Source organism: Neltuma alba, unplaced genomic scaffold (assembly GCF_004799145.2).
Source record: "Neltuma alba isolate B1F8T4 unplaced genomic scaffold, ASM479914v2 tig00010174_pilon, whole genome shotgun sequence".
Classification (NCBI taxonomy): Eukaryota; Viridiplantae; Streptophyta; class Magnoliopsida; order Fabales; family Fabaceae; genus Neltuma; species Neltuma alba.
In genome coordinates, this window is record NW_021635117.1 from 1,225,624 (window position 1) to 1,297,712 (window position 72,089).

General features: G+C 30.6%; 2 protein-coding genes and 1 long non-coding RNA gene across 3 annotated transcripts; all 3 read left to right on the plus strand.

The window, feature by feature from the left end:
- Nucleotides 1-11,092: 11,092 nt before the first annotated feature.
- Nucleotides 11,093-11,528, plus strand: LOC114754618 (uncharacterized). The gene is made up of 2 exons (XR_003741218.1): nucleotides 11,093-11,150; nucleotides 11,401-11,528. It is a non-coding gene; the product is annotated as an uncharacterized LOC114754618 (long non-coding RNA).
- A 1,875-nt stretch (nucleotides 11,529-13,403) lies between these two features.
- On the plus strand, nucleotides 13,404-18,235 carry LOC114754649 (putative leucine-rich repeat receptor-like serine/threonine-protein kinase At2g24130). Its single transcript, XM_028943442.1, has 4 exons — nucleotides 13,404-13,412; nucleotides 13,934-14,300; nucleotides 16,424-16,495; nucleotides 18,058-18,235. Exons 1-4 carry the CDS (start codon nucleotides 13,404-13,406, stop codon nucleotides 18,186-18,188), a joined length of 579 nt encoding a protein of 192 aa, XP_028799275.1. The 3' UTR covers nucleotides 18,189-18,235.
- A 7,395-nt stretch (nucleotides 18,236-25,630) lies between these two features.
- Nucleotides 25,631-38,481, plus strand: LOC114754650 (probable LRR receptor-like serine/threonine-protein kinase At3g47570). The gene is made up of 4 exons (XM_028943443.1): nucleotides 25,631-26,192; nucleotides 26,416-26,466; nucleotides 38,087-38,205; nucleotides 38,329-38,481. Exons 1-4 carry the CDS (start codon nucleotides 25,631-25,633, stop codon nucleotides 38,479-38,481), a joined length of 885 nt encoding a protein of 294 aa, XP_028799276.1.
- Nucleotides 38,482-72,089: the final 33,608 nt, after the last annotated feature.

A 72,089-nucleotide genomic window follows, 5' to 3' on the forward strand; every position in this document is an offset into this window, starting at 1 on the left:
TAAATTTATAATCATAAAACATAGTTCAAAACAATGTTCGTAAAAAACAGTTCAAAACAATGTACTCTTGGAAAAATCCACATTGGTTTAAAATGACCCTTTCTCTTGTTGACCAAACTGGATCCTTGAAGAGTCCTATCACCAATTGGGACAAAAAGATATTACCACATGCTATTTTAAATTTTATACCTAATAAATTTATAAACAAAAACTCACATTTCGACAAGATCCTCAGTTTCGTCTTAGGGCTATCCAAGCAAGCAATCAAACCAATAAATGGTGTTCTCATGAGGGGCGAAAACAAGAAGAGTCTAATGAAAACTACAAGATATCAATCATGTTAATTATAATTCTATATATATATATATGTATGTATATAGTTGTGTGTGTGCCAAATATAAGAGTACACTTACTTTTCAATCTAAGGTGCAAAACATATTGGCTTCTTCATTTGGGTCATTCTTGTCATCATGTACAGTGACCTCACTTTCGCAGTGTTCGATGTCTTCTGCACCTTTGGTGAACACATGAAGCCATATGTGCTATCCTTTCCTTGTTTCATACATGTGCGATTGAAGTCCATGTTGTTCAAATAAGAAAAAAAAATTGGTGTGCGCATGAGTAAAACTTTAAATATGAAAATGAAATTGAAACTTATAATATGACCAGCTGTGTGAAGATTGCATTCATCTCCTGAAAATTTAGGAACTCAACAATGTCCTTTTTGTCGACGGTGAAGTCACAAGTGAGATCTATACCCACAACCCCTAACGGCATCTTAACTTGCACCATAGAATGAAACAATGCCAAACTTCCAAACCCTGCGTGAGCATTGGTAGATCAATTCATGAAGCTCCAGAAGAATGACACGGAATATAAATACCTGGTACGCACTTCCTTTTTGCATTTATATTCCGTCAAATTATAAGAATTCATATATATTCAATATGCTGGCTGCTCAAATATTAAGATTTATGCACAATTAATATTGTTATATGATGATCCATTCCCATTAAATGATGTTAAAATATGCTCTGTTTTCTAGAAGGGAAAAGCAGAGGTAAACCAAGTCATGCTGTGAGATCATGTTTTTTCCCCCCATATTAATGTTGAAATAATTATGTTATGGTATAAAGTGAAGAAATGCATTCACTTCACAGGTTGGCTCATTTTTCGTTTAAAAAGATGAAGAAATAATTTGAGCTGGAAGAGGCCGTTGGAAGCTCAAACCAGAGGAACCATCTTCCTTAAGCCCATTTAAAAATTGAAACACTTAATAAAATGGGTTTTGGGTTCCATTGGTAATAGACAAGACACAGTAATGTTAGAATTAATAAGTTTATTGTTACTAAGACTTAATAGAAATTTTTATTTTTTTAAATAAATTTTATAAGTTTCTTAAACTCTTCGAAGAAGGTAGATATTTTGTGGCATTTTCTAATATTTATATTAGATTATATATTATCTTTTATCTTTTTTCTCAAATAAAATAATGTAATGTTTGAACTCATACTCATCTACTGAATTTATCTACTTTATATCTTGGAATCTTTGGCCTTTTTTGACAAATTTATTACTGGTTCGGTTTATTTTAACAGATTTCACTTCTTACAATTGAAGTGCCGGTAAAACATTTGTTCTTCACATTCAAAAAGCCTTACCAGCAGTTTAATTTAACATTGATTACTCTTTCGTTGAACCCGCATGAGTCCATTTTCTTAACTTTGCTGACGTTTTAAATTAAGTTCGATCTTTACGTTTTATCTACAAGTGACCATGCGAATTTTGTTACTGTGGGAAAATCATCAAGAAGTGTGTCTTCAAATAATGCTAATAGTCCCGATTCTGATTTTTGAATTTCTAATATTAAGATAAAAATGATGGTAGCGCACTTTTAATTTCTTGGGATATATTGAATGGGAGGAGGACAAGATAGTGAATCTGGGAAATGATCAGTGAATTTGAGTGTGTGTGGAGGAGAGAAACTATAAGAGAAGTGGAAGGGCCATAATTTTTTTTTAAACAAACACTATGTTAAAATATTGATATCTAAAGAGCTGATATTAAAGTGGTGTGGTAGTATTTGGGAGATAAATTATGAACCATTATATCAATTTTATAATGGTTGGTACATGTATGTAAGAATAATAAAGAATTTCTATTAAATTCGTATGAGCTGGCGTATCATGATTCATCAAGGGATATGAGAGTTGCACTTCAGAAGTATTTAAACTCTCATTTATCTATCATGGTTTTGTGACCGTCCATTAGTCTTTCTATTCTCTTTATCCTTAATTAATTAGTACTACTTCCACTTCTTAATATAAAAGCTAGTTAACTAATTGGAGTAAATTAAGGAAACTAGTTTGGTTAGTTATTTTTAATAAATAGGTGTTGTCTTTTCTAAAATATCATTGCTAATCAAATGTATTGGCTAGAACTACTATTATTACAAGGACTACTTTGGAAAAAATGGATAAATGTGAGAACAAAGTGGATTGGGATATTATATTTAAAACCAAAATAAAAATTAAATGAGCTACCGAAGGTAGTATCTGGGAAGCATGAATGGCATAGGCTAAATAGCTTACACAGTTTTTATTTTCTTATATATAATGTTTACTATCATTTTATTCTTATTGTCATCTTTTATGTTTAGCATGTAGTCTTATTAATCATCAATCACTATTATATTTCCTGTACAGTTTTTAACAGGAAATAATTCTAAAAAAGAAATCTAACATAACTTTTGCCATTTATTCTTTTTACCTTTTCCTTTAATTTAAATGCTAAATTCATCAAAATACTATTTAATTATTTATAGGAACTGCAAGATGTGAGGCCAGAGAAAGATGACTATCTTCCTATTTCACAACTCCTTACTCAATAACACTTGGAAAAATAGGATTATCTGAAGATAGAACATTGAATCAATACTGGATAAATAAATAAATAATAATAATAAATATAAATATTCCCTCCGTTCTAAACACAGTGCCTGGTAGAACTTCAAATTGTGAGTGATCTTAAATTTAGTGTTGATAAGGTGGACTATAGATTCAACAGAAAAACGATGAAAAACATATGTGCAACCCGCTCTTAGAATGCCAAAAGCACAAAGTAACACTTATCGACACAAACAAATAAAATAGAATCTCACGTTATAATGTGAGTTCTTAAATATACAATCTTCCTATGTGCAAGTATAAAATTAAACGTAGGGACTATCAAACTATAACTCTTTTTCCTTCTCTAGTTTATATGGCAAATCAACCCATATTACATATAAAAACAATCCTTTAATTTTAATACAATTGGGTAAAAAAAAATTAAATTTTTCATGCATCCAAATAATTAACTCACACTGCCAACTAATGATGCTCAGATACCTTTTAAATAATGCTGGAAGTGGTAACGAATTTTGTATGATAGGAAATAGAACGTCAGGTCAAGGAAATAGCAAGCAAAAGGCGTTTGTATATTTTTTTCCCCAACAAAAGGCGTTTGTATGTTTTTTTTTTAAGCCATCTCTGCCGTTAGATTAAATTTAATGTTTCTAAAATTACTTATAAAATTTCTCATTATTAAAAATAAATAAATTCAAAACTGCGACATTTTGATCATAACAGTTTAAAACTGCAATAAAAAAATATTTAAAACATAATCTTAAAAAATATTATAACTCAGACCACTCAAATTTCAACCTAATAGTAGAGATGGATAGCGGAAAAAGGGATTGGATGGACTGGGTAAAGGGTGGAAACAAGCCCACTTGAATTTATTTTGAATAACACATTGGACAGCCAACAACACCACACATTCTCAATCAATAGTTTGATTTAGATTGTGACTCTGATCTGAAGCGTTACAAATAATAATTCTGTAATAACCTCAATTTATTAGCCAGCATTCAATAACGTTAAATAGAAAAAAATATTTCTTTCTGACCAGCATTTTTAAATATGATACCCAGAATGATCTTGAAAATAATATTTGAGAAAATACTTAATTTTTGGCAATACAATAATTTAATTATTTCATATTTAATACTATATGTTAACACAATGTTCATTATTTAATTATCAATTGTTTCATATTTAATAGAGAATATATGTACGACAACACATGTCACCAGTCATTTTGCAATAGAGCGTGTTTTATCATTCAAAATACCTGGCAAATAGATAAAGTATACAATATGCACCGCTCCGCATATCGCATGGTGGATAAGACCTTAGTTTCTCTTTATTAGAGAGATTAAACGAGTGTTGCTTTAAATCTTAAATTAAGGGTATTATATAATTTTCTGCTTTTAAACTCACCAAGAAGTATGCACACCTTTATGTATAATTTTTTAAAAGTTATTTATGGCATGCTTCCTTAATTTGATCGTTATTTTTTTTTTTTTGCGACTCAATTATCACAAAATAACTAATATTGATTTAAGAAAATGAATAAAATCTTATAACAATGATTTCATACTTTACTAGATAATGTTTGTATTTGATTATTTCATATTTCACGTTTACAAAAAAGTAGATTTCTCTGAAATTTCTTTTCAGGTTTTGCTTTAACTAAATAAACAATGATCCTTGCTCATGTAATTTAAGGATTTCAAAAAGTCATCGATTAGTACCAGTATAAAACTTTAGAAGTTGTACCTTGTATCCTTATCAATCGATTGTGATTACAAAGGATCATATATAAAATGCTCCTCCAGTTCTTAATATAGGATCTAATTGTTGAATTGATATTGATTCTGAATATAAGACATATTTTCTATATTTATTAATTTTTTTAAATTACCCCTATTGATACTTTCTCAACTACAATCAAATAGGAAAGGGAGAGTGGGTAAACCGTTTAGAGTTAGATCTTATAAGTAAAATGCATAGGTTCACAAGCGCCATGGCCGATTTGTCCATCCACCACAGCAAATTTTACAGAATCACATGTTCTTCATTTGGTGCTATGTTGTTCTTTGGTCTTTGATCTTGACTCCATTTTTCTTGTGTCTTGCAATCAAAATTCGTCTAAATGAAGTGCCAATTATCCTAGAAATTAATTAATAATAATTAATCACCAATTATGACAAAAGACATTAACTCTATGCAAAGGCATCTAAACTATATTAGACACAAATATGCACAATTATACTCTTAATAACCCATGAAATGATATAAAATAATATATAATAAATGGGTTAGATCAGTTATTTATTTGTTTCATTATTAATATTTCATGTTTTTATTTTATTAACATCATGAGTTAAAAGGTATGTGTTTTTTCTTTTTTTTTTTGGGGGGGGGAATAAATTAAAGTTGATTTTACCTCTATTTTTATTGATAATCTAGTGTGTAGGGTAAAAAATTATCTAATTATCACTTTTATTTTATAACGATTTTCTCATTGATGAACTTCACTTGATGAAATTTTATATTGCTTTTCTCAAATTCCCCAGTATATAGCACCAATTAGTGGAGCACTTCTAACTATTCAAATCCATCAAATAATAATGGGGCATTTTGAAGTTGTTTGTTGCCAAATTGATTGTGACTTTCAGTTCAATATGCCCTGCAAGTCAATCTGCTAATTATATATAGCAAATAGTAATTTAGAATTGCTTTGCAATGCACATAAACCAACATGATAACAACTTGCAATTACTTTGAAAATGTAATAGCAATGATGATAACTTAAGAAAAGTAATAATAATAGTAATGGACTTAGTCCTTGCGGTAATTGTAGCAAATAACCCAATTTTTATACAATATAAACAAATTTCAATGTAGTAATAATCCAAGTTTACATTAGAGGCAACAGGGATGCTTACAACAAACTTTAAAAAAAAAACCGTGTCTAAAATTTATTCAAGTATAATACTATGCTATAAATATATAATTTAAAATGTGAAATCATTTTTTATCGGATGATTGATTTTGTCACTAATCAATTAGTGATGATCATTTTTGTGATAGAAAAAGTTTCTTCACAAATTCTGTCACTAATTGATTAGCAATGAAATTTCATCACTAAATTTCATTATTAAACTTCCTTGAAAATAATATTTGAGAAAATATTTAATTTTTGTAATACAATAATTTAATTGTTTCATATTTAATAATTTTAACACAATATTCATTATTTAATTATCAGTTATTTCATATTCAATAGAGAATATATGTATGACAACACATGCCACCATTCATTTTGCAATAGAGAGTGTTTTTTCATTCAAAATATCGGCAAACATTTAAAAAAAAAAAAAGATAACTATATATCACATAGGTAAAGTATATATAAAATATGCACCACTCCGCAAATCGCATGGTGGAGAAGACCTTAGTTTCTCTTTATTAGAGAGATTAAATGAGTGTTGCTTTGAATTTTAAATTCAGGGTACTATGCAATTTTCTGCTTTTAAACTCACCAAGCTAGTATGCACACTTTTCTGTTTAATATTTTAGAAGTTATTTATGGCATGCTTCCTTAATTTGATCTTTATTCTTTTTTTGTGAGTCAAGATCATTTTATCTTTGCTTGTGCACATCTTTCTTCTTATTCTAGACTCAATTATCACAAAATAACTAATGCTTATTTAAGAAAATGAATAAAATCTTATAACAATGATTTCATACTTCACTAGATAATGTTTGTAATTGATTATTTCATATTTTATATTTAGGAAAAAGTAGATATCCATAAAATTTCTTTTCAGGTTTTGCTTTAACTAAATAAACAATGATCCATGATTATGTAATTTAAGGATTTCAAAAAGTCATTGATTAGTAACAATGTAAAATTTTAGAAGTTGTACCTTGTATTCTCATCAATGGACTGTGATTACAAAGGGTCATATATAAAATACTCATTGGGTCCTTAATGTAGGACTTAATTGTTGAATTAACCTTAGTTCTAAATATAAAATATATTTCTTATATTTATTATTATTTTTTAAATTGTCTGATACTCTTCCATCACAATCAAGTAGGAAAGGAGGAGAGGATATTAGAAAAGATGATTATGATGTTTTAGAAAAAAAAACATATCATATTACTTATAATTAACTAACTCTTCTCACTTTTTTAATTTAATCAAATTAGTTAAATAGGTCTTATATTAAAGATCGGAGGAATACAAACTTGGCTTAAGTGCACACAAAAGACCGATTGTGACTTACAAGTCAAGCACGTCAATATTTTCCATGTTTCCATAGACTTCTGGTATATTTGTTTGTTTCTTTGACATCTTCTCGCTAACGTTTTTTATGGGTAATCTCTAGTCATAGCCTGCCAAACTAGACCACAAAATAGAAGTTGTTTCGTGCGAAATGGTACATGACTTTGAGGTCTACTCACAAGTCAATTATTCCATGTAGCTATGAATATTGGGTGGTTGGAATTTTGATATATACTTTTGTGAAAGGTAGGGACAAGATATGGCTTGCAAGATTGACCGTAAGCGAAATAATGCAGTGAAAATGAAAATGTGGTTTAAGAAATTAAAGAGAAAAAGGTTCTTCTCATCATCAACATTATTTATGGGTTATTCTGTAACCTATACAATCCGATGAAAATAAAAATAATTTCCTTGATGTGATAACAAGCCATTTGTAGTTCTTCATCATGATTTTCTTTTTCCTTCATTGCATCAATTTCTTCTAATGACCACTTAATGTTTGAAAAATCTACCATGCTTATGCCTAGTGAGTGCTCTTTAAATAAACATTATTTGACTATTAATGAGTGTATTAATAAAGGGAAAATAATAGAGAAATCATTTAATATATCTTATTGAAATATAAAATGAGATTTATTATGAAACATGTAAAAATTTTTGTGACATTTATTATGAATTGAGGGAGTAGCTTAGTAGCACATACCAAGTCATAGTGAAATCTAAAAAGGCTACTTCCAACTCTACTTTACAACTCTACTTCTGACCAAAAAGCGTGCTTTATTAAGCTTGAAACTTCTATAAATGGTATCTTATATCTCCTCTTGATTAATTTATAATTAAATGTTTACTTAAGGATAATTCTTTAAAATTATTAATTTTATAACAATTTATATTATAAATAATAAAGTATATTCTCTCTATCCATTATGATTGAGTAAATAATTAAAGATTTTTTTTTTTTTGCCTCTTCCATTCATGCTTTCTCTTTATTTGGTTGTTAACCCAAATATGTTCGGGATTAGTGTTTTGCCAATGTCATTGTTTGGCTAGTCTCAGAAATTAAGATGTTATTTATATGCTTTAAATTAAAACACTTGCAAGATTAATAAGTTTACTGTTATAGGACTTATTGGAAATTTCTAATTTTTTTAATAAATTTAAAAACTCCTCAAATTCTTCCAAGGACATATTCTTTAAACTCTTAGAACATGTTTAGTTGGCATTTTCTAGGATTTAGATTTAGATTATATATCGTCTTCCCTTTTTTTCCCACGCGACTCTTTTATACGCCCGAATCAAATAATGTAATGTTAAATCCATGGTCATCTACTGAATTTCTATAGTGTTAATTTAAATTTAAGATTGAGATCTATTATGCAATTTTATGCTTTTAGATTAGTATGCACATGTTTGTTTTTATTTTGTTTCCTATGGCATGCATGCTTCTTAATTTAATCTTTACTATAACATACGGTGTTTCATTTTCAGCCTATTGGTGCGAGAGCAGCCTATCTTCTCTCTCGATTTAATTACCAACAGAATAAACATTTTTTAAAGGAATTAACTAAAAGTTTTAGAATCTTCTAAGAGATGATTTCATACTTTACTAGCTAACACTTTTATTGATTATTTCAGACTTAATATTCGGGAAATATTTGATAATCTCTGAAATTCCATTCATGCTTTGCTTTAATTTAAAAATATCCTTGCTTATATAATTTTAAGGATTTCAAAAATCATGAATTATTTCTTTTCGATGTGTAAAAAAAAATATCAATTATTTTTTGTGGTGTATAAAAGTTTATCAATTATTACCAATATAAAATTTAACACAACCAAATGAAGCTGTTTCTTTACTATTCAAAAGGAGACATTTAGAAGCTGTTTCCGGTCAGATGAATTGCAACTACGACTACAAGTTTGACTTTAATGCACAATAGACAATAGACAGGTTGTGTTTTGCAAGTAAAACGCGCTAGTAGTTTCTCTATTTCCAAAGACTTTGATATATTTATTTGTTTCTTTGACATCTTCTCGATCGCTAATTTCTTTGGGTAATCTCTACGTATATTCACAAGAGTATTTGAAGACTAACCGCTAAAATGATTTTCATTTCAACAATAAAATTCAAACCTCACACTCCTTTAAAATATGTGATTCGTATAAACTAAACCAACTTTAATTTTGTTGATATGTTATCCTTCAATATGACTTTCAAAATGCTTTAAAACAATTGCACAAATGATCCCTTCAAGTTTGTGGCGTAGAAAGTGGATTATCAGATTGAGTTTCTGTGCCTTTTGAAATATGCATACAAAAATACATACTAATTTTATCAGATTGAGTTTCTGTGCCTTTTGAAATATGCATACAAAAATACATACTAATTTTTTTGCCACATACAATCTATAAAATCTGAAACAAAAAATAATTAAATTCTGCGCTATTCATGTGTTTTTGAAGTCAACTGTGGTATTCTCTTTTGGGTAAACTAAAATGACATTACCAAATTAAAATTACAAACACACGCACACACAAGTTGTTTCGTTTGAAATCTGGTGTGACTTTGAGGTCTACTTACAAGTCAAGCGCTCCATGTACCAATGCATATGTACAATCAATTAAAGTTTGTAGACTTTTGATAAACATTTTGTTCATGCATGCTTCTTCCCACTAGTAATTATAATTTTTTTTCTCTATCTATGGCCTATAAGACTGACCATAAATGAAATAATGCAATGGAAATGAAAATGCGGTTCAGGAAGTGGAATTATACTCTCTCATTACTAACGTATTTATGGAATCATTTCATCAACTTGCTTTTGGTGATAACTTTAATCTTTGGAATGCCGATTTCATTTATGCTCAACTCTTTGTTGGTATTAACTGGAATATATTTTGGTTTAGTGGTTTGTCAATATCTTTAATTTGTTTGGCTAGTCTTAAAGAAATTCAGATGTTATTTACGCTTAGCTGTTATTTATAAATTTATTTTTGTGGATGTATTTTTCATTTTGAAAATTCCCTAATTAAAATAAATTGAAGGCTGCTTTTAATAAAATAGATGATACACTAGTTGAAAATTGCAAATTGAGACTACATCAAAATTAACATTTTAAAAAAGGGATAAGGTGATTAAATACTCTAAAAGTATTCACCAAAAAACACCCAGCATCTGAAGGTTTTCCCCCCCCTCTTATCTGCCATTATATAAATTTTTTTAATCTGTTATTGTATAAATATATGTATTATAACATGTCGTTCAGATTTGAGTTATTAGGTGTAACAAAATAATCTTTAAGTTTCCATCCTAGAGTGTGTAATCTTGGCAAATACCGTTTTTAATTATACAATTTACTTTACTGTATGTGTATTGAAATATTACCTGGCAAAAAAAATGTTTATAGAAATATTAAAGCCACACAAGACAAACAGAAGAGAATATAAATCAACTTTAAACGAAGTACAATACAAAAAAGTAAAAAGCTTTTATTATTTGGAAGTCTGTAATTAATCACAATCACGCAATATATTTTATTTTAGTGTTTACTTTTTTATGGTTATTTTTTAATGTAGTCACGAGAGATGTCATTTTGCAATTTGAAATTTAACGTCCTCGCCTTGACTTTGATTTAGAATTGGAGAAGTATAAATGGACTTGTTTGTTAATTGCTGGATGCACAACACTTGCGAATTTGATAAGTCTGCTATGCAAAACATGGAAAAACCTCTTCCCTTTGTTTTCCTTTTCTTTGTTCATTGCTTCATGTCCTGCTTAGCTTGGAGTCAAACAAACATGACTACCGACAGATCTGCACTTCTTTCCCTTAAATCCTATATCACTTCGGATCCATACAATTTCTTAGCTAATTGGTCTGTCTCTTCTTCTCCCTGTAGTTGGGCTGGTGTCACCTGCAATACTTGTCATGGAAGGGTCCATTCCTTGAATCTTGGTGGCATGGATCTTAAGGGTAGCATATCACCACAACTAGGAAATCTCTCCTTCCTGGTTGATCTTGATCTCAGTAAAAACAACTTTCATGGTCAAATTCCTCAAGACTTAGTTCAATTACGTCGATTGAGACTGTTCAACTTGAGCTATAATGACTTTCACGGGCAAGTTCCAACATGGATAGGAGATTTATCTATGCTTGAGCAGTTGAGTTTTCGAAATAACAGTCTCAATGGGTTCGTTCCATTATCTCTATTCAATCTATCAAGGTTGGAGACTTTGGATTGGAACTCTAATATCATTGAAGGTACCATTCCACCTGAGATAGGAAGTCTAAAGCACTTGAAGAATTTACAACTTTCAAGGAACAAACTTTCAGGAGCAATTCCCCAAACAATTTCCAACTTATCTTCACTTGAACTGCTATGGTTATCTTATAATAGTTTGTCAGGTATGTTTGGATTAATTTTTATATTTATATTTATGTTTGCTCAAAACTAGTCTATTTATTCATCTAGATATAAACTCTCAATAATCATGTGTTTGGGTGCGTTGAATGTGGTTGTTCTTTAATGATCCTTTGTTCTCAAAATCGAAGTTAATTATTTATAAAGTAAGGTGATAAAGCATAGAATTTAAGTTTTCATTATTAATATTGAATAACTCAGTTCTAATATTGATTTTTTTCCTGTCAATCTATGCAAATTATATCATTTTGAAAGAAAAATTTGTTTAAATTCTTAGGAATTACTTAGGTCATGACGTTTTAGAAGATATAGAATGGGTTTTATTTGTCATTACATACCAAACGGTTCTTGAGGATACTCCAAAACGCAGAAGACTTGTTCCTAAACAATGTGACTCCCGCATTTTCTTTTAGCATTTTATATTGATGAGATTTTTTTTTTTCAAGTTGTGAAACAAAAAGCTATGGCGAGTTGAATTTTAGAAGTTTAAAATAGTTAAGACGTGCTTTATGGCAAACCCTTATTCGCGACGTGCTTTGAACACATGGCACCAACTAGGATCCCTTCTTTCTACTTTTTTGGTATTTTTCATTTCCCCCTATATTTTCTTTTCAATGGCAAGTTTTTTGGTTTTCTTTTGTTATAGACAATCCATTAGAATTTAATAAACACACATAATTATTGTGCTTAGAGTGTGTAAAATTGGCAAATGCCATTTTTACTATATGTTAATTGAAATTTTAAAAAGGCCCCATACACCGCTACCTAGAATTACAAGGAATGAAAATGCTGGAGTATTTCTTACTTTTATTAATGATATTTCTATCTTGGGTCATTTGTAATTATCTGTTTATATTTAGCGATATCCTTATAATCCGAATAGTCTATTTATTTATATATTTATTTTAGCTTCTCAAACTTAAAAAAAAAATAACTTTAGATGTATTGAAAACAAATGTAGCACACCCCTCTGATTAATTTTAATTTGACGTAATCACGAGAGATGTCATTGTCCTAGTTTGAAATTGAGTTTGCACTCCTTGACTTTGATTCAGGATTAGAGAAATATAAAATGACGTGTCTATTAATTTTTGGATGCTTCACACTTAAAAATTAAATTTTCTATTTTTTATCTTAATTATAACAGTTTGCTAAGTATGTTTTGAACGATTCTGGGGTTGTCTCCATTTTTTTCGTTTTTTTAGTTGTTATTATATTTTTGTGCCTTTCTTATTATTTTTCCCATCATTTTTCTATTCTTCTTAAAAGAATAAAAAACAATTTGTCATCCCAATTGTGAGATGGTTAGTAACCCTATACCATAGGGAAAAAGACTATTGTTATAATATTTGTTTGAAGAGATCTTTTAAGGCCCATTATCAATCTTTGAAAACGATATTTATTATTATCATGCTATTACAAACTTTTGAAGTTTTTTTAATTAAAAAAAAAGAGTAAGCCTTACCAGCAACATGTTTGGAAAATGGAACATTTAATTTTAATGTGGATAATATAAAATATTAATTTTAGGATATATTATTCACTTTTATTTTAAATAAGTTTGTAGATGACAAAAATAATTTTAAATTAATCAAAATTACAGAAAAATAAACTGAACTGAAACATAAAACAGTGTAATGAATCCCCATATCCAAAATATTTATTCTATTTTATTACCTGAGCTGAATTGAAAGGGTTATTTCTATTTTGAAAATAGGCATCGTTGTGTTTATCATTTACAATGTACTAATGTTATTTCTCATATAAGAGCACAAGTCTTACTATGTGTTTTCAAAAATGCAAATATGTCTCATGTACATAATATTTTTGTCAACTACACCAACGATCTTGAACTGTCCCTATATAGGACTTAGCTAGCTAGTAACGAATTTAATTTTTGAAAATAATTATATTTCTTAACACTGTCAGCTTAGTTTTGTAAGGTTATATCTTATCCTTGAGTATATTTTCAAAATTGTTTTCAATAAAAATGCAGACATAAAATGCAGCACTAGATTGACAAATATAAATATCAATTAAAAATACATACTTTAAAAAAAGTTCTTCCATATGCATGGTCAAACCCAGCAGCAAGGAAAAAAAACCTAAAAAAATCCACACTCTTAACTTCTCTTTCATTTACTTTCTAGTATTTAACTTAAATTAATTGTTCATTATGTCTTTCAATATTTATACGGTGAAATAATAATTTTTGCTATGCATATTAATTATTTCAACAGCGGATTATTTGATCATTTTATTATGACATATGACAATTAATGCGCATGCTACGAAAGTTGATATTGACATATTGTTTATCATTTAATATTGGAAGGAGCCATTCCAAAAGAAATTGGGTGATCTTCAACAGCTTCATGCAATATATCTTGGAGGTAATCAGCTTTTAAGCACTATACCAACCTCCATATTTAATAGTTCAGTACGACAAGGCATTACACTTGAAAGCAATAATTTATCCGGGAGTCTGCCAACAAATGTGTGTTCCCGGCTTCCAAAACTCAAATTATTTTATGTGGATGGAAATGATTTGTCTGGCAAAATACCCTCCATTTGGCATCAATGCAAGGAATTGGTAGAGTTACAATTGGGGAATAACAAATTCAATGGAGGAGACATACCAACTGACATTGGAAATTTGACCAAACTTGAGTGGCTATATCTTAGAAGCAGCAACTTGCAAGGTAAGAGCTTTAATTATGCGGTTGTCTAAAATTTTGTTTTTACTATTTTGATAAGTCATTAATTTAATTTAAATATTACAAATTTAGTCAATAATAATTTTGCTAGATTAATTTTAAAGACATGGAACTTGATGCTTTCTTTTAATCTCAAACTGGATATGCTTTCTTTTATATATAATTTAATTTTCACACATGTCAAAACATGAAATAAAATATTTAAACTGAACAAAAATTAATTAATCAAAATTTGTAATTAACTTTCATGTGGTATGGCATTCGTTCCGTGTCGGTCATTTTCCCCTCCATTTTGTTGTTGGCGGCAAATTTTTTAAAAAATAAATATAGTTCTATATTATCAATTAGAGCATATCAGTGTTATTTTTCAAAACGAGTAAGCCTTGAACGATGTTATAACAAAAAATATAAATTTTGTATCTCGTAGATAAAACATGTAAATGAAATATATCATTAAAAAAAGTAGAAAACTATTATTTACTAATATTATAAATTGCTAATACGCACAAATATGTTAATTCATTCACATTGAATTGGAACAATTTTCTGGCCAAAAAAATTGTAACAAATCTGTACGTTCAATTCTTGGTAAAATTGAATAACGCTCTTGAACATAAAAATTTTCACTGGTAATTTCTTGATAATTATTTAATTTGAAGTTAAAAGAAACATCCAGAAAGGGGAAAACGTAACAAATGTAGACTCATTATACATTTTGTGGAACTTTTTTTTCCTTGTTAAGCAAATATACTTAATGATTTGGAAAATTTTCAGATAAAGAAGCCTGAAATTGTGATATTTTAGTTTTTAAATAAATTGTTATCTTGAGTGAAAGCTAAAATAAAAGAGTGAACTTATATTATTTTTTTCATTACAGTGTTACTTTTACTTTTAGCATCCACCTGGTATTACAGTGTTACTTTTAATTTTAGCAACCACCTGGTTCGGAGATTAAATCCCACCAACCCCACTGTCCTAGGCAAGGGGTTCCAAAGTTATTTTAAAAAATGGAAAATTTTTATAATTTTTCATGAATTTCAAAATTCTAATTTGATTTTTCTTCATTTTCTATAATTTTAAAGTATTACGCACCTGAATTGAAATAACATAATTCTATGTTTTTTTCCTGTGAAATTTTTGCTAATGAATTCTCACTAAAATGAGTCATAAAAGGTCAAAAAGATAATATGAGTGAGGCTTATAATTAATTTAGGAATGAAAATTAAAAAAATTCATTAAATGATCCAACACGTCAGGAATGAAGCTTTATAACAAAAAAATCAGTTCCCCTTAAAGATTTGATGTTTATATTTTTCAATCGGTAGGAGCATGTCGTGGTAATGTTCAGTTACGAGTACTGGGCTTTATGCTCTCAAAGCCCATTTGCTAGTATATGTGTTTTTGCATAAATATAGGCCTATTATCCAGTGTTATACATGAACCCAGTTCCTCTTTCGCTCAACAATAGACAGATTTTGGTTCTCTCCATTTTTTTTGGCATCTCTTTACATTATATTTATACTTTGTGCATATTATACAAAAATATTATAAATTGTTTTATTTTCCTATTTATTATAAATTGTTTATTTTCCTATTTACAAGTCCATTCAGCGTTTTCACAAAGAGAGTTGTTAATGATGTATATCTAAATGCCAACCTCTTTACAAGTATTGAGATTATTATTTCTTATTTTTCTTCTTTTATTTTCTTTTTTTAATATTCTTCAATAATAAAATAAATTTAAAATGACATTTTATCTGTTCATTTCTTTATTACCATACATTTTCTAGTGGAGGCTTGAACATGGCTAATGATTTATAACCACAAAGCAGCAACGATTTTCTATTTTTTTCTGGTGATATTTTCTTCATTTAGAGAAAAACAAAAACGCGATTTTTCTTTTTGGCCATTTCATTTACTCATATTCTTCGTTCATATAATGGGACTTGTATTAAGCTTGTGATTACAATGCCAAAATAAAAGAAAGATAGGATCAACAACCAATGGGACCACTTGATATTTAAAATGTGTAAGACATTTTGCTCTTAACTATCACATCATTTATACATTGAGCAATAAAATGGCTTCACCATATATAATTTTTCCAGGAATCATTCCAAGTGAGATTGGAAAATTGACAAACCTCCAGCACCTTGATCTTAGCAACAACAATTTGCAAGGTCAGAATTTTAATTATATGGCTGTCTTAGACCATGTGTGTATTTTTGTTTTGTTTTAATCTCGGGGATGAAAAATAATTTTAAAATTAGATTCTTTTTTTTTTTAATCTTTTTTCATTCATTTTAAACAATCATGAGAAGGTCTGTGTTCAAAGGAAAAATGCTTAAAAAGAGCCATAACTTATTAACAAGTACTTGTAATGTGTGTTTGTCTGTTTATAAAATACGACTTCTCTATTGTTCTCTTTATTTGGAAAAGGACACATCTAATGGTGATGCTTTCTTTTAATCCCAAAAGCGAATATTGCTTTATACATATATACGTGTTTGTAATTTACTTAGAGTGTGTTAATTGAAATTTATACATATGTGCATAAATTCATGTCGCACATATATTCGTAGCATGCTTTGAACACATGTTTTTTTGTGTGCGTGTGTGTATATATATTGCGTATATGCAAACAATATATATATTACCTATATGCAAACAATATCTTTTGTGTTTATCAATAAAGTATTCCATTTCTATTTTTTTTAGAGTGTAGGGGTTGTTAGAAGTCATGTAAAGAATTTATGTTCCTTTAAGTTTAAAATATAAGTATACAATAACTTATGCAATTCGAAAAGTTGGTTAAAATTAATTAAAAATAATAAATATGTTAAATATATAACTTATTGTCTTAAAATATCCTCATTTATGGTGAGGCTTATAATTAATGTGGGAGAAAAATAAAAAAATGGATTCAACAAATCCGGAAAAAGCTTATTGAAAGAAAAAGAAAAAGTTCCTCTTAAAGTTTTGATGCTTATATTTTTTAACTATAGGGGATATTGGGCTTTAGCCCAGTCTCTAGTGACGGTGTTTTTGTATAAATATGGGCCAATTATCCAAGTGTCATGGATAAACTCATTTCCACTGATGCTGAATAATACATTTTCACTTTTCTTCAATTTTTCACGGGCATTCCTTTACATTATATATGTACTTTATGCATATTATAAAAAAATATTATAAAATTTTTAATTTTCCTATTTTCAAGTCCATTTAGCGTTTTCACAAGAAGAGTTGTTAATGAATTATATTAAATGCCAACCTCTTTACAAGTATTGAGATTATTATTTCTTATTTTTCTTCTTTTATTTCCTTTTTTTAATATTCTTCAATAATAAGATAAATTTAAAATGAGATTTTATCTGTTCATTTCTTTATTATTGTACATTTTTCTAGTGGAGGCTTCAATATGGCTAATGATTTATAACCACAAAGGAGCAATGATTTTCTATTTTTTTCTAGTGATATTTTCTTCATTTAGAGGAAAACAAAAATGTGATTTTTTTTTTTTTGCCATTTCATTCATTCATATTCTTCGTTCATATAATGGGACTTATATTAAGCTTGTGATTACAATGCCAAAATAAAAGAAAGATAAGATCAACAACCGATGGGACCACTTGATATTTAAAATGTGTAAGACATTTTTTTTTAAATTTTACTCTTAACTATCACATCATTTATACTTTGATCAATTAAATGGCTTCAACATATATATAATTTTTTTCAGGAATAATTCCAAGTGATATTGGAAAATTGACAAACCTCCAGTTCCTTAGTCTTGGCAACAACAATTTGCAAGGTCAGAATTTTAATTATATGACTATCTTAGACCATGTGAGTATTTTTGTTTTGTTTTAGTCTCAGGGATGAAAAATAATTCTAGAATGAAATTTTGTTTTTATTTTTTTCATTCATTTTAAAGAATCATGAGAAGGTTTGCGTTCATAGGAAAGATGCTTAAAAAGAGCCGTAACTTATTAACAAGTACATGTAATGTACGTGTTTGTCTGTTCGTAAAATGCGGTTTATCTATTTTTCTCTTTATTTGGGAAAATACACATCTAATGGTGATGCTTTCTTTTAATCCCAAAAGTGAATATTGCTTTATGCATATATACATGTTTGTAACATGCTTAGAGTGTGTTAATTGAAATTTATACGTATACACATATGTTCATGTCTCACTTATAAGTTATATTCGCAAGGTGCCTTGTACCAGTTGGGATTCCTTCTTTCTCTGTTTTTTTTTTTCTATTTTTCATTTCCCCCATTTTTTCTATTCAATGGCATGTTTTTTCGTTTACTTTTGTTATAGACAATCCACTAGAATTTAATAAACACGCATAATTATTATGCTTAGAGTTAGAGCCGGGAAAATGAGCTGAGCCCATCGGGCCGGCCCGTTTAAGCCCTGAAATTATGAGGGCCGGGCTTGATATTTTTCCCTTCAAATGGGAAATAAGCCCTGGAGGGCGAGGGCTTAAAAGGGCCGGCCCTGCCGCGAGCCGGCCCTTTTAAGCCATTTTATACTTTTTTTGTTTTTTAAATTTTTGTATATAATTATAATATTATTAATTTTTTACATTGTTAATAATATTTCAAATATTTAGTTATTATTATCATTTTAAAATTAAATTTAGTGTTAGACAATAATTTATCCAATTAAATTTTTAAAAAATGTGTTAATTTGGACTTTAATAATGATTTGATTTATATTATATGCGTTGATATTATACAAAAGTATTATAAATTGTTTTATTTTCCCATTTACAAGTCCATTAAACGTTTTTATAAAAAGAGTTGTTAATAAATTATATTTAAATGCCAACCTCTTTATAAGTATTGAGATTATTATTTATTATTTTTCTTCTTTTATTTCTTTTTTTTTAATATTCTTCAATAATGAAATAAATTTAAAATGATATTTTATCTGTTCATTTCTTTAATATCGTACATTTTTCTAGTGGAAGCTTAAATATGACAAATGATTTACAATCACAAAACAATTATTTTTTTGGGGTGATATTTTGTCCATTTAGAGAAAAATAATAATGAAATTTCTTTTGGCCATTTCATTCATTTATAATGTTCGTTTATGTAATGGGACTTATACTAAGCTTGTGATTAGAATGCCAAAATAAAAAGAAAGATAAGATCAATAGATGATGGGACCACTTGATATTTAAAATGAGCAAAACCTTTTTTTTTTATTTTTAGTTTTACTCTTAAAACTATCACATCATTTATACTTTGATCAATAAAATGGCTTCACCATATATAATTTTAGCAACAACAATTTGCAAGGTCAGAATTTTAATTATATGACTGTGTTAGACCATATGCGTGCTTTTGTTTTAGTTTTAATCTTGAGAATAAAAAATAATTTGAAAATGAAATTTTGTTATTATTTTTTTTCATTTGTGGAAATATCTTATAACAGTTTATTAGGTGTATTTTGAATGAACCTGCGCTTTGGATATTGCTTTAGATTTTGTTGTATTTTTGGCCATTTCTTCTTCTTCTTTTTGTCAATCATTTTTCTATTTTTTTTAAGAATAAAGAAATTTTGTCATCTGATTTTTGAAATGGTTAGTTATACCAATGAGAAAAGAATATTTAATAATAGCCCAAACAGATCTTTTACGCTGATTATCAATCTTTGAAAACAAATGTTTATTTTTATACTCGTATAATTTAAAACTTTTTGAAGCTTTTTCTTTAAAAAAAGACTAAGCAAGCCTTACAAGCAACATGTTTGGAAATTAGAACATTTAATTTTAATTTGCATAACATAAAATATATATTAATTTTATTATTTAATATTAATTTTTATTGTAAACTCATAATCTTATTTGTCGAATGAAACGGATGCAGCTTACATGATATATAAGAATTTCTCAGAATTAATTAATCCACAAATCTGAAAAAGATAACAAAAATAAATCTAAAATTATAAATTAATCGAATTTAAATTACAGAATAATAAACTGAACTGAAGCATAAAACACAGTGTAATGAATTGAAATTGTTTTTTTTAAATAAGTATTTTTGTGTTTCTAAATACGCAAGTCTTTCTGTGTGTTTCTGAAAATGTAAGTCTCCCATGCACATAATATTTTTACTGAACCAATAATCCAAATTGGGCAATAAATATTGATAATGAATTGTTCCTGTATAGGACTTAGTTAGCTAGTAACAAATTTAATTTTTGAAAATAATTATATTTTTTTAACATTGTCAGATTAACTTTCTAAGGACATATCTTATCCTTAAGTATATTTTTTAAAATTTTTCAATAAAAATGCAGACGAAAAAATGCAACAGCAGATTGAGAAATGTCATAATGTAAACATAAATAAAGAAATACATAATTTCAAAATTACCATAACGTCAGGTAAGAAATTTGATAGACAAAATTTGCTTTCCCCGTTCGTAATATTTATGCATGGATTAATCCGCATAACGCAAATATTCAAGTTTTGGGGATCAGTGCGTAAGACGCCTATAGTTATATATATATATATATATATATATAAATATATATATATATATATTTCCTGCTTTATTTTCCCTTTAAAGCTGGTACACTTATACAAATATGTTATTAACTATTTTATTTTTCTGTTTACAAGTCCATTCAGTGTTTTCACAATCAAAGTTGTTGTTAATGAATTGTATTTAAATGCCAACCTCTTTATAAGCATTAAGATTATCACTTCTTGTTTTTATTATTTTCTTCTTTTTAATATTCTTCCATGATAAAATAAATTTAAAATAAGGTTTTATCTTTTAATTTCATTAATATTGTATATATCCATAGCGGAGCTCGTAAAACTAAAATGAGATTTTGGTTTTTGTCATTTTATTCATTACAATGTTGATCCATAGAATGTGGCTTATATATATAGCTTATGATTACAACGCCAAAATAAAAGAAATATAAGATCATGAACTGATGGACCACTTGATATTTATAACGTGGAAAATAAATGGCTTGTTTGCTTCTTCTTTTTTTATTCTTTTTTCCAGAACAATTTCATAATTTTCTAAAAAATAAGTTTTGAGAATAAAAAGATGAAAAATATGTTTGGATGACAATTTTAAAAACCACATTTGAAACAAAAATCACATTGGGCAGTTTGATTATGTGCTTTAAAAAAGTTTCATATTTGTGATGTATGAGTGGACGCAATGTTTTGTTTTTTAATTAATGAAAAGATTTGCATTTGAAAAGATTTTTATGATACATCCAATTCTCTCATCAAAATATATATAACTCATATCTTATCCTCTTTTAAATTGAAACAGGTGAGATTCCATCATCTCTCCTCAACATTTCTTCTTTAAGAATGTTGTATGCAGACAAAAACAATTTGAATGGTAGTCTTCCAGTATCAACTGGTGATGGAACATTGTTGGAAGAATTATATTTATCATGGAATTTCTTTACAGGTATGCCTAATCGCCCATTTCTTTATTTTATGTTTTAAACATTCTTATTTTTTATTTATACTTATTCTGTATTGCTTGCAAAATTTTTATTTAAGATTGCTTTAACCCTCTGTTTGAATGGAAAGAAAAGTTTGGAGGAAAGAACTAGGAGAGAAAAGTGGGAAGAAGAAAAAGTGGGAGAAAAAATGGGGTGTGAGATTCACCATATTTTCCTCTCAAACTTTCTCTCCACATGTGAAAAGAAAATGGGAAGAAAATACACCTTCCACTTCTGCCCTCACATCCACCCCTCTTCGTTGTGATTTTGTGAGCGAAACTCATGGCAAAACTAAACTTCACATTATAGCTGTTCTTATTATCCCCAGCATTAGTGCAGTTTGGTTCACAGGTGAAAAGAAATTTAATGTTCAATTGATCATTGAGAGTAGATGAGTCTTTTTAAATGACCGTGGTCAACCTAAAAACTGAGTTATTTTCTATTAGTTTTAAGCCTCTAATTATCAAAATTCCATGTATTATTTATATGCTTGTGTACGTGTGAGTTTATTGGGAAGTTGCTTGCCATACTACAGCGTAAATAACAAATATTCTGTATTTATTTATAGGTAAAATTCCTTCATTTCTTTGGAGCATGCCTTCTTTGAGAATTGTTAATGTTCGCGTCAATCATTTAAAGGATAATTTGTCAGAAAAAATATGTCATCATCTCCGTTTACTTGAATTCTTTGATGATGGGGATAATCAATTAGAGGGAAGCATTCCAAACTCAATAAGCAACTGCACATCTTTGAAAGGATTATATTTGGGTGGTAACTCATTTACAGGTATATAATTATGTGTGGTTGTTTTCTTCTTTTTAATATTTTGTATGCACTTATGATAGGACTCATATGATTAAAATTCCAAAATAACAAATAAAGCCATGATTATGAATAGACAGAACGTCATGATATTACTAAGATAGAAAAGTTATATGTAAATAGTTTTTCCTTATTTAGTATATATTTTTTTGAGAAAAATTCTTTTTTATTATGTATAAAATGTAGCAATTCTGCATTGTTTAACTGTAATCAAAATTACACATAATATTTCTTAAAAAATTATATCGCAGGAATTGAAAAATGTACAGTAAACAAAAAATTATTTGGATAATTATAGAAAATCAATTACAAATAAAATTAAAAAAATTTAAATGAAACTAAAAAAATGCTTATACAACGAAATGTAAGTTCATATTAATGAACGAGAACACAAGATGTTTTCAATAGTTAGTCAAATTATTAAATCGCATTATTTGAATTCATTTGAGTTTATAGAGAACCTTTTGTATGTTCAATTGTATGTGAAATTAAATAATTTTTTTTAACAATAAATAAGAAATTAAAAGAAGTATACAAAATGAATAGGAGGAGGAAAGTATACTTTCATAATTTCTTGCTTCAACTGTACCATAAAAAAAATCTACTGGCGAGAAAAATTGCCGAAAAAATAGTTTTATGCTTTATGCCACACATGATTTATTGGGAACGAGCAAAATATTTTTATTATTAAACTTAATAGACTCACATGCAATTTTTTAAGAAATTTGCTTTCTCCCTTCCTAATATTAATAAGACGTGTAGTTTTTTTTTTAATGGTACACATATGTATTATGTATATTATTATATGCAAATAATATGATCTGCTTTATTTTCTCTTCTTATAAGTCCAATCAATTTTTTTACAAGGCAGTTGTAGCTAATCAATTATATTTGGTTGCCAACCTCTTTACAACCATGAGATTATTATATCTTTTTTTTTTTGGGATAAAAATCTTATTTTTATTTTTCTTTGTTTTTAAAATCATTTTTCCTAATAGACTAAATTTAAAATGGGATTATGTTTTCATCATTTTATTAATATTTTACTATTCATAGTTGGGGGTTAAATCTAGCTAATACTTTACAATCCAAACTATCGAAAGATCAAATCATGGATTGACGGTAGTCTATGAGATTTTGTTTTTTGATATTAAATTCATTCATACAATTCTAAAATAAAATAAAGATAGCATCACGACCTAATGGGGCCACTTGATATTTAAAACTTGGAAGACAAAATTATTTAAGTACTTTGTATAATATAATTTAAACTCTATTCAATGAAAAAGCTCAACATCATATATAATGTGCCCACATGTTATGTGCACATACTTACATATTCCACTGTTCTCCAATTAAGTTAAGCTCCCCCTCCCCCCGGACCCCTTATTGAAGAATACATCCTTCCGCAGTTTTTTTTTTTTTTTTTGTGTCAATTGACAATTTTTCAATTGTTTCTTTTCTATTTCACAAATTTATTAATTTCCTATTACACCAAAAACATTGATTTTTTAAACAAATCTTCTATAACCATGGCATCTCAAAGGTAGTCTTTAAGATTTCCCCTAATTTTTTTATTTAAAAAATAATAGAAATAAATGTATTTGTATATGTTCTTATCTTAGCTCTATTAAAGTCATGATTCCCATCAATTTTTTATATGTAGGTTTTGTACCCAGAGGCATAGGCAAACTTGATAAACTTGAAGCCTTAGATATGAGCAATAATAATTTGAAAGGACCCATTCCTTCTGAAATATTCAACATTTCAACATTAACACTCTTGCGCCTTGATTCGAACTCTCTCTCTGGCCTTCTACCATCATATTTAGGTATTGGACTTCCTAACTTGAAGACTTTACGGTTAGATGCAAATGAACTAACTGGACAAATTCCAAACAGTGTATCAAATGCTTCTAGACTTATTAAGTTAGGTTTGTCATGGAATAAATTTAGCAGAGCTATACCTGGAGTACTTGGAAATTTAAGGAACTTGATGGAATTAGATTTGGATGGGAATAATTTGAGTGGTTTGATTCCGAATACAGTTAGCAAATTACATAGCCTTCAACATTTAAGTCTGAGTGATAATAGATTGCAAGGATCCATTATAAATGAACTTTGCCAACTCAAAAGTCTAAGTGAGTTGTATCTTGCCAATAACCTATTTTCAGGAGCGATTCCAGGATGTCTTGGGAATACTTCATTGCGGAAGTTGAATTTTAGCTCTAACAAATTGATTTCTCATATACCCTTTTCTATTTGGAGTCTCAAAGATATCTTGGTTTTAGACATATCCTCCAATGCACTAAGTGGAATAATTTTTTGACCGGAAGACCGAGAGCTAATTATCGAGATTTTGGGTTATCTGGACACATACTTCGTGAAATGGTTCATGCATGTTTGTTGCCCGGTGCAACAAGATCAAGTTGGTAAGGATGAAAAATTCATTTCGTTGGAGGTATCAAACATGAGGGCAATTATACTACTGAATTTGTCAAGAAACCAAATTTCAGGAAGCATTCCTGTAACTATGGGTATCTTGCAAACTCTGCAAAACCTATCTTTAGCTCACAACAAATTACAAGGACCTATACCTGAATCGCTTAGTGGCATGATAAGCATTGAGTCCATGGATCTTTCCCATAATTATTTATCTGGTATAATTCCAAAGTCCTTAGAGTCATTACTCGATCTCAAATATATCAATCTTTCCTATAATTTATTGTATGGAGAAATTCCAAATGGTGGCTGTTTTCAAAATTTTACAGCTCAATCTTTTATGATGAATAAAGATCTTTGCGGGAAATCCCAACTACAAGTTCAACCATGTAAAAAAGAAAGGAAGTACATGACAAAAAAAGTGAAGTTGTTGATAAAATGCTCACTTCCTATCATGGTTGTCATTCTGGTTGTTTCATGTATTGTCTATCTAAGACATAAGAGAGATGTGTATGCTAATGGTTTAGCCAACAAAGATTTAATAAATATGGGAACACGAATTAGGGTATCCTATTATGATCTTTTGCATGGAACAGATGGATTTGATGAGAGTAACCTTCTTGGCTTTGGATATTATGGATCAGTATACAAAGCAACTCTTCCAAATGGAATGATAGTTGCTGTTAAAGTATTTTGCTCAAACTTGGATGAAGCATTATTGAGTTTTGATATTGAGTGTGTTGTAGCATGCAATTTACGACACCGCAATCTTGTTAAGATTATTACTAGCTGCTCAAATGGTTATTTTAAGTGTCTAATAATGGAGTTCATGTCAAATGGGAATCTAGATAGATGGTTATACTCTCATAACAACTGTTTAGATATCCTAAAAAGGTTGAATATATTGATTGATGTGGCAGTTGCATTAGAATATCTTCATTATGGTTCTTCTACACCAGTTGTCCATTGTGATCTAAAACCGAGCAATGTCTTGTTAGATGAAAATATGGTGGCTCATCTTACTGATTTTGGTGTAGCTAAATTGGTGGGTGAAGAACACTTGAAAATTTATACAAAAACTTTGGCCACAATTGGTTATATGGCACCAGGTAATAATTTAGTAATCATATTTTAGTTTTAATTGTGTGCATTGTTTTTGTTTACCATCTTATAAAAAAATTTATATTATTTAATTACTAACAAAATATTTGTTGTCTTTGCATGCATGAGTTTATTGTATTAATAAAATTAAATTTTAACGACAAAGACATTATGTTCATTTTTTTTATTGACAAAATGGCATTGATACTGATAATTCTACTTGGTATATAGAGTATGGATCAGAAGGAGCTATTTCCATTAAAGGAGATGTGTACAGCTATGGTATTTTGTTAATGGAAATATTTACGAGAAAGAAGCCAACAGATGACATGTTTGTAGAAAGTCTAAGTTTGAAAGATTGGGTGAGCACGTCAACACCACAATCTGTCATCCATATTCTAGATGCAAATTTGCTGCCCAATCAAAATATTGGTGATATATTACCACATGTGTCATCAATTTTTGAGTTGGCATTAAATTGTTGCTCCAACTTACCTGAAGCACGACCTACAATGATTGATGTTGTGGTATCGATGAAAAAAAGCAAGTTTGCATTAATACAAAATATTAGAGGCAACCCAAGTTAAATAATTGTTAAATAAAATGTTAGTTTCTGTTTCTTACCTCTTTGGTTTGGTTTAATTATGTAATAATCTTATCATAGTAAAGCAAAGATGTTTACCATGCAAATGTATCAAGTATTTGAAGTTTGAGTTTTTCTTAACAAATGTGTATTTCAAACATCTCATATTATTTGAATAATACGAACCTGAAATTCTGGCACCAAAAAAAAAAAGTAACATGAATAGTCCATTCCCCCCCCTAAAATTCCCATATGCAAAATGGAATTTGATTCATTATAACTTTCATTATATAATTCTGTTATGTCAAATGATCAAAGGAAGGAAGGGATATTCTTAAGTGATTGGTCTTGTACAATTTTGTTATTATAACACAGCAAAATTATTGTCACACAATTTATCATTCAGATAATTTACGAGCAACTTTACCCATGAAATCAAAACTTTAATATGCTTTTAGAAAGCCTTCACCTCAAAAGTTTCTAATGATAATATAATTTTTTGAGCTTATTGGCTATTATTTTCAACAAGACCTATTTGCAATTTATAGTATTCTAGTATAAATTCCTTTTTTAGGATGTTGGTATTTTTTTCTATATCATATTACTCAAAACCCCAATTTACTTATAAATTACACATCATTAATCATGTTAATATTCAGTTAAATCAAAATCTTTTAATAAATCTTAAGCAAATAAATTAGCAAAAACCTCTGGAAACTTCATGGTGAACTCCAATAACATTTAATGATTCTGAAAGAGAAGACTCTTAAAAGATTGCCTCTAATGTCCATTGCAAGAGCTCTGTTATCATGGCATCTGAGTCTAGGCTCTTCAAGATCCATCACCAAAATTTCAAGAGGGCCCCATAACTCAGGCCCATTATCATGATTGGGAATCCAAGAATGAATAAGAAACATCCTAAGAACAATGTCTAATGTGTATTCTCCTTCTCTCTCAAACTAAGAAACTCACAAACCCTCTTTCAAAGCAAGAAACTCGTTAGAAAATGTGATCATGGCGGACGAGAAAGCATTTGGTGATTATGTGATTAATTTAGGCATCAACTTCGCTCAGCCACTTAATCTTCATCCCTCTAACACATAAGGAGTCACAATCATCACTCTAATCTTAACTGGAAGTGAAAATTATATGATTTGAAAGGGTGATGTTGATTACTCTTCAAGTAAAGCACAATATAAGCTTTGTAGATGGTTCTTGTAAGAAAGAAGATAAGGAAAACACCTCCAAGAGCAGTAGGAGAGCTGCAATGCAATAGCTCTTTTTCTTGGATTTTGAATGTGGCATGGATTGACCTAAAAGAAAGGTTAATAAAGTTTCAAGATTGTGGATATTCTCATTATGCTAAGAAATCAACTTACTTCAAGCTGGTCAGTTAAGATAACGGTATAAAAATATACATGAAGTTTTTAAAACAAGGCGAAAATACACATAACATTTCCAATGGCGATATCATTTTTGCACTGTTTTGGAAACTTTGTGTAGTTTTGTGTCATTTTCTTGACCTATATGTTTGCTAAATAATTAATGTTTGTTGACTTAATGACCATAGCTTTTTTGCACTATTTTAAAATTTCATATATACTTTGGGAACCAAGAAAAATTTATGGTGTTGGATACTCATGATGAAATACCTTATTTTTAGATATGCACTCTAACCCTTTACTACATTGGATAGTGCTTAAAAAATATTTTAAGATACTCAATGTACAAAAAATTAATGAATTTAGGATACTAGGTGCTTTTGGAAAAAAAATTGTAAGCTTTTGTATGCACTAAAAATTAATCAATTTAAGATACTGGATGCTATTAAAAAATATTTAAAAATATTAGATACAACTTAACCCAAATAAATAAAAATTAAAATTAAAAAATTTTAAAAAAAGAGGTGAGTCATCCTCAAACGTTGATTTGGGGGATGAGCATGCTCAGTTCATAGAATTGATGAGGAGGGCATCCATAAAGTAACATAGAACCAAACATTGAGAAATAGGTTTGAGTTTTCTCTATATTTCTTGCGCATTCCATTCATAGATTCACAAAATTACCATCACTTAATATTTTAAATTTCTAAATGTATTTTTTTTAAAAAAATAGTAATTTAAATAAAAATTATCACACATTGTCTAAACACTATTTCTGTCTTGATTGTTGCCTGGGATTCTACTTGATTGTGAAGAATGCTCATAATCAAATAGAATTTTAGGTCTTGTTTGGTTATATCGTTTTTTAAAATAAACTTATAAAATTGTCTTTCAAAACATGTAGAAAAAACGTATAATATTATTACTTGTTTTTCTTTAGATCCCTATAGATTTGTTTCTTTTTATCAGGTCTTTGTAATTTTACCTAAATTTTATAATCATACAATTCGAAGGCGATTGGAAATGGTAAGTGTGTGGATGAAAACGGAGATTACGCATGGTGGCGCGTGAATTTACAAACAGTAAACCGCTAATTGTATGCATTTAGATCGGCAGCCTTTTCACCTTGTTATGAGGTGTATCTCTTAGGTTATCAAGTGGAAGAAGTAGATCTAAAAATCAGAGAAGATAGAGGGAAGGGGAGTGTTTCTTTGCTCCACTGTTCATCAACTCCTTCATTATGAGGGAAGATAGAGTCATGATTCAGTGAAGCAGGTGACGGCAACATGTAATCACAGTGGGATAAATGGAAGCCTCAACCGTTAGGTTAGAATATTAGATCTCTAATCACTGGTATTCAGGTTCGTAATTATCAATATGTTTAATAGATTAAATTGTGGCATCATGATGAAGTGCATCCTTCAAGAAGACCTATGATTATCGAGCTTGAAACCTCTTATTCTCTATGGGACTTGTATGAAATTGATATGGGTTTGTCAAAAGAGGATATTAAAGAATGTGTATAAAGCTAGAATTTCTTCCTTACAATATGGTTGTCAAATTCGTGCATTTCTGTTAGAACTTCAAAACTTTCATGCAAGATTTGTTGTCAATTTTTTAGTGCTTATGCTACTTTAATCTCCATCTCTTTATGTAGTTGAATCTTTGAGGAATTTAGTGGTAATCATTGCTTTCAATCTCTTTGGAAGTTGCTATTATGGGTGTAAGCAGATGTGAAGCTACATCTTCAACTTCCAATTGTGGTATTTTTATTATCAATATGGATAAATACGAGATAAAGGTGAATATCACTTGGCATGTTTCTGTAGCTTATAAGTGGATCAACTCTGTTATTTCCATGTATAAATCTTTTCTGAGTAATCTTGTTGTGGGGCTGGGTGTTGAATGGTCTCCTGAAAAAATATATCATCATCAACTTTGCAACTTTGTGTTGGTCACAAGTGTTTAATTTATCATCATAGTCATTCATTCTTTGTACCCAAAATTCTTCATATTTTTCTCTTAAACCCAAATTATACTTTGTGGGTTTCTAGAACCAATTAAATTGGAAAAAAAATTGCAAACCTCACTAGCATAAATTGCAAGTGTTAAAGGATCCTTTGGACATTTAGTGACTTATGAGTAATTGGGGCAATAAATTCTTAAGCTTTGAATTGATATTTCAAGCCGCATTAGATGCTTATTTTGCATTTGCCATTGGGGAAAAAAATCTCAAGCTTGGAAGCTATCTGGACAATCTTTTTCTGCTTCTCATCAAAGCACTGCTTCAAAGGCATGTAATATTCCTTGTTGGGTTAAGAAAAGTTCTGGTGATTGCAAAAATAGAGTTTCAATCTGGTTTTCAGCATAAGAGTCATCATCATATTTAAAGGTCTCATCGAAATGATGCTAGTAAACCAATGGTTTTTAGTCCTTTACAGAAGAAGTCTTCTGATACTAAGGTGAAGCAAGTCTTCAGATGAAATCAATTTGACTTTTCCAAGGTAAAGACAGATCAAGTTAAGGTAAAGAGAGCTAGACCTCCTGATGGTCATGACAGCTTGGCTAATAAACCAAAATGGCAATTACTAAATAATCAAAATCAAGTGGTTGTTTCTTCCTTATAGTCATCTGCTTTCTATGGTCTCAAAACTATTGCAGTTATGTTTCTGTCTCTGCTTTCTATGTTTCCATCTCAAAACTTTGATTACTAGATAATCAAAGTCAACTTTGGCTTCTGATGTCATATCAAAGAAAGCTCATTTAATGTCTCACTCAAATTCTATCAAAGAGGCTTGGGGAGCTGCTTGCTCAAAGCTTTCTCAGGAGCCATGAGGATCCTTAGTTGGAATTGTCAGGGCTTAAGAAAGCAATGGTACTTCAAAGATGCAAGCAATTGGTCAAATTGCACTCCCCTAATTTCATCTTCTTGGCTAAAACAAAAATTTCTTTATCTAATGCTTGTAAGCCTCCAGTTGATGTGGGTTATAATCATTATGTGGCTACATATGTAATTAAAAAAGGGGGAGGTACAATTATTGCATGAAAATCTGCTTTTGATATTACCGTTTTAGATGTCACTCCCTACTTCTGTCGCTGCTTGCTTAATTTTACTGAAACAAGTTCTCCCTTCTATCTATCTTTTGTATATGGCCCTTTTTCTTCATCTTAAATATATTCTTACCTCTTAGATTAGCCTCACCTCTCAAAGCATTGCTGGACCATGGCTGATTATTGGAGATTTTAATTAGATTTTCTTTTCATCTGATTAAAATTAGCAGCTTTGTCTCTTCAAGTGCTTCTGCCCATTTCCTTTAACGTATTGACTTGGCTCATCTTATTAATATTCAACAACATGGTCCTGTTTTTGCATGGACTAATAATAAGAAAGGGGAAACTAAAATCTTAGAAAGATTAGATACAATCTTTGCCAATCACTCTTAGCTATGTTTTCCTACTTTCCTTAGTCTGTACTGTATCAATTGTAGCATTTGATCATAGACCTATCTTGTTTTCAACTGGTCAGGTGCGCAAGAAGAGCAAAATTGGAAGATTTGAACCCTATTGGAAGTTGTTTAAAGAAAGTGAATTGATTATCTAACAATGTTGATGTTAGCATGTTTTTGGCTCTCCTAGCTTTAATCTGTATTGTAAGCTCCTACACACTTTATCTGTATTACATTGGAGCCACTCTCAAGTTGGAAATTTCAACTGTAAAATCAATCTTGCTGAGACAAAACTATTAGAGTCTTTCAACTAAGTTGGGATCCATGGATTGTTTTCAAGACAATCCAAGTAATGTAATCTCTGAGGCCCAACATGAACTTGAATTTCTCTACAATGGTCAAAAAAGCTATTGGGCTTAAAGAGCAAAGATCAAATAGTAAATCGAGGGAGAAAGAAACACACAATTTTTCCACAATATTATTAGTAGAGGAAAAACTTTTAATACAATAATCTCACTCAAAAAATAGATGATTCTTGGATAAGTGACCAGCAACAATTATGATAATAGTCACCCAATATTTTTCCTCTATCTATCAAAGTTCAAGTAACCTTTTTTTTTTTTTTACCACTTTTGATGCATCATCTGAATTAAAATCCCAACCATTGGCGCCACAGATATGAGCTATTTGATGAGCCCTATTACTATTGATGAAGGCAAGACTGTAATCTTTCATCTCCCTAGAGGTAGTACCCTAGGACCAGATGGTTATCATTCTGATTTCTTCTAAATTCATTAGGACCTAGTTAAACAAGACCCTAGCATCATTTTGTCATCATGGGAATCAGAGTATCTCTTTTGAGCTTTTAATAAAACTCTGATTATCTTGATACCTAAAACTAACAAGTTGTAAACTCTCAAGGATCTTTGATCAATCAGCTTTTGCAATATCTTGTATGAAATTATAGCTAAGGTCTTATGTAGTCACCTTAAAAAGCAACTGGATAAATGCATTGCTCAAAATCAGTGTGCCTTCTTTAAAGGGCAGCTCATATTAGATTCAATCATTTACCTCACTTTCCCTTTATCATAAGGAAAACTTATCCCCCTTACTTGTATTAATAATTTATAATTAATTCTTTTAATGCATATTACCATTCCATCAATACACTAACCATTTTCATTTATCATCATATTGAATCTTGCATGCCATCATCATCATTTATCATCACATAACATTAATGGCATATTCATGATATACATTGACATACAAATTTACATGATGTAATACAATACATTTCCTCAATTCTTTTTCTCATTTCCTTGCTTCCACTTCATGCATAATCTTGCTTGCTCATTATCACCTATTAGGGTTGGTTAAGGGAGGGTGATATTCAGAAAAATTGCAGTAGCAAACAATTACCTATATGCATGTAATACTAATGCTTGGTGGATGACATGGTTGGTTACATGTTTTCATGCTTTTATGCTTATAAAATGACATGCTTTAATACTAAATGTTTCATTCACACGTGGCCATGGAATATATAAGAAATAGAGCAACATTTAATATTTCATAGTCTAAGTCATCATCAAGCAATATCAAAATACAAGTAAGCATATCAAGCACACAATACGGATAAGTTTACTACCTTATGTCTCTAAGTTTCCTCTTGTCTTCTTTGGCTCCCTTTTGCTCCCAACCTTGAGGTTACTTACTTCTTGATGTCTCATGGTCCTAAATGTATTAACACATTATTGTCATTTATTCATTAGAGCCATGGTAACTAACAACATTTAAACTTTGTTATCTTTGAACCATATTATCTTGTAACTTTTGAGCTTGATTTCTGATATTTTTAAAATTAATTCCACATGCTATTCCCTATAATTTTGCATGTAGAATTTATTTTTAAGCTCAAAATTATCAAAATATAACTCCTACCCCTAGAACAAGCTTTTGTTGAACACATAAGGTTTTAGGGTTTAAAATTCTATTTTTAATTCTAATGCTTCCAAACTTGCTTTTTTAGCTTTACCCCACACAATTTTTCATTCTCAATACATTGTAAGCATCAAAATCATCAAAATCTAACCCTAACATTAATCCTAAGTCTAGCCAAAAAATTCTACGAAAGGTTAAGGAAAGTTAGCTTTCTTGTAAACTCATTACAAAATCACTTGATTTTTGTTCCTTTCAAACCTTTAAATATTATTCTAACAACAATTTCATCTTCTCCTTAACTTTCATGTAGCATGTCCTCTTAGGGTTTCAAGTTTCCAAAATCCAAGAAAACTCATGACCAAACTCAACAACAACAAAGGTAATGGAAATTACATAAAAAACCATAAACATACCTTGTCTTGGAGCTTGATCTTGCATGGTTTCTTTTGATCTTCTTCTTCTCCTTTCTCCCTTCATATTTTCAGCTTCTCCCCCTCTCTTGCCCTTTGTTGGCCAAAAATCTTGTATAGAATAGGAGGGAGTAGTATTTAAAAAAATCTTTGCTTAAATTTCATCTTCTCCTTAACTTTCATGTAGCATGTCCTCTTAGGGTTTCAAGTTTCCAAAATCCAAGAAAACTCATGACCAAACTCAACAACAACAAAGGTAATGGAAATTACATAAAAAACCATAAACATACCTTGTCTTGGAGCTTGATCTTGCATGGTTTCTTTTGATCTTCTTCTTCTCCTTTCTCCCTTCATATTTTCAGCTTCTCCCCCTCTCTTGCCCTTTGTTGGCCAAAAATCTTGTATAGAATAGGAGGGAGTAGTATTTAAAAAAAGCTTTGCTTAAATTAGCTCTTGATCTTGTGTGTGTGAATTAATTTTGACCATCAATTTAATCTCTTTCGTTATATGTCCCTTAACTTTTTTATTCTTCCCACCTAATCCTCTTAGGTGTCCCTTCCATTTAATAGAATGCCACTTTATGAGACACATCACATGCCACCTATCACATATGTAAAGAAAATATGATATTTTATTATACAATTTCATTTTTCCAAGCTTAACCCTTAGCAAAATATATTATTACATTCATGTTCCCTAATCAAATTTACATTCAAATAGGGAGAAAAATAGGGAGAATTCGTGCTCCCTCATACTCTTGACTATTCCTCCACTGATTTTTTTATTTTACATTATATCGAATACTTTTTTGAGTCCTACTTACTCGATAATCTTAGGACATATTCTAGCACCTTTTTTTTAATCATAGTTAACTTCACATGACATTATATAACATGTCTAAAGAGGGACAACTCTGTTCCTTTTGTTCTTTTATTAAAATATTTAATAATATTTATTTCAAAGCAAACTTGATCGAATTCTCTCTATCGATCCATAACTCTTAGAATCTGTTTTTGGGTATTAATACTACTTTCTCATCATGGGAAATTTTTCTAATTTTTCTCAAGTCAAAAGTCAACCCATAGATAGTTTATTTTGACTTTTTCAGATAGTATATAAATAGGTTTTAAATTTTGTTAAAGCCAACCTCTTTGCTTTTTTGGGACAAAATTATTTTTAAAACTTGTACTAATTCATCAAGCATTATTTCCCTTTTTTTTTTCAATTACTTGAGGCCTCCTCATATTCTAGATAATTCAATTTCGGCAAATATTTATAATTAGTCAAAACCCTTGGAATTTCGTCAATTTGTTCCAAGAGTATTTTCATCATTTTAAACTCTATATAGGTCTCAAAACCTCTTTTTTTTTTTTAAAGAATTTTTTGGAATTTTTTTTAGAATTTTTGTGCATACTTCCCATTATTGTGCTTTTCAACATGAAAGTTTTTGAATTCACAATTAGATCTTTACTCGGGTTTAGCCTCAAGAATCATCTCATAATCTTTGGTCTTTAATCATCTCCAATTCTCATACTCAACCCATCCAAATATCAGAGTCTCTAACTTGTCTGTCTTATTGTTCTAGAAAACTTTTACTTTGTGATTTAGTCCCTGAAAATCCTTTCGTCTTTCTAACAGACTTTTGAAACTTCTGCCAAGAGGGGTCTGGCAACCTACTCATTTCAAGTTAATTCTGATACTTTCATGTCCAAAATCTGGGATGTTACACAAGTTTTTTTGACAAAGATTGAACCTAAGCCATCTTTGTTGTCAACTCAATACTCTCATACAGATTTTCTACCATCCAAATAGCAAGCGCATTCTACAACAGCGTAGCATGTCAAAGTAACATCTTTGTTGTGGTGCATAGACAACCTAAAAGTAGCAATTTATTTGAGACATCTCATGACTTGTTTGAAAGCTTGCCAATACTCTTCCTAAGAAATTGACTTAATCGATTCACAGTAAAAGCTATGTCCGGGTAGGTATGCGTGACCTATTGCAATGCTCCCTTTGTACTTTTATATTGTTTTAGATCTACTAACAATTCCCCATCAGAAATAGATAATGATTTGGTTGAAACCATTGGTGTTGGACGTAGGGCAAAGTGAAGCATGCCAAATTTTTTATGTAAATCAATAATGTTCTTGGATTGAGAAAGATATAGATCATGAGCATTTCATGTAGTTTTAATGCCCAAGAAATAATGCAAGGAACCTATGTCTTTCAAAGCAAAGATGTTGTGAGGTTCTCAAGTGAAAGCTTTCAACTTTGTAGGGTTATTTCCTATGACAATAATGTCATTTACATAGACCAATAACATTATGATGCAACCAAAATGCTTAAACCAAAAAGAAGTATAATACTTAAAATTTCTAAAATCCTATTACAGCAATGCGTTTTTAAGCTTATCAAACAAATCTCTTGGTGCTTATTTAAGCCTATGCAAGGATTTGTCAAGTCAACATATATGATTTGGTCTTGTTTTGTCTATAAAACCCTTAGGTTGTTTCATATAAACTACTTCATCTAAAATACCATTAAGAAAAGCATTTTTTTATGTCAAGTTGGTTTATGCACCAACCTCTTGCCATTGCAACTGTAAGCACCAAATGAACAATGGAAGCTTTAATGATAGGTATAAAAGTCTCACAATAGTCAATACCTGGGCTTGGTTGAAAACTCTTAACCACCAACTGAGCCTCTCTTTTATTCAAACTGCTATCTTGATTGAATTTGTTTCCAAACACCTACTTACATCCAACTAAGCTTTCTTTACTAGTGCAAGGGACAAATGTCTAGGTTTTGTTTCTTATCAAAATATTGTACTCATCCTGTGATACATTCTGCTAGTGAGAATTCAATACAGCTTCTTTAATAATTGCAAACTTACGCTATACTTTAATGGAGTGTTTTACCAATCCAATGAAAGGATGCCTGGCTTTGTAATACTAACTTTACTTTGTGTTATCATAGAATGCAAATTCTATTGAGATTTTTGTAATATAGGTTGGATATGGTTTTGTGAAGATGCAACTAAACTAGAAGAGTGCTCAAAGTTGTTACTTATTGATGGCAGGAAAGATATAGATCATGCAGGAGACAGGACATGCTCTGAAGAAGTATTTCTGCTATCATTAGCACCTACAGAAGTTGTTGTGACATGCTAATTAGCTATTGCAACTGTAGGCATAGGTGGCAAGTCAAAAAAAGAAGCATAAATAATGGTATGCTCTTTTACATGTTTGGTACTCAGAAAATCATGCTTAAAAGAGAAATCAAGCTCATTAAACAACACATGACGTGAAAAAAAGATTCTACCTGCAGAGCTCAAGCATTTGTACCCATTATGCTTCTCATTAGCTAAAGAAAAAATCATGCTAAAAAGAAAACTAACCAATATAGACCAAAAAAATAAAGAAAACCAGACTTCCATAGAAACACCACAAAACCATAGTAGCTGAGATAAAAAAAACACAAAAAGTAGAGAGCAAGTATGCACAACAAAGGAGAAAGAACCATAATCAGTGAAGACCAACATGAGCACTTAAACAAGCTACAACACCAAGTTTCAAAGAACTTTTAAGAGAGATTACTCTAGAGTAATATATTTCTTTCTTGTAAGTACATTCAAGTAAAATATGATGACCAGGACGCAATTTTCTCTGAGGTTGATGAAGATCTATGATGGGTGCCCCCGGACTTGAGAAGAAGATTAAAGCTTTGAAGGTGGGGCATCCACAATCTATGCTAGAAGTGAGGGAGGAACAAGGGAAGTGGCGAAGGGCAATTTTAGCAATGAGGATTCATGAAGCTATATATGCTATGTTGATGATGGAAGAATAGGAGAGCTCGAGACATTGACATTCAGATTTAGTGCTCTCTTTGTGGTATGATATCTCCAATTCCTCTCACTTTCTTATTTCCAAGGATCTGAAATGGTTAGCTATGAATGTGGATTGCTGGTTTTGGTCAACCTTGTTTCATTTTCTTGGTTCCATGGTTGATTTAAAAGGGATTCAATTTAGGGGGCTTAAATACAGAGAATTTTGCAGTATGACTCTTGTTATGGATGTTCTCTTTTCTCCTATCTACATATGCAAAAGTTTGTGGCCTTAATTTTATGGCACTGTCTAGGCTACAATGGTTTGTATCCGGTTAATCTTGTTGGTATCAAAGCTAAGGATGACTTAAGATGGGTTTGTCCTTGGAATAAAGGGCTAATTGAGTGTTTGGTGAAAAGAATCATCATAGATGTAAGTCTAACTATTTCTATTCGTGCGAATTGCTCTGATTGTGTCATTTTGGTTTTTAGAGATTTGCCTAACTCTAATGGACTTTGGCAATCTTGACAAACAGTGAAGTGCTCAATTTTGCAGTGGATTCCAAGACATTGTAACTTGGTCGCTGATTGGTTTGCTCATGTAGCTCTGAGAGAAAAGTGCTTGAAAAACCAGGTTTTACAACCCCCTTCTCCTTTGCCAAAAATCCTAGTTGATGATGCTCATATGGTTGGGAATCTTGTTACCTGATTTTGCTCTTTTTGTTCTTTGTTTTAAGTTGTTTTCTGTCAGTTTGTTTCTTTGTGTTCTTGATGGCTTTATTTTTATCTTTGTTTTACTCTTTTTTGTGTGTGCTTGTATTATTGTGACTCTTTTTGATGGAATGAATTGCTCAGTTTGACGCCAAAAAAAGTACTTTGTACTATATGATTTATACCATGTTCATTAAAAAAGCTCAACATCATACACACGTACTAACATATTCTATTGCTCCCCCATTAAGTTTTGTTGTTTTTTCCCTCATGCCTTAATTAAAGAATACGTCCTTTTCCTATTTAATTTTGTATTGTCAATTTTTTCAATTGTTTCTTTTCTATTTCACAAATTTATTAACTTCCTATTAAATCATTATTTAATAATCACAGCATAAAAACTTTAATTTTTATAATTTACGATTTCTCTATTTTTCATTCTAAATATTTTACGAAGACTAAGAAATAATAGAAATAAATTTATGCGTATATATTCTTATCTAAACTAAAGTCATGATTTCCATAAACTTTTCTATGACTAGGTTTTAAACATAAAACATAGACAAATGCGATAAGCATAATGTGTTAGATTTGACCCTATGTCATTAGGATCTGTTTCTTTTAATATATTTAGCATTTCAACATTGACAAATATTAAGCTTTTGGAATTAGCAAGATAGGTTTATTTTTCCATGTTATAGCATGCATACATATATTATCTACAAACACTATTACTGGTTTCGGTTTCTTTCTACGCATCCATTTTTCTTGTTTTCAGGTTTTATACCTAAGGATATAATTAAGCAATCTTGTTAAACTCTAAATCATAGATTTTGAGTGAACCTATTCCTTCCAATATATTTAACATTTCAACATTGAAATCCTTGCACCTTAGCAATAATTTCCTTTCTGGCCTTCTCCCATTGTAGGAGAAATTGGCATCCATCTTTCAGAAGCACCAATTTTTATATTGTGATAAACTTGGGGACAACTCATTTGGCAACTAATCCAGTGTTTCATCCTCAAGCAAAACACATTGCTCTTGATTACCACTTTGTTCATGAAAGAGTTGCTGCAAAGTGTCTCAGAATTGCTGTTGTTTCCTCTTATGACCAACTTGTGGATACTCTGACCAAGTCTATAGTTGCTGATCATTTTAAGAGGTTGAGGACAAGTCTCAATGTTCATTCTTCATATTTGGACTCAAGGGGGTGTGTTAGAAATAATATTACACAAGCCCAGCAAAATTCAAATAAACAAAGGCCCAATACAGTACATAATTACATCTAGCCCTATTGTCTAGATCATTCTTATTTAGGAGTGTTTGGCACTTTTTCAGTCCGAGGTAAACTCCTCAACATATTTATTTTATATACCGTAAAATCACTTTTAAAATTATGATTTGGATTCCATCCAAATACCCCCAAATATAACATGTGCTTCTTTATTTTCCTGATCCTTTTCCACTTACTCTTGCCTAGCCTATATAAGAAATAGTGAATCACAGTACATTTCATGGAAAATGCAAAAATATGACGATTATTGAGTATTTGTTTCTTTTCTGCTGAAATTTTTATCTAATAATTTCAGGCCACCCATTACATTTAGTAATTAAATGGGATTAATTATCCTTTAAATACCTAAAATGTCATAAATTAAATAAAATTTCTTTTTAGTACAATTTTGTCATTTTTTACCTCTTCTTATCAATAAATACGATTCAAGACATTATTCTCTATTTTTTATAAATTTCTGATAATTTTTTGAAATTCCGCACATATCTTCAAAATCATCCTTCCTTTAAGTTTTCAAAATTATGCCTTTCTCCATCTCTTGTCTAAATTCATATTGTGTCTTGTTTGTATTTCTTCTACTTCTTTGGGCTCATAATTAGCCTTTATTCCCATATTTGGGCTTTACTCAAAAAGTCAGATATTACATATTGCTTCCTTAAGAGATTGAGAAGGGAAATCAATACTATATAAATGCAACTTGCATGTGTCTGGCTTTTGAAAATTTGCAAGAGCAAAGTAGAATTATCAAGTGGATTTGCTTAGAAACTAAAGATTAGTCAAAAAGTTGACCGGAAAAAAACGGTAGGCAAAAAAAAAAAAAAGGCCAAATAGCTAGGCTAAACCGACGTTAATCATTTGTGTCCTATTTTCCTAGTTTTTAATACTGCATTGTTTAAGCGTGTTAATTATTTCATTGAGTTTCGTTTAAGAAAAGCTTTCAAAAATTTGTAAAGACATCCAATTTACACCTCTCTTATCTCTGTTTAGCATTATTTTTGTGTGAGTTTTCAACTAGCTTATGGGTGATGTATAGTACTATATATATGCAGTTATGTTCACAAAACATAAGTTTTACATCATATATCTAGGTTTTTTTAGAATGGCTTATATTTAACTTTTTAATTATGATTTATGAAATACAAAATAAGTATATGAGAGGAATTTTATATTGACATATGTGAAACTGCCCTTATCATGTTGTGGATAAATAATTGACTGGGCAACACTTGACATAATTTAATCTTTTCATTTTAGTTCAAATTTTCAAGTAATTCCCTAATTTGATATTTTTATGTAAAAATAATGCATATGACGATTGACTATTCATAATTTTAGAAAATATTATTTTTTATTCTAAATTAATTTTTTTAAAAAATCTGGGAGTAAGAAAAATTATACTTTTTGTTAATAGAAAATGTTTTTTATGTAGATTTTAACAGTTCTACATTATGTCTCCTGCCAAGCCGAAATCTAACCCAACCATTCATTAAGTTGGGCATGGAGGAGCGTGAGAGGTTAAACATGAACTGGCCTAGGAAACATTCGAGTTAAGGCCTGTTTAGTTCAATTACAAAAAATCTTCTCTCCATAATAACGATTACATTTCAATACAAGTATAATCGCATTTGTTGATATTTTTCTGGAAAAATTGGAGAAAAATTAGTACTCCTCATGTCCTAAATACAAGACTCTTTTTATAATGTGTATAAAGATCTTATATTTAGGACTAGATTTTTCAATTCAGACACTTCACGCTAAAATGATAACAACTCACATAGAAATAACAAATCCTTATTATTAAATGACAAGTCTCGATTTGTGATTAACACACATTTTTTTCCTTGATACATGAAGTAACATGTGAATCAATTAAAAATGACAATAATTTAACTAGGAATAATAAGTCCTGATTGTGAAATTACAAGTCTTAATTTGGGATTAATAACATGTTTTTTTCCTGAGAGGTTAAACATGAACTGGCCTAGGAAACATTCGAGTTAAGGCCTGTTTAGTTCAATTACAAAAAATCTTCTCTCCATAATAACGATTACATTTCAATACAAGTATAATCGCATTTGTTGATATTTTTCTGGAAAAATTGGAGAAAAATTAGTACTCCTCATGTCCTAAATACAAGACTCTTTTTGTAATGTGTATAAAGATCTTATATTTAGGACTAGATTTTTCAATTCAGACACTTCACGCTAAAATGATAACAACTCACATAGAAATAACAAATCCTTATTATTAAATGACAAGTCTCGATTTGTGATTAACACACATTTTTTTCCTTGATACATGAAGTAACATGTGAATCAATTAAAAATGACAATAATTTAACTAGGAATAATAAGTCCTGATTGTGAAATTACAAGTCTTAATTTGGGATTAATAACATGTTTTTTTCCTGATACGTAACATATGAGATAACATATGAATCAATTAAAAATGATAACAATTCATCTAGAAAAAACTCGTAATTGTGAAATTACAAGTCTCAATTTGTGATTAACAACACATTTTTTAAAAGAATTAGCAAAGGGACATTTTCGTCATTTCTCTTTAATTTTAAAATTTTACTTTGAATTTACTTCTTTGTCCATCATTTTGAAGTTTTAGGTACCTAAATTAAACAATACTAATTTTAAGGTTCTTTTTCCAGAATTTTTTCTTGTTTGGATTAGATTCACAATCAATTATGCATAACAAAATGGTTTTGTTAAAAATGGTCCATGCACAACTGTTAATGTTAAAACCTTAATATCGTCTTAATCTATTCATAGGGGCTTACAATAGCCTATTGTCATAAATAAATGTTATAGATCATAATTAAAGCAAATCTTATATATAAATTGATTTTATCCAAAGTTTAGTATTCGTAATTTCCACCACTTTTTTTCCCCCTTTTGGCCAGCGTTTTCGTTGCCAATTCAAACGCAAGTTGACCGACCGCCATGTTCGATTTTTTTTTAATGTTATTTTTAATATGTTGTTTTTTGATGGGCTAGCCTTCCTTGTCATTTGGGGTTTACTAAAATTAATTGTGATGGGATAATTTTTCATATGCAATTTTTTTATTCAGTTTATACAGAAAACAATATCTTTTAATCAAATAAAAATTATTCAGATCACATTGTGGCAAATATGAGAGTTGGATTGATATGGGTGGGCTCTTGGGCTAGTACGACCTGGGGAACCTTCATCAGCCATCATTATCCATTCCTTTTCTTGATACATTGGTATTTGGTAGCCTCCATTCTAATTATGTTGTTATTGTGTTCATTTTTATTATGACATTCTTGTATCTTTTATAAGACTTCGAGCTCAAAACTTTATATTCATAAATGTTTTAAAAAAAATGTTTAGTGCTAGTTGTAGTGGGATAAGGCAGCGGCTGTTGTTCTTTAGTCCTAGTTATTGCAAGATCGGAATATTTATATAAATTTTTTATTTTATGATAAGAAAAAAAAATCACGAGAATACAATATTTTTGCCAATCGCAAGCATAAATTGAAAATTGAACACATCAGTGACCTAAGATCAGCTTATCATGTATTTGCCCATTAACACAATCTGAATTGTTCTAGAAATTTTTTTTTTGGCTCTCTTCAATCTCTAATCCACAGCTCATAATTTTATTGCGGGGCTGGCTATAAATTTTCCATTCCAAGGGTTTAGTGGTTTACCGTTCTTATCCGTCAGATATAGAAGTTACTTGTAACACATTCTTACATACTAATGAATACATTAAATTGATAAAAAATTTTAATTTTATTCATGTTAAAGTTTTATCTCTCTTCAGTTACAAATCATTTTAATATCCCTCTCATCCTTTTCTCTTTCTAGGGAGAATGAAATATGGGTAAAACTGAAAAACAAGCATCAAATATAAATAACTTATATTTAGCTCCTGAGCTGTATATTTCTGCCACAGCATATTCCACGGGTCTTCCTTGGAGATCTTCGTCTCTCCATCTGCTCTTCCTTTAGGGGTAACTTAGTGACCTCAAATCGCTTTACATTTCGTGTTCATCTTCTGGACACTAATCCTCTTGGAATCCATTTGATTAGCTCTTCGATGATATCTGGGATTTTTCCAATTTTCCTGTTTCATTGTAGAAGAAAATTGGGATTTTTAAGGTTCTATGTAGTGCACTTGAAAGGTTTTGTTGATGGGCTCTGTACGTTTATGCTTGCGCTGAGACATTGGTTCCATCTTTCCCTAAAAACAGGAAATCGTTTATGGTTTACGGGCATGTATTTTCCTTTAACCCATTAATCTTAGGTATCATTTGGTAGGAAACATTGAAAATTAAGAGTAGGAATTAGGATTGGGATGGAGAAAATCTATTAAAAGAATATTTAGTATAAGAGATTGCTTGTTGTAAGGGATTAGCCAAACCCATATATGTGAGATAGGGGAATACCATGGGGGGAAGTGGTATTCCTTAATCCCACATCTATGGGTTTGCCTAATCCAATATAATAAGCAATTACTCATACTAAATACTATTTTAATAATTTTTCTTAATTGTATTTCCAATCTCAATTCCTCATTTTCAATACTTCGTACCAAACGGGACCTTAGAGAATACTTTGTCAATTGTGGTTATTATTTCAACTCCGCGGACTGTGATATTTCAAAAGGCAATGTTTTCGTAGAACTTTTTTTTCAAGTGAAACATTTGAAATGTATTATGATTATTATAATTATTTTGTCTTGTTTTAGCGGTGTGATCCATTGTGATATGGTTATCTTTGCAGGAAGATCTTCTTGTTCAGGTAAATCCCATGCTCTTGGTCGACAGTTCATGGAGGGACCAAGAATAGCAGTTGTTCCCGGACCGGGAAAGGATATGAAGTGGACAAGATAATCTAAACAAGATCCAATTCTGAGATGAGTTCTTTTCAATTAGGACACACAGCCACAACTGGGAAGCAGTCAGCACCATGCTCTTAATGCACATTTCAAAAAGTTGAACTGTTTTCACAGGAGTCAAGCTGTTCTTGGATAAAAATATTGATGAAGATCTAATATACCTTCCAAAGAGCATTGTCTTATTTGACATAGTTTTAATACTACCTCGCGTCCCTAATCTAAGGGCTAGTTGACTAATTTGAGTAGATTAAAAAGATTAGTTAAATTATTATTTGTAATAAATAGTTATTGTTTTTCTTAAAATAGCCTTACTAATCACGTATATTAATTATAACTACCATTTGACGAAACATTTAACATGTGCAATTATTAGAAGGACTATCTTAGAAAAAATGAATAAATATGAAAAACAAGATAGATTAGGTTTTATATTTCTGACCAAATTAAATCAAACTAGCTTTTATGTTGAAGATGGAAGTAGTATTACTTAGCGAAACATTAAGAAATAATTTAATTTTTGTCAAACTTTGGCTGCGTCTTAATACTGTTCACCATGCTCCTCCTCTAGGCTGTGTTTTAATGCTGTTCACCATGCTCCTCCTCTAGCTCCAGCTCACAGTGACAGCGGCGGCTTTGTCAAAATTAATAAAGGGAAAAAGCATATGGATATCAAAATAAAAATTTAGAGAAAGTATAGGTACTTACTAATGATTTTTCCTTTCCATCAAAGGAGTGGTTTCCTGTGCAAAATAAAAGGGATATTTTAAGAAAATCAAGGCACATTTTTTGCACAAATAATAACTAATCTAACTAATTTTACTTATTACAGCAAATTTGTTGTCTAAATTTTATATTTAGGATCATATATTATTTTAAGGTCTAATTTTTGCCTTGAAAGTTTACATGTATGAACTGTAGGTATTCAGAAATTTTTTGTGGGATCAATATTGCTTCAGAATTATTAAAAAAAGGAGAAAATTGCACTAAGCCTTAAAAGAAATAAAGTTGACTGTTAGTATATTTTTAACTGGTAGGGGTGAATATTGCTCCTCTTTTTAATTCTTCCTAGAAAAATTGGTCCAATAAAATTTTGTGCCTCTTATGCAAAAATTTTCGGGGGTAAATTGCAGCTTAATGTTTTAAATATGGATCACACAAGATCATAAGTACTGGCAAGTGTTTTGGCTAACTCATTATTGACTTTTGCAGTTTTGTATATAGAATATCCTTAGTTATCTGCTGGCCAAGTAAATGAAAAAGAAAAAAAAAAGTCCTTATTTGAGGTCTCTTATCAAAGACTGCTCCCTAAGAAACAATATTTTCCCCTCAAAATTATGAAATTTCTTATGATGATGATGATATATTTTACAGGGACTTCAATTGAATGTAAGTTCCAAATAGCTAATACGACTAACTTGACATATAATTCAGACGCGTGTGTGTGCATTGCTCACCTATTTTCATTTGGTAAATTCATCTATTGCTTAATGCCTTTTTCAATTAGTAATATATTACATCTAGTCCTTAATATAAGAGTCAGATAATTAGTTTACAAATATTAAGAAAATTAATTTAGTTATTTGTAATGAATAAATTGTTGTCTTTTTGAAAATATCCATATTAATCATATGCATTGAAAACACTCTTTGATAGAAACTCTTTAACATGTTCTAAATGTTGCAGACAAATTAAAATAGATTGGGATCTTATATTTAAAATCAAATTGAATCACTAACTAGCTCTCATATTAAGTATCAAAGGTAATGTAACATCCCGAATTTTAGGCTTAGAAGTACCAAAATGAGCTTGAAAAGAGCAGGCTACCAAACCCATTCTGGGAAGAGTTCTAAAGGTTCCCTGGAGGGACAGAAAGATCTTTAGGGACTAAATCGCAAACTAAAAGTTTTTTAAGACTAAGAAAAGAGAAAGATAGAGAAGGGGTCTAGTATAGTGAATTGAGGTTATTAAACACCAAAGGTTGTGCTGGGAACCTCAATGAGATGGTTCTTGAGGCTAAACCTGAGGAGCGACCTAATCGTAAATTTGGAAAGTTTTGGGCCGGCAAAAGCAGTGATGGAAAGTATGCCTGATAATTCTAGAAAATTTTTTTTAAAAAAATACAAATGAGGTCTAGAGGCTCGTAGGAGGCTAAAAGTAATAAAAATATCCCTGGAAGGAATCTGTGGAATTACCAGGGTTGTGGCTAATGGTGAATATTAGCTAAATTAAACTATTTAAAATATGAAAAGGCCTCTGATAATTGGAGAAAAATGAACAAAAAAACTCGAGAAATAATTACAAGTTTTAAAAATAATTCCGTGCCCAAAAAATGAAGAGGTTGGTTTTAATAGAATTTAAAACCTATTTATATACTATTTGGGGAAAGTCAAAATAAACTGTCTAGAGGTTGAATTTTGACTTAAGAAAAATTAAAAAAATTTCTCATGATGAAAGATATTAGTAGTATCCAGAAACAGATTCTCAGAGTTGTGGACTGATAGAAAGAATTCGATCAAGTTTATTCTAAAATAAATATTGTTAAATGATTTTAATGAAAGGTAGAGGGAAAGCCATTTCTCCCTCCATAGTAAGCATATATTATGCCATGTGGACTTACTTGAGATGAAAAAATGATGTCAGAATATGTTCCAGGGTTATTGAGTGAGTCAGGACTCGAAAGTACCTGATACGGTGCAAAATGGCAAGATAGGTGGAAGAATACCTAGGGGCTGTATTTTGCACAAATTTCCTATTAATTTTCTCCCTATTTTAATTTCAAAATGATGAAGGGACATGAAGAAAATAATACAAATCGTTAAGAGGCATGTTTGGAAGAAATAGAATTATATAATAAAATATTGCTTATAATTACATGTAGGAGTATGTGTCCCTTGAGGTGGCATATGAGGTAACTTTGGTATTGACTATAGAGGACACCCAAGAGAGTTAGGTGACAAGAATCAAGATAAAAAGGGACACGTGGCCAAGGGATCAAATGAATGGTCAAGATCAAGCCAGACATACATATGATCAATGCCTAGGATTTGAGCAAAATTTTATAAATGCCTCCCCTCCCCATTTAGGCCAAGTTTCAGCCAACATAGAGAAAGGAGAGGGAGAGACAAAAATGGAGAAGGAAAAAGGGAGAAGAGAAAGAGCAAGAGATGACATGCAAGATCAAGCTCCAAGACAAGCTATACTTATGGTTTTTGAGGTAGTTTATCTTGCTACTTGCCTTGTGGAGTTTGGTTATGGATTTTTTTGGATTTTGGGAGCTTGAAACCCTAAAAGGACATGCTATATGAAATTTATAAGTTAAGAGGAGGATGAAATTGATGTTAGAATAATGTTTAAAGGCTTAAAAAGAACGAAAATCAAGTGGTTTGTGATGAGTTTGCGAAAAAACCAACTTCTCCTTAACCTTTCAACAATTTCAGCAAAACCTAGGGTTTGAGTTAGGGTTGAATTTTGATGATTTTGATGCTTCTAATGTGTTTAGAATGAAAAATTATATGGGGTAAAGGTGAGAAAGCAAATTTCAAAGCATTAGAATTGAAAATAAAATTTTGCCCTCAAACACTATAGTGCTCATTCAAGTTGAGTTAGAGGGAAATGAGTTGGATTCTGATTATTTTGAACTTATTCTACATACAAAATTACGTGAGAATAGCATATGGGATTAATTTTAGAAAGATTGAAAATCAAACTCAAGAGTTAGAAGTCAAGATGGCTTAAAGAAAACAAAGTGTTAATGATGTTTGTTACTATGGCTCTAATGAATAAATGACAATTTATGTTAATGTATTTAGGGTCATGAGACATTAAGGAAGATGAATAGGAAGGTTGATCAAACAACCTTGAAGTTTGGGAATATAGGGAACAAGAAGAAAGCTTAAAGACACAAGATAGTGGACTTACAATTCTTGTGTGCTTAATGTATATGCTTGTTTATTGATATGTATTATGTTATTTGATGATGATTTGAGATGCAAATACAAATATAATGCTCTGTTTCTTTTATGTTTTTCATGGCCATACATGTTAATATGAAACATTGAGTATGAGAGCATGTTATAACTAGACATGTATTATATCAAGTAAGCATGTCATATACTTGCATCCATCTTGCATGCATTAATGGTAATATTTGCTATTGAGATTCTCTAGAATCTTAGCCCCCTTAACCAATGACGATAGGTGAAATGTGCAAGAAGAGGAACACAAGAAGTGGCATCAAGAAGAAGAGAAGATTTGACAGAAAATGGTTATGATTCAAGTGTATTGATTTCCTCTCTTGGTTAATGTATGAGTATATGAGCATGCCATTGTTATTATGTGTTGATAAATAGTATAATTGTCACATATGATTGAGTATAATGCTGTAGGGAACTAATGTATGGTTTATAGAATGGTAATATAAATGAAAAAAATTAATTATGAATTATTAACATAAGTAAGGGGGATAAATTATCCTTAAATGAACCACAAATTTGTGACAGAGTGAACATGAGGCAATTGAACAAATCTACTCATGAAATTTGGTATGCTTAAATTACATATCTTGAGCTTTAGAACAAGTGATAAATCACTTAAAATAGATGTGTATACTAAAAGTTATGATTGCTCAAAATTAGTGCAGAGAATCTAAAAACATTGTTTTGACTAAATAAACAATAAATTTCACATAATTAACTGTGCATATTGGCAAGGGATAAATTTATATTTATATTCTTTTTCCTATAAAGAATTGAAAGATCTTCAAATAGAATTTCGAACCATCTCAATATGATTTTTTTATAATTAGTTATAAATTTTTAAAATTAGACTGAAAATAAAAAATTTCCTAGTGAATAATAACCCAAAAATCAAATTTCAAAATTTTAATCCACGGGTTTGTTTTGTAATTTGTTTGAACCATAACCCTTCCAAACGCATACTAAAAAAGGCTTAAGAAAAAATGTTTTAGGTAATACTTAAAAAACTTATTAAATAATCATGTTCTTATCATCCTCACACATATTTAGTCGTTACCTTAAATTTTTTGTTTATTAATTTGAGAAATACCCAATTGGCAAGGCTTTTCCATAAGACATGTATAGTAAAATAACTAACATGGCTGGTGAAAGGGTCTTCATTCTAGGCCTAGCTATTGTCCTTCCCTAATCTATAGCTTATTAATTGAATAAAATCTTTGCATTGAAATGTATTAAAAAAAAGTGACTTTCTCAATAGCCAGTGGTGATGAGCAGGATAATTATGAATTCTTACAGTTCATAGTTTCCATCTCAAAAAAAAAAAAAATGAGTTCATCATTTTATACATCCAGGATGTTGAGAAGATTTTAATTTCCTCTAATAGGAACAATTATATAATTCGTTAATGCTAGAGAAACTTTTAGGGTCAGTTTTGATATATGGTCCCAAGATAATATTGATATCAAAGATGAATCTTCTGAAGATGATTTTTCGTAAGATGATAAAAGGTTCATGATGCTTTTCCTTTACACAATTAAGAACAATATTTCTAAGGGGAAAAGATGTATGTTCACATTCACTCTCATGAGTTAGCAAAACGGATTGACACAAATTGTAAGGTTCATCTCTAAGAAGAAATAATAATAATAATAATAATAATAATAATAATAATAATAATAATAATAATAATAATAAGGGAAAATGGCAAATAAAGACCTTGGAAAATATCAAATCGTAATTTGATTTCCTCTATTCACAAAATTGCTATCAGAGATCAGGTCCTAAATATGAATTATGAAATGTTAGAGAAAAGACCAAAATGCCCCTCCCTTCTTCTTTTTCTCTTCCTCATTCTCTTTCCTTCTTCTCTTCCTCTCCCTCTCTTCCTCCTCCTCTCTTTCTTCTTCCTTCTTCGAACATCATCCATTGCTCTCATCATTGATTACTCTAGACTTAATTACTCAAAGGGTTGGTCACTACTCTCTCCCTATTGATTACACAAGAGGCCTCTCTTCTTATACCGTGTTTTAAATCCTCAAATTAGTTAAAGGCATAGGTAAAATTTCTTAGTCTAATGATTCTCTTCTATTCTCTCCCCTTTTTTCTTCCTCAAATCATGGGTTTTTTTATTCAACCTAGATCTTACATGATTCCCTCCCTAAATAATTCTACGAAGGTTGTCAGTAGGGGTGTTCATGATGCCCAATAGCTCGATATGCTCGTCCGTGCCGGCCAAAAAAATGCCCTGCCCTGCCCAAAAAAAAGTGGCCCGAAGAAAAAATAAGCATTTTTGGGCAGGGCTGGGCCACGGGCACGGCATGCGGCCCTGCCCATTTGGCCCTACCCAAAAAAATATATATGTATTTGTGATTATTTATATTATAATATGTATTTTTTTGCTAGAATTATAATAAATATAGTGCAATATTAAGATATTATATTTCAATACAAAGGAAATTGCTTCATAAGACTCTACATTTTTAAAGTTTTAGTTATTTTAGAAATACCACCTTTTTTTAACTTTTCTAAATTACTTCGTTATGTACTATAATTGTCTTTTAACTTTTTCATGTTGATATTACTTCATATATCATGAAATTATACTAATTTGAATGTGACATATAGAACACTATAGATTATATTGAATCATAAGTTAATAATATAATTGAATATGTTAACGTAGCTTGTATTGTGGAGATTGATACAAATCATTTGAACTTTAAGGCTTTAATTATAATTTTTTATTGTCTTGTTTTAAAAAAAATAAGAATATTATTTAATTCTTGGAGTATAGATATTTGTTAAAACATACGGTAGTATTTTAAATTTCAAGACTTGAATTGTAACATTGGGCAAGAAAAGCCCGCCCTGCCCAAAATGTCTAGGGCTTCTACTAGGCAGGGCCGGGCAACGGGCTGCATTTTACAGCCCGCATATCTTTCGGGCTGGGCATCAGGCAGGGGTCCAGGCCTGCCCAGCCCTGCCCATGCACACCCCTAGTTGTCAGCAATAATTTCATTACAAATAAAACAAGGTGTGAATTTTTCTTTTACTATTTTTATAATGAAAAATTCCTAGGTACCGGATTCAAATAATAGTTAGGCATTTAGGCCTAAATTCCTGATGATTATGATTCTCGTTATAATGTAGCTCTCTGTATTAATAATCCATTGGCTAATGGGCTATATGAAACCCACTTGCAGTGGAGGGAGCGAATGAGGATGCTATCATTTTTAATGTTGAAGTTATTAAGCCCTAACATCAAGTTGGGAAGAGAAGAGGTCGTTGGTTTCTACTATGTTAATGTGCACTTGCCACTAAACCTTGAAAAAAACTAGTTGTTATCAAAACGCCTATGGTTTTTTGTTATTTGTCTTATCATTATTGTAATTTCACTTTGTAGTATTGTTACTACAAACTACTTGCAATGATGACAGCAACATAACATGACAATCTGATAATGTTGGTGTTTTGTTTATGGGCAGAGCAATGTTAACATTTTGTATTTATCAGTACTATATGGTAATAATATAGGTCTATTTAATGTTCTCAAGTTAGTGAGAAACTTAGTGGCAGGATTACTATTTTATATGAATTCCTTATCAGAAGTTGTAATTTGCCTTACTATACTTGTTATTCACCAATGAAATTCGAAAATAATGTCATTTGGCCATAAAAAGTTAACTTCATGAATTGCTTATTGCCTTACTATACTCGTCATTTGCCCATTTGGCTAAAAAAAGTTAATTGTAAGTGAACTGCTTTGTTATACTTATCATTTGCCAATGAAATTTGGAAATAAGTCATTTGGCCACAAAAAATTAACTTTATATGAATTGCTTATCAAGACTTGCGATTTACCTTACTATACTTGTCGCTGGCCAATAAATCTAAAAATCATGTCATTTGGCTACAAAAAGTTAACTTTTAATGAATTGCTTATCAAAACTTGCAATTCGCCTTATTATACTTGTCATTCAGTAATGGAATATGAAAATAATATCATTTCAAATGTAACCATTTTATAATATCAACCCCAATGTCATTTTACCAATACATAATTGACATTAACAATTAATAACCAAGTTGAGTCAGGAAGTAAGTAAAATATAGGAAAGCTAAGTTAAATGCAATAATATTATGTACAAATTTTCCCTATTTCCTTATTTCTCTGTAGAGACTTTCTCCTTTTCTTGGTTGTTCATCCCTTGTTTGGTTGTGAAATAAGATTCTACACATTCTGATGGCATTTATTGTCATCACCCTCTACATCATCACCTCTAATATTGGTAGTTGTGCACGCAACTTCTTCAATTCCTATATGCAAAAGACGTTTATCAATTAAGTATAGCAAATTATAAGTTCACTTTAGCGAATCATAACTTAAGTATGGCAAATGACAACATCACTATAGCAAATGACAAGTTTACTTTAACAAATCACAATTTAAGTATAGTAAATGACAACTTCACTATATGGTAAATGACAAGTCCACTTTAACAAATTACAACCTAAATATGGCAAGTGACGACTTCACTATAACAAATGACAAGTTTACTTTAGCAAATCTCAACTTAAGCGTCGCAAATGACAATTTTACTATAACAAATGACAAGTTTACTTTAACAAATCACAACTTAAGCATGGCAAGTGATGACTTCACTATAATAAATGACAAGTTCACTTTAGCGAATCTCAATCTAAGTATTACAAATGACAACTTCACTTTAGCGAATCACAACTTGAGTATGGCAAACTTCACTATAATAAATGACAAGTTTACTTTAGCGAATCACAGTTTAAGTATAGCAAATGATAACTTCACTATAACAAATTACAAGTTCACTTTAGCAAATAAAAAGTTCAATTTACCAAATATACCACATACCGGATCTAAATTCAACATTGATCCTCTCCTCTTTCCCAGTCACAACTTTACTGCGTTTCTCTACATACATAATTCCTAGCTACTCAATAATTTTTTATTCACTATTATACACTTGTTACTTCTTATTACCAACTTTTCAATTTCACACTTACAAGTTCATATTGTAAATTTGTTATTTTCAACTACATACTTGTCAATCCTCCTGCTCAGCTTGTTATTCTCAACTGCACAGTTGTAATTTCAACAAACTTGCAAGTGTGAAATTTATTCATTTTTTATGAGAAACATAAAAAAGTAAAGCAGATACTCCCTTTCTATTCAATAATCCCAAATCAAATAATATAGCCTCAACCACTCACCATCCTTGTATATCTACACTGGAGATTCAAAGCTCTTATTATGAACACTAACTTATCTAAACGAAAACCATAAGACGATCAAGCATCAGCAACCAAATATTCAAGCCAAGCACATTACTTAGTGCAATTCAAAAGCATATACTCCAGGGTAGCCATCAAAAATAGAACTTATAATCTATTAATTGGAACGAATTAACTATTACTATTTAACCACCACTATGAATGATGATAATTGTATCCTCATAGTCAAGACACACAGAAGAGAGAGAATACCTTAGAATTTCATTCCTACCGAGCATGAAAATGCTAGGACAGTCTTGATTCTTGTCCTCAACTACAATAATCTTTCCAAGCCTCATACTCTCTCCTTCTCCCCATATGTCCCCAGTCTCTGTTGACATCCTGTCATCAAACCCATTCTTCAATTCCATAACCACCACGTCTCTATAATACCCATCTATTGGGGAAAACCCCAAAATGGTCCTTGAAGCACTATATCCACCTATCATCTAGAACTCCTTGTTGTCCCCTTTTCGATTCCCATTAAAAAGTCCAAGGCAAATTGCTCGCCAGTTTGCTAAACCATCCATGGCAATCCACTCATTCTTCCCAACATCATGCTGCTCCATGACAACCCATTCTTTTGATTTTTGGTTGAAAGAGAAGGAGAAAATGAGATGAAAGAGAATGAGACGGGAGAGGAAGAGACCGAAAAGGAAAAGAAGAAGGGCATTTTTGTTTTTTTACCAACATTTCATAATTCATATTTGAGACTTGGTCTCTCATAGCAATTTTGTGAATTGAGAAACTCAAATTGCAATTTGATATTTTCCAAGGTCTTTATTTACCATTTTACCTAATAATAACAATAGATAAAAAATGTAAAAGTATACTTTTAGTCATTTAAATATTTATTAGATTTTAGTTTGATATCTTAATTTTGTAAAGTATTTTTAAATTAAGTCATTTAACCCTATAACAGTAATAAAAACTGTTGACATTGAAATTGTTAATTTCAACAAAATATATGAATATACACTAGATTTAATTTTAATAATAAAATAATTATTACAAAAAATTTATTAATTAAGATTAATAAGATTAATGGTATTAGAATTAGATGACCCAAAAAAATACTTTAAATTAAAGGACAAAATTGAAATTCCATATAAAGTATCTACTTTTGACTCAAAAAATAAAATAAGATAAAAAATGTAATAATAATACCCACATGCACCTAGATATCTTTTTTTCCCGCTCCTCTTCCTTTGACAAGCTTGGTCTTCTTCTTTGGTTCAGTTTGGTCGCCTGCCTTCCTTCCGTTACCGGTGTGTGCATGTTTGATCTCTGGTGGCTCAAGCTTGGGCTCTTCACTGAATCCTCTTCTTCTTCTTCTACTCTATAAGTCGCCACCGCACGTGGGTGCTTGCAGAATGCCGTCCCCCTTCTTTCTTCTTCTGTGGTGCATCGGATATGCGGGGTGTGCTCAAAAGTCTTCTCCCTCATCTGTTCTTCAGAGTGTATGCAGAACGTTGTCTTTTCCCACTTTTCAACGTTATGTGTGTGGTTGGGGTTAGGGAGCTTTGGCTGTTCTTCTTTTTTGATTCGGCATGAGGTTCGGGGAGTGATGGGCTGAAATTTTTCTTTCCTGCAGCTGAACGTGGAAGGAAGGGAGGAATTTTGGGTTCTACTTAGACGAAGCATTGCTGGAGGAGACCCACTTGGCATTCTAGTGTTTTTGTTAAATTTTGCAAGAGAATGAGGTAGGTTGCGTGCTGATCATTGTGCTTTTTTGATGAATTTTGTCATTTTATGAAGACATTGAATTGAGGAATGTTTTGGAGGCTATGTTGATGCTTGTTTTGTGATTCAATCTTTTCAAATCCACACAAAGTGTTCGTTGAAATGTGTGATTTATGAATTCATGGTCTAAGGTAATGAAATATATCCCTTTTAAGCTTTATGGGGTTGTAGTTACAAGTTAAGATGATATGGGTGAGTTGGAAATTTATAAATTAAGAATTTGCCCACTGTTTTGATTGATTAAAGTATACTTCAAGGCCATGGATGATTATCATTTTATTTTCGGTTAAATTGAATGTGAGTTTAGTATATGACTTTTGATAACTCATTATTTTGAATATATTTAAAAAATAGTTTGAGTAATTTTTGGAGAGTTATCAATACATTTTAGGAGATTTTTAAGAGGTAATTGGAAAATTTGATTTTGAGCATTATTTGGGGATTGTCTTTGTAAATATCTTAGTTTTAAGTAAATAAAAGTAGTTAATAATAGTTTTAAGAATGATCTCATTTTATATAATTTAGCTTATTACTTCAGTTTTATTTTTATTTTCGTTTCTTTCCCTTTTCTATTTTATTTTCTTTTCTTTTCAGCTTTTCTTTATGTTATTATATTTCTATGAGACTTATCCCTTCAAGAATCAAAACATCCGCAGTGCTACAGAAGATGGAAACGTGAAAAATAACTGCAACACCGTTTTGACAGCAGGAGCGTGGTGTTGTGGAGCTATGACGCAAAGTTTTGGGAAAATGAGGGACAAAACTGTTCTGTATCAGGCAATGATTAAAGAACCGGACCGGACTGGACAGTTAGACCGATTGAACCGTCAGTCGAACCCGTTAATGGCTCAGTTTGGATCGAAAAACTGTTCATATAGTTGAGCTGGATTGGACTGGAGTTGAGCCGTCATTAAGCTGGAAACCGGAGTTGGATCGGGAACCGGAATGGTTTTCAGAAAACTGGACGGTTTTTTAGCCTGAGCAAAAAAATACTAAAAAATTAAAAAAAATAGAAGAAAAATAAAAAAAGATTGACTCAAATATCCTAATACATTTTTAGACTATTTATAACTATATAGTATTATCTCATTGAAAATTTCATATATTGTGATATTAAAACCGTGAGTCGCTAGCCTTTTTGTTTTGATGTCTGGTCTATCTTTTAAAACAATGTTTTGATTTGAATGAATTAATAATTTTTAATATTAGTAAATATTTTAAACATACATAAATTTAAATATATGAGGTTTTAGTCCATTTTCAATGATTTTATTATAATTTTGATTCATTTAAATGCATTTCTAAATTATTTAATAATTTAATATTTTTCAGATATATTAATTATATATAATATTGTTTTAAATTAATTATTGTGTTATCGGTTCGACCGATTGAACCATGACCTGTTGATCTTTTCAGTTTGACTTCCAATCCGGCTTCTAAAACATTGGTATCAGGTTCTTCTTCGCTAGACAGAGGGAGGTCGCCGAACTGCTGTGGAAGAAGGGGAGTACACTGTTCTTTTGCTAGAGCTCAACGGAGACAAGCAAGGGAGAGCTGGTGGATCATCTTCTTCATCTGATAGCGGCTGGTTCTGGTTAGAAAGTAGGAAGCTGCATTTTCAGGGACTGCTCCGTCTCATCTCCTTCTTTGCTGGACCTAAGGAGAGGAAGTCAATCTGGTTCTGCAAGAGAGAAAGCTAGAGAAGGATCATCTTCGGCAGATCTTGTACGACGAGTTACACGGAGCTGGAGAGGAGGGACAGGCCACTGTGATTTTCTGATTTGAAAAGAGAGAGATGCTGCGAGATAACAGTTGAGGAAGAAGAGCAACTGTTCATCATCTTCAAGCTGGAATACTCAAGCTATACCTGAGCAACATTTTGATTCCCTGTTCTCTGTTTCGATTCCTGCTTCCTTTACTTCTGATTGTCACTATGGGTTTCTCATTTGAGATTGTTGCTTTAAAGCTGGGAGTGATTATATTCATGTTTAGCTAATTTTCTTTTCAACCTAGAGGAATTATGAACTTGTTATTCTGCTTGTTTAGATGGGTGTTTTGTGGGCCAAAATGAGATTTAAAACAGTTGATAAGCTTGATTGGTCATGTAAGGGTGTTTGGGACAGTTTTTTAGTCATCCCACTTCAGCTCCAATCGCTGATCAACTGTGCGTTTTTGAAAAGCTATAAGAGAGGAGCTTTTTTAATAGCGCATCGTGCTTATACTGGACCTGTGGAATTGACCCAAAAAAAAAATACTGGACTGTTAGAAAATTATTTTCTTGTCAAATGTATTTTTAAAATTATTTTCTTGTCAGATGTATTTTTATTTTCACATTATATTTACAATATTTTTTATGATTTCTGTGAAGTTCTAAAATTTAATTCACTCATTCAATTTGACTTCTTTATAGTAAATTATTTTAATTTCATTGTATTATGTAAAATCATTTTTTAATCATGTTTCATTATTTATTAAAACTCATATCCATTTTAGTAATTTTGCAACCAAACTTGCTTTTACTCAATCATGATCTAAACAATTTTTTACCAATCTCATTTTTACAAACTAACTTTTCTAAACTTCAATTCAAACATAATTCAGCTTATCCAATTTAACTTTTACCCAACTCTACTTTTCTAAAAGCTACTTTTTCAATAAACTACTTTTTCAATCGCTAATTCAAACAGACCTATTGTTAGTGGATTGAGCCTTGGTTTCACTGAATTGAGGATGTTAGTGTTAAATTTTGGTTACTTAATCTGGTTCTTTATTGTCCAACGCCTGGCTACTATTAATTGTGAATTTGAGAATTGAAATCTTCCTTGACAAAGGGGATTTTAATTAAGCTCTTAGATTAAGTAATATGGGATTGGATGATAATCTAATTTGTGATTAGGATAGAAATATACCTAATTACCCGGTATAATTATTGATGAGTGAGGCCGAATTGTTTAGCCTCTTAGGTAATTGCATGAGAGATTACATAATTAATTTAAGAGAGGCTTATAAGTGGAGCGACAAGCATTTGTAGCTAATTGAACTCTAGATTAACAAAATTTACATTAAAGTTAATCAATTTAGTGAAATAAGGTTTAAGAAGCTAGTAAGGGATTAGTGACTCTAGGTTGGCCTTTTCAATATTTTCTCTTGTGATTTGAGAAAGGTTTGTTTAGTTTAGTTTAATTTCTTGGCACTCAATTTCATTAATTCCTGATTTTCTCAACTTAAACGAAAAGAAGATTTTTATTACCTAATCACTGTTAACTGAGTTCTCTATAGGGTCGACCTTGATTTGTTACTGTCTATTTTTATGACCCGTACACTTGTGGTGCATCTTAATATTTGGTAGCATCAATTTTGAATTGAGGATTAGCTATAAATTTTCCTTTTATGTAGTGCAAGGCATTCCAAGCAAAGGAATATTGGTGAGAAATGTTTAAGACATTTATTGTAGGACTTGGAAATGCAACACATTAACGAATAGTGTCCCCATCAATTTATAAATAAATTTTCTTTTATCAAAAGATTCTTTTAAATAGACTCACGTGTATCATGAAATAACTCACTCTAATATGGGTTATTCCCCTATTTGAAGTATTTTCATTATATTAGTTCTGGTAGCAGAGTTAGATTTATTCTATAATTTTAATCATCGATGTGTTTTAAACATGATGATGATGTTTCATTTTATGACCTAGTGAAATATTTGATCAATGCAATTAATGAATGGTTACGGTGGAAACATTTTTGGAATGGAAAATATGAAGATTATGTTGGAAAGAGATGATGTCACATCCCGGATTTTGAGCCTAGAAATACTAAAATTAGCCTGAATTGAGTAGACTCCCAGACCCCTTTCAGCAGAGGTTCTAGACGTTCCATGGAGGGACAGAGGGGTTCCCAGGGACTAAATCACAAAAGGAAAGTTTTCTGAGACTAAGAAAAGAGGAAGTTAGAGACTCAGAAGAAGTCTCAGGGTCCAAGAATGAGAAATAGAGATAAATATAGGCCAAAGGTTATGTTAGAGGCCTCAATGAGGTGAATTTTGAGGTTAAGCCAAACCACGGATAAAATTGTAATTTCCTGAAGTTTCGGACTGGTAGGAGTAAAAATGGAAATTATGCTCGAAAATCCCAAAAAAATCCCAGAAAATGGGAAATGGTAGGCTAAGGCCTGAGTAGCTTAGAAAAATTTTAGAAAAATAGGAATAAGGTTCAAAGGCCTGTATGAGGGTAAAAATGATGAAAATGCCCTTGGAAGGAAATTGTGAAATTCCCAGGTTTTGACTGATTTTGAATATTATTAAAAATAAATTATTTAAAGTATACGGAGGCCTCAGATAATTGGAAGAAAATGGGAAAAAATACTTAAGGAATTGTTACAGGTTTTAAAAATAATTCTGTCCTAAAAAAGTGAAGAGGTTGGCTTTAATGGAATTTAAAGCCTATTTACATACTATCTGGGGAAAGTCAGAGTCAAATGTCTAGAGGTTGACTTTGGACTTAAGAAAAATTAGAGGAATTCCCTGTGATGAATGAATAGCATTAGTACCTGGAGATAGATTCTCGGAGTTGTGGATCGATAGAAAGAATTCGGTCAAGATCACTCCGAAATAAAATATTATTAATTATTAATTATTTTAATGGAAGAACAAAGAAAGAGCGTCACTCTATCTTTGGGCATGTTATATAATGCCATGTGAATTTATTTGAGGAGAGAAAATAGTACCATAACATGTCCTCGTGGTCTCTGGTAAGTCAGGGTCTGAAAAAGTACCCTACATGGTGCAGAATGGCAAGATAGGTTGAGGAATGTCTAAGGGTGGTATTTTGCACGAATTTTATATTAATTTCCTCCCTATTTTAATGCCTTAATGATGAAGGAAAATGGAAGAGATAGGTGTACGGTTTGGTAGGAAAAGAAGGTATTATGTGTACGGCGGGATGCAAGACACGTATATGGTCGGATGCAAGACACGTGTACGGTTGGATTAAAATCATGTGAATTGATGATGTAAGCATGATGTCATCATGATGAGGTAAGCGTGATGTCATAGGACACTTGTCACCACAAGATTAAAAGAGAAAATGGACAGTCCAGATCAAGCCACACAATTTTAAGATCAACGGCCCATATTCAGTCTTGTTTTCTATAAATACCCCTCCCCTCCCTCTCATTTCATCCTAAGCCATGGAAACCATAGGGAAGCTCTGACAAAAATGATTTCTAGAGAGAGAAAGAAGAGGGAGAAAGAAAGGCCAAGTGGTCCTATGCAAGATCAAGCTCTGAAACAAGGTATATTCATGGTTGTTGATGTAGTTTTCACTACTCTTGTTGTTGTTGAGCTTGGTTATGAATTTTAATGATTTTTGAGAGCTTGGAACCCTTAGGGGAGGTGCTGCACGAAATTCTTAATAATAGGGGAAGATGAAATTAATGTTAGAATAATGTTTAACGGTTTGAAAGGAACCCGAATCAAGTGGTTTTATGCTGGAATTGGTTGAATTTTCCTGATTGTGTAACTTGAGGAAATATTTTGGCCAGACCTGGTTCTTGTGCCTAGGATTTGATTTTGATGCTTCCAATGTATTTAAAATGAAAAATTGTGTAGGGATAAGATGAAAGAATGAAGTTGGAAGCATTGGAATCAAAACTGAAAATTAAGTGGTAGATTTCGGTTTTGGCCTGAAACCAGGGGAAGAGTTAGATTTTAATGAATCTAAGCTCATATTTGGATTCTTTGAGCAAAATTGTGTAGGATTGGCCTAAGGGAATAATTTTTACAAAGCTAGAGCACCACATTATAAATTAAGAAAAAAAGGATTAAGTTCAAGGAAATAAGTCTTCCATATTGTGTAATTCTTGGTCCTAATGAGTAATGTGACCCTTGTGGCTGTGATTAGGACCTTGAGGCATCCAAGACAAGGTTTAGATGTGATTGAGGAAGTAACCTTAATGGTTGGAAACAAAAAGGGAGTAAGAAGAAAGCTTAAGGACATAAGGTAGCAAACTTGACCTTACTCTTATGTGCTTGGTATTTGCTTGCATGTATGGCATGTTTCTATACTATATGATTGTATGAACTCATGTGTTGTGATTGTGAATGTGTTTGAATATGCCATAGGTCTATGTGTTTTTTAATAAATGCATGATGATTTCCAAACATGTCATTATGTTATAAAGATGTTAAGTTAAAAGCATATTAGAAATGCCAAGCTTGCCATGTATGTTTGGGGTAGTTATTGTTTGCTACTGAGATTCTCTCAAATCTTATCCTCCCTTAACCAATCATAATAGGTGATATGATCAAGCGAAGGATGCATGAAGTGGAAACAAGTAAAGAAGAACAGATTTGAGGAAATTTGTTGTATTTCATTATACACTGTATATACCAATGTATGTGGTAAATATGCCATTGATGGTATATGATGATAAATGATGATGTTGGCTTGTGTAATTAGCTATGATAATACATGGGAATGGTTAGTGTATGAATAGGATGGTATTATGTATGGAAAGTCTTAATCATAAACTATTAGTGCAAGTCAAGGGATAAGCTATTCCTAATTAAGTAACAAAATAGTGACAGAGTAGAAGTATGGCAAATGATTGACTCTGCTCATAAAGTACACATCCTGAGCTTTAAAACAAATAGTAGATCACTTAAAACGAATGTGTGTACTAAGAGTTATGATTGCTCAAAGTTGGACTGAAAAATCTGGAATTTAACCAATAAACAGTAACCTGAGAACCAATCACAAAGTTCAATCCACGGGCTTATTTTGTGGATCGTTTGAATCGTAACGCTTCCAAATACATACTCTGAGGGTTTAAAGTAAGGATGTTTCAGATGACATTTAGATGAAATAGATTCCATGCATGCTTGAAAGAGGTTAAAGGATTGAATTCAAAATGCTGGTTGTTTAAGGCAATCCCCATTAGTCCTTATACCTAATGGAAGAGTTTTTGATGGAAGTAGAAGTAGAAAATAGAAGTGGCAGTGGCAGTGGGCTGGAAATTGGCATTAAAAAATGTGCTTGGTGTGATAGAAATGAATAGGGAATTGATGTAAATTTTTTAATTAAAAAAACAAGATAAAATGTGTAAAGTAGCATAAAAAGACCTTCTTGCCCTCATTAAAAAATAGCAAAACATAAATAGAATAAATAAAATTTTTGTTGCCCTAGTTGTTCATTTTGCCCTAATTGTCTCCTTCAGCAAATCACCAGATCGCCTTACCTCCTTTGCCTAGCCTTCTCTGACTTCATCTTCATATCCTCCATAAGGCACTGCAACACCATCAATTTCTCCTCCTCCTTTGCCTTTGTTCCCTCATCTTCGTCAATCTGAATTGAAGACGAAGATTTGCCCTCACAAGTTTTTGCGATAAAAAACTTCTCTGTTTTTTTTTGTAGAAGAACTTACAAGTTTGTATATTGCTTTTTTCATTTTCAACAATATTTATTCATGTTCTGATCTCCTAGATAAAGGTTCCAAAAAATAATGCTTGGTTAAATGAAAAGGAAGAAATTAAAAAAAAACATTAATTGTATGGTGTAGTATACGTTAGTACAAAGAGCAGTAGTGTTGAACTATTCTAAGTTGAAACATATATGATAGTTCATGTTAATCTCAATGATAAATTGTGCAGTAGTATTGCTTTTCATGGTTACTATTATTAGTTTAATACTATTTCAAGATTTAAGATTGTGTTTCTAAAAGTACTTTGTTTCACTATTATATATTAGAAACTGTTTCATATACTGAAATTGGTTTGAAGAGCAATTTTAATTCCTAGAAGTGGTTGTTTAGTCACAAATTGTAGTTATTTAGTGCTGATGGTTGATGTGATTAGAAGGACTTAGACTACATATATTTCCCTTTGTTACTATTCTAACTTTATTATTATGCAACGGTACGGCAAAAAATCTTCGGTTACGGACTCCTAAGGAGGATGAGGTCCTAGTTGAACGTTTATTAAAGTTTGTGGAAGAAGAAGGAAGTTTGATGGCTGGAAATGAGTTCAAACCATATTTATTTAAGAAAATAGAAAAACTAATGGAGGATGAGGTTGATGGGTGTGGGGTAAAAGCTACGCCTGATATTATTTCTCAACTAAACAAACTTAGACAAGATTGAATTAGGATATATGAGATGATACGTGATACACATAATTTGGGATTTTAGTGGGATGCTGAAGAAAAATGTATTGTTGTAGAAGAGAATGTATGGGATGATTATATCAAGTTAAGACGTTATAGATAAAAGTATTAATAATTTTATGTGATCAATTTGTAATTACTTGTTTAGGTCCACAAGAAAGTTGTGAAGTCACATGGAAAATCATTCCCTCATTTTGATGCTCTTAACATGGTGTTCAACAATGACAAGATTGTTGAGGAAGATCCACATATTTACAATGTTGTTAATGAGTTTGAGATGCTTCATAATGAGGTCTTGAAGGTAGAAGGAATAATTGATGAGAAGTGCCAACAAGCTTATTAAGTTTGGTTAGAGATGATGTGTTACGTGTTACTTTTTTCTCATCTTCCATTTGATGCAAAGAAAGAGATGGTGATAAAACTTCTTAAATATAGAGGTTTATGGGATACAAATTTTTTTTTAGGTTTATTTATGTTATAATGTAGCTTTGTTATTTGACTTTAAATTAGATTAGTGTGATTGTTTATAATATATTTTCTTTTTGGACTATGAATATATGATGCAAAGTAATAATATATCATCATTATACTACAAATATTGTTCCAACAAATATATCGAAGTGAAAATATTAAAAACAGACCACTAATTTAGATAATATATTTATAATGACAATCAAAGTATATTGCATCATAAGTGGTGATAATATACATATTCCACTATATTTTCTCAACTAATGAAATCATATATTTTCATAGTGAATCAAATCAAATGATAAGTCATGAAATCTTTTATAATTAAACAAGCATTAATTATATCTAAATTATTCATAAAATGAAAAAGAGCATTAAAATTAATAATTATGAATATATTTATAATGACAATCAAAATATATTGTAGTATAAATAGCAATAATATACATATCCCACTATATTTTCTCAATTAAATCAAATCAAATGATAAGTCATGAGATCTTTTATACTTACCCAAGAATTAATTATATCTAAATTATTCATATAACAAAAAAGAGCATTAAAATTAATAGTTATATCTAAATTTAGATAATATATTTATAATGACAATCAAAATATATTGTAGTATAAAGGCGATAATATACATATCCCACCATATTTTTTCAACTAATGAAATCATATATTTTGTTACTAAATCAAATCAAATGATAAATCATGAGATCTTTCACAATTAAACAGGGATTAATTATATGTAAATTATTTATATAACAAAATGAGCATTAAAATTAATAATTATATCTAAATTTAGATAATATATTTATAATGACAATCAAAATATATTGTAACATAAATGGCCATAATACTTATGCCCAATATATATTCCTACATATATTATAATTTTAATGTAATCTAATTGATAAAATCGAAGTTACTTTCTTCTAAAAGAAAATTTAAACAAAACCCATCAATTAACATAAATGGCCATAATATATATCCTTGCATATACCAAAAAAATAGATAGTAGGGGCTTACTTACAAAATATACAAAATACATGGCCAATAATGTATAATAAAAATATGACCTAAAACATTGTCACCGTCATTTCTAGCTACGCAAGCACCCTGTGAACCATTTCTAATTGTGCCTCATATGCTAGGCTTGAGAACAAGGGTATTCTCATCCTTATTAATCTTAAATAGTGCATCATATATCTCACGAGAAGATAGCTCCTTCAAATTGCATAGCTCATCATAAAGAGAGTCATGCTTTTTATCTAGCACAGCAGCCCTTGCAAGCTTTTGAACATGAGATCCCAAAGTTGCAGTAGGTTCTTGAATCCCTTAACAAGTAGTAGTCATTATTTTCTCAAGCCCTTCCATGTAAAGGTCATCACAATCACTACTGTTTCTTCTCCTCTTCCTACTTGCAATTGTAGCAGTATTGGCTTCTTCAATTGTAGCAGCAACTGAAGGCTCCATTTCTTCTCCAAAATCAACATCATCATCAATGTTTTCTGCATCAGGTTGTGGGGGAATTTCACTTTCATCAAGTTGATCACTGTCAAGCCCAGAAATTGACCCTTTTCCACTAGCTCTATCTTTTCCAAATATTGTGCATAATGCATTAAAATGGGAGAAAGTTTTTTCACAAAGATGTGAAGCTTTTTTGTAGTTCCAGAAATAATAAAAGCAAACAATATATAGTTAACTTTCACATTTCATGATTTATAAAAAAAACATATACATTAGTAATAAAAATTATCTTTATGTACTCAACCCACACCACCTTTTCAGATATAACATAATGGTTTTTTGGATCCCATCCAAATCCTGATGTATTAGTTCCACTAACCATGTCATATAGGGCTTGCCAATTCACCTTTAATGTCTTCAACCAAGATCTAATGTGAGGATCAGCCTTAATGCCACATCCAGGAGACTTTTCCATAAACATTTTTTGCAATTGAGTAAATACTTCTGTCTTAAAACCATTATCAGAAATTAAACATCCTTGTTCATGAAGAACTAGTAGTGCATCAACAAGCAAGGCATCTTCTTTAGCTGTCCAAACATGTTGCTTTCCTTTAGATAATCCTTTTGCTTCTATATTCTATACAAGAAATTAATAAAACAGTAAAGTCACCCATGGAAATTGTTATTAGTACCATCCTATATAATAGTAAATTCAACCATAAAACAAATATTTTCATTTCACCAATAACACAATACAAATAGTAGTTCACTCATAACAGTAAAGTGACATGTAACAAGATAACACAAACACTAATCCACTTATATAAATAAATTACAATTCCGCTTCATTTATAAATACTCATCTATTATCCCTATGTCTCATGAAGTCAGCAAACATTTCATTAGCTAATGTCTCACGAAAGTAGCCCCATACATTAGATGGCTCAATTGTCAAGATAGTTGGAGCATCTATGTTAGATATATCCATATCCATTTCCTCAAATCCAGCCTTAAGAGGATCTGATCCTTGTTGACAAATCAAATTATGTAAAAGACAATGAGCTATGACTATTTGATAATGAGTTCAAACAAGGTAAAATGAAGGACTTCTAAGAATAGCCCAATGTAAATTTAACATCCCAAAGCAACGCTCAATGACATCATATGCAAACACATGTCTCAAATTAAAGCATTCATGTGCATTTACAGGATGTCTTCCATCTCTCCATTCACTTAAATGGCATTGTTGACCTCGATGAGGCATAAGGAATCCTTCACAATCTGTATGCCCAGCATCTTCCAAATGGTAGTGTCCTACATGAGGAGAAATTTAAATTACCATATGAAAATAATAAATAATTTTAGAAAGCTTTCAACTTACTACAAAAATAATACTTTGAAAGACCCTCAAAACAATGCAGATATTACTTTTCCAAGTATACAAAAAAATAACATTTACCTTGAGGCACTTTTAAGCTTCCATTTCTTCTATTAATTGCATCTCTCAAAACTCTCCCATCAACAGCTGGCCCTTCCCAACTAATGAGAACATGTATAAATTGTGCATCATGGGAGCAAACACCAAGCACATTGGTGGTTGTTTCTCCTTTTCTATTCCTGTACCCTGCTTTGTCTTTCACAGGGACTTTCACTTTAACATGGATACCATCAAGGGCACCTAAACAATTTTGAAATAACATCCAAATAATGATATTAGTACAATCAAATAAATGATAAAATTAATTTACATAATTTTATAATCAACAACATTATACCTTAAACCACTTCCACTTCTCGTCTATTGAATCCTTGTGAATTGGTCCAGGTTTCTTAAATAGCTCCTTAGCCAATCGCATCATGGCCATTAAGATAATATTAAAGTATCGATTTATAGTTTACCAAACCTCCCAAAATAAAATTGTATAACTCTATTCTTCACATAATGAGCAAGAATATGAAGAAACATTGCAGCTTGCTCATCGACCAACATATTATTAGTTGGTTTTAAACCACCTCCTATATCAAGCACGAGACATAACTTGCCAAAAGTAATCCTATTCATTCTAATTTGGTTAAAACAAGTGGTATCACTATTATACACTAGATTTCAAAAATGAACTCTCCTAGAATAAAAGTCCACAATGTATGGATGACGAGGAATTCGTCTTCTACGCATAGAAACAGTGATACAGACACTCATAAAATATTTATACATAGCAAATACAACACCTGACCACCAAACCAGCAGATGCACAATTAGTTCACTTGTTTCTGGATCCATGGCTATATAAAAACATGTAATAACATCTCAGAAAGTTGAGTTACAAGGAGTTGTAGAATCCAATTCAATTGAAAGAGTTAAAAAGAGTTGCATAATCCAATTCAAACTAATAAATATTAAGAAAAAAATGAACCTAACACAAAACCATGAACAAGAGCATGGCAATAAATTTACTCAAAGTATCCTAGAAAAATCATAATTTTGGTTTTGATATACACATTATAGCTTTGGTAAAAAATAAGTTTGTTATGGTTTTTTTTTCCCCCATCTTCCTTTACTTGGTTAACTTACTTATGCCTATTCAAGAGTTATACCAAATGCCTAGACCGTAATTATTTAAAAATATTATAACCTATTACATGTGCTCTTGGAACTTGGAATTTCATTATTTATGCTACACAATAACGTGGGTCCTCATAAATCAATGGAATATGTGTGAATAAAAAAAACTTAACGAGCAGTGAGGAAAGTAGTGTGAACTAGCTCACAAATGTAAACCTAACGTATTTCACCAGCATATCAATCTTTATAAAATACTTAGAAGTAACTTAACTTCTATTTCTGATTTTTAATGCAAGTCTTTTCTAATTCAAAAAAAAAACTAGAAAGCATTAGGGGTATAGTAATATTTTTTTAAGAGGTATCAACCATAGATGCAATTAAGCCCCACAAAACAAGAATTAGACAATCAAGAATGAGCTTCAAACAAAGCCTAGAATAATTCCTATGAAAAATACAAGAAGAAGAATGTGCAGAAACTGAATCTAGGAAAAGCATATTGATATAAAAAATCACCTTTGTCTACTATCCTCTTCTTCAATGCTTCGTCGACTTGTGCTCCTACGTCTATTGCAGCTTTTGCCGTGCTCCACTATGATATCCGCTATGCTTCGCTACGTCTTCTTCTACATTTTGTTTTCTCCTACCTGCTTGTGGGATACGAAAACACAATCGAAGATGAGATAATAGGATTTCTTTTTTATTTGGAAGAAGGGCAAAGTTGTCCATAAGTTGGGACAACATTGTCTAGAAAATTTCACTTCCATGGAACTCATATGGGTTCCAAGGAACCCACTTCCATCATTTTTTATGGAATTGGGTTCCACATGGAAGTGGGTTCATGCAAAACAAACAGCTGAATTTATGGGTTCCACTTCCACTTCCAATTCTTTGACCCAAGTTCCATCATACCAAATGCAGCATCAGTGCACCATGGTACTTCTAGCTAATAGGATGCTTGGGAGGCACTAGTCCTATCTGACAGCCAACACACATGGAACAGAGAAATGAATATAGTTAGCACCACACCTGCACTTGATCAGTTCACTACCTTAATAGATTGTGTCCATGCTTATTATCCGTTTTAATAAGTCTTACTAAAGAAGGATTTTTGAGATTCTTTTTTTATTGCTTTTTTATCATATAATTGATTTTTTTATTTAATAATTTTCTGTATGAGTCCCAAAGCATAGAAATTGAAGATACATGAATATCATATATAGTCGAAATGTTTACCACATCGAATTTCTTTAGTTATGAAATAAGTGCTATGTACTGGTATGAGAAGCAATGCTTGCAAAGGTAACTGCCACTGAAACTAGAGCAAGTTTCATCAATGGTCCAATGTCTACCATCACATCTAAGTGTTATGAAGAAGCTGAGAAGAATTAATGTTCGAGCCTATTTACACTGGCTGCAAAGGTTCCTCCGACTTAAGTATCTATTATCTGGACTCAAGTGGAAGAATCTTAAATACCATATTGGTATATATATAATTTCTATGCAACAAATAGTCATTTCATTATCTTTGACAAATTAAAGCTTAATCAATTTGAGTATCTTTCTTTAAGCGTAAAAGGATCATTTTGAGCCTATGCTTGGAGGGCTGTTCGAAGACGCTATTCAAGACTCATAGTAAGAAAAGAAAAGTAAGCTGGAGTCAAAGCAAAAATGAAATAGGTTAAAAAAGCTTTAATTTTGTCTTGGTCATGGTGAGTTGCAAGAACACACTTTACGTTTTACAATCTCAATTTTTAGAAATTTATTAAACTTTAAGAAAGTATCCTCAAGTAAACATTTAATTATAAATTACATAAGGAGGTATAAGATACCTCGGTTGAATATTTAGCCTTTTAATAAAGGCGTGTTTCTATTTTCAAAAGTGTTATAACTAGCACTTTTATGTTCCTTCCTAATTACACAAGAGGTAAGATATCATTGGCATGGATATGGTCTAGTATGACTTGTCATGAGCTTTTTTGATCTCTCATTTACTTGGCTTGTTGATAACATTCATCCTTGACATTCAAAATATAATTTATTCCTTCTAGTTTTATTTTTTTTCCCCAAATGTAAGGACCGAAATTTCAACGATTTAAATCAAAATTATGGGGATTAATTTTTATTGAAGTGAGATGTTAAAATAAAAAATAAAGCAAGCAGTGAATATATGCGTTCCATGCTGCTTGATCAAATAAAATAATCAAAATAAAAGTACAATAAGGAGAGAAAACAGGGCTCGCATGCGCAGTATATCGCAACAAGTAAATATTTTGATGGCAAATATTCTTCAAAATCAGATATGAACGAAACACACTTCAATTCCTTATTATGATATTACTTCACTCAAAGCACAATCCTTAAGTTCAGCGTCCCGACGCTAATTAGTATATTTCTCATTAGTGACAGTTGTATGATAAATGATACATTTGCCAGTTTTTTCCCATATGCAATCCCTTATAAGATATTATTTAATTTATCTATATATATTATTCCTTTTAATATGTAATTTTTTAAGCAAGGGCTTTATGTTTTTTTTTTCAAGAGTAACATTTATAAGATTACATTTATTTTAAAATTTAAACTATTAAAATAAAAAAATTCAAAATATGTAACTAAAATAAGTAAATTTGAATCATTCAAAGATCAATTCCAACGTTTTATATTGATTATAAGTGCAAGATGAGACTCTGGAGTCAAGTTAGGACACCAAAAAAGATGCTAGCGAGAAGAATTAATAATGCATAAACTGATGCGGTGGAATGACTTGCATGGGGAACGAGGCTTCTGGACATCTAATATTAGCTTGATGTTGTTGGTGAGTTAATTTGTTAGATCACCCCCACTGAGCTGGGGTGTTACTGTTTATATCTATTTATTGGTGCTCTCTCGCAACATTCCATGCAAAACATGAAAAATGGAAGATGATCGAATCACATAAAATGTTTGTAGAATCTATAAGTCAAATTAAAAAAAAAATCTCTAAAAAGCAGGGGATGTGTACTAATGTGAATAATTCCTATCTGATTAACCAACACAATGCCAAAACGATGATGGAATGTTACAATTAATCAGAGGCAACCTGGAAAAAAAAAAGAAGAACTATGTACCAAAAGAGGGGATCCAACCGTCAAGTATCAACCTCTTGTAATTGAAAGAAATCAAGATTATCACAATTAATATATTGTTTATCAAGAAATTAAGGGGTGTTGGATATCAATGACATACATTACGTTAGATATTAATATGCCCAGTTAGCATTAAATCTTCAACTATCACAATTAACATATTCATCTACTTCTTTAGTTTTATTTATAAGCCAGAGGGAGTTTTTTTTTGAAATTTTTTTATAAGTCATATCATTATAATATTTTTGAATTGAAGATTATGTCTGGATGAAGAAAAAAAATGGAAGGAAAATAAAGAAGAGAAAATACTGGGAAGACAAACTTCCAAAAATGATAAAGAAATTTACGATTTTTGGAAATCTTTTCTTATTGTATTCTTTCTTTCCTAATTTTTCTTTATTTATTATTGTGTAAACAGTTATTTTACTAAAAAATATATATATATATATTCAATAGAGATTAAGTTAAAAGATTATTAAATTTTAAAATATTTAATAATATTTAAAGGTTTTATTGATTCACGCGAAACAGATTAAAAATAACTCGTAAATAAAATAAGTTTCTTATCACTTGTATTCCTTTCAAAGCCTCAAAGTGATTGCTCTCGTATT

Bases quoted from the DNA above. Each gene is read 5' to 3' on its own strand.
- LOC114754649 (XM_028943442.1), top strand. The intron at 14,301-16,423 runs GTAAGAGCTTTA...TAATTTTTCCAG, and splicing joins TAGAAGCAGCAACTTGCAAG to GAATCATTCCAAGTGAGATT. The intron at 16,496-18,057 runs GTCAGAATTTTA...AATTTTTTTCAG, and splicing joins TAGCAACAACAATTTGCAAG to GAATAATTCCAAGTGATATT.
- LOC114754650 (XM_028943443.1), top strand. From the start codon at position 25,631: ATGGGAACACGAATTAGGGTATCCTATTATGATCTTTTGCATGGAACA. The intron at 26,467-38,086 runs GTATTTTGTTAA...GGCACTGTCTAG, and splicing joins AGGAGATGTGTACAGCTATG to GCTACAATGGTTTGTATCCG. The intron at 38,206-38,328 runs GTAAGTCTAACT...TCAATTTTGCAG, and splicing joins TGAAAAGAATCATCATAGAT to TGGATTCCAAGACATTGTAA.